The sequence below is a fragment of the Centropristis striata genome, chromosome 18 (genome assembly GCF_030273125.1).
Source record: "Centropristis striata isolate RG_2023a ecotype Rhode Island chromosome 18, C.striata_1.0, whole genome shotgun sequence".
Classification (NCBI taxonomy): domain Eukaryota; kingdom Metazoa; phylum Chordata; class Actinopteri; order Perciformes; family Serranidae; genus Centropristis; species Centropristis striata.
In genome coordinates, this window is record NC_081534.1 from 12,583,334 (window position 1) to 12,655,422 (window position 72,089).

Below are 72,089 nucleotides of genomic sequence, written 5' to 3' on the forward strand. Positions count from 1 at the left end.
GAAAGCACATTTTAATATACTCACAAAATTAATATACATTACAATTTGACAAAATTATCTGCAGTAGCGGAAAAATCCGCCGAAAAAGGAACACACGATACACGATTGTTGTTTGAAGTCTGGATGAAGGATGTTTTATTTTATTTTTATTTTTCAGTTTCCCCCCTGAGGGATTGCCACCTTATTGTGGTCAGGGGGTTTCGGTGCCTCAGTGACCTTAAGAGCTAAACCAGCAGGAGTTTAGTCTTCAGGTGGGACACCTGGACAGGTGTGAAGGTAGAGGCCTGAGAAAGTGAAGTCCACTTCTCCAGGTTGGGGTTGGACACATAGACCCCTTTCAATGAAGAAAGCATTGTTACTATAAGCACAGGAAAAAAAGTGCTGGAGCATGATGTGTACACATGGTGCCCCCTTCACATTTCTGACTGCCCCCTCATATATGCCTGCCTCGAACCGGTCCTGATTCCAGGGCTTTTACTGCAATATGCTCAGTGGAAACTCTTTCATTTCTGCTGAACTAATACACGGGGGGAAAGTACTGCTACAGTAGAAACAGAGGGAGGTCCTTACTGCTCTCCTCTGCAGCGGCTCAGACTGCTGCCTGCTCTGCTGCTGCGTCTGCGCATATGCGGAACATTAAGTTGAAAGGAGCGGAGAGAGAGTTACTCATATCTCAAGTATATACAGTAAAAAGAAGTTTTCTTCCCGGCGGAATAAAGGACACACATTCAGGTAGGAGAGTAAACAGGATATATACGTGGAGATGCAGTTTGTGCCCTCTTCAGACAACTAAATGAGGTTTTATTAGCGGGTGTTGACATAGCCCGTCGGCAAAGTTTTGCTTACATGATTAGCATGAACAAACTTTTGATTAGCTACACTGTAGTTTCTACATAGTCGCTTTAATTACACGGCTAACGGCAACACAACACGCCTTTGTGTAACTTTAAGCTTGGATACTCCTTTATGTGTCATAACAGGAAAAGCTTGTTCATGTGTTTAGAGAAAATGTCAAAATATGATAACAGCTGCTGGAGAAAAAGTAGTTTCACTCTGTAGCCTCCTGTCAGACGAACCGCAGACAGGTTACATTCTGCTGTCTCATTCTGAGTTTTTTTGTTTTGTTACTTTTTTGTTATGTCACTTTTAATGTCAGTGTTAACAGTAAAAAGTCAACGTTTACAGCATTATAACTCTTTACCGTGCCCGCGTGACTCCATCTATTTCAGGGAGGTGGGGGTGACTTGTGACGGGTGATTTGACATGGACTCAGCTCTGAAACCACACACTCACTGACAGTTGTTTTATCTTTGCTTCCGGCTAAGTTATGCTGCAGCATGACAAAATCCTTACAGAGTTTAAAGAGACAGAGAGAAGAAAAACCACTGTTTGTACTATGATGGTACGTCTTTCACAAAATAATCAATATCAAACCAGGCAGTGGTGTCATGTAACTAAGGAGGCTACTGAATCCTACTTAAGCCCTGTCACAATAACTACTTTTTTTAGATGATGAGTTGTTCAAGAAATAATAATTTATTAATAATAATTAAAGACTGTGACTGAGACCCCCCCCTCTTTTCTTCTTCTCCCTTTTCTTTTATTGCTGCCTTTCTTACTTTTTTATTTATTTATTTTAAATTTTTTTGAGTGAGGTCAGTCGTGAGGTACTTGAAGTCATTTTGGTTTGGGTGGTGGTTTATTTTCCTATCTGTTGCGATATCTTTGTGAATATAAAGAGCACTTATTTGTTGAAAAAAAAATCACTGATAATAATAATAATAATAATAATCTTATGTATTTATTTTTATAATTTTATTTCAGACTTAACACAATACCACGAACGCAAAAAAAAAACAAAAACACAAAATTTAAAAATACCCTACTACTACTACTACTACTACATTGGATTGGAAATGCATTGGGAATGTGAACAAATATTTAAATCACCTAAATAAAATAACAACAAAACCAAACCAAACAACCAAAACCATAAATAAAATTGACTCTCAAGCTCTGGTTAAAAAATAACATTGAAATAGTCTAAATATTGTGCTCCCTCTAGTAAGGAATAATGTACAACAGGTGGTTCATTATAGCGCAAAAAAAAACAAAAAAAACCCTGACAGGGTGATGCAGGACCCAGGTGCTTTTTGCTACAGCTGAAGGATTTATCAAACTTCTTTCTCATATTGATGTAATTGAACATGGACCTCCAGAGTCTATTATCAGAACTTTGTCCCTCAGATATAACGGACTGTATAATGCTGTAACTGGCTGACTCCACAAAGCTGGGTAATAAAGTCATATAATGGTCGGGCAAACGCTGTTGTATATTCTGGCATAATGTTGGCTGAAATGTTGGTGATTCAGTATTCTAATGAAATATGCATGCATGTAGACACAACAGGCAACAAAAAGGTCTGCACAAATGATCAGGCTCATGTCCATATGTCATTCAGTAAGTCAAAAACATAAATATTTGTCACAGGCTTCCTGTACTTCTCTACAACCATTCAGGTGTAAATATTTTACTTTTATTTCTATACATTTACTAGTTACTTTCAAGGATCAGATTCAACATACTCAACAGGTGGTCAGTTTGTAAATTATAATGCATTGTTATAATAAAGTACCTGACAACTTGTTAACTACTAGCTTTAGCTTTGTCCAGCTAAAAAAAATAAGTTAAAATGATATAATATATGAAGGAATATTACCAGAAAGGTTCCATTCTGCTTTATAATTAGGAAACAGATTAAATAACATACCATTGCTTCCTTAAGATTTAGAATACAGGACTTGTTTATATTTCGACACAACATATTTTACAAATTTACTGTTTACAACAAAATTTACAAAGACAACACCAACTAATTGTTACGCTTCCTCCTATCATTGCTGATCTGAAGTTTGCTGAACTGATGAAAGTTAAAAGCTGCTTTGTTGTTGGGACGGCACATTATTGCTCAGTCCTGACAGATCAAGGGGTTTACTGTGAAGGGCTGGCTATTAATAAGTGGACTGACTGGAATGTTTGGTAATAGATTCATATTTTAAGCAAATTCCCAAGCAAACATGTAAAATATTTGCAGATAACAGCTTTTTGAATGTGAGAGTTTGCTGCTTTTTTCTCTTTATATATCATTGCAAAGTCAGTACATTAACTTGGGCTCTGGGAAACTGACACTTTTCACTATTTTCAGATTTTTTTTGAAGACTTAACAGTTAATGGAATAATTTTGAACAGTGATTATCACCTTCAAAAATGAGATTTAGTGTTGAAATTACAACCAGCAACTCTAAAATCATTTTTAGGGTTTCATACTATTGATTGGACCAAACAAGCAATTTGAAGTATGGCTGAACAGTTATTTGGAATTTCATCAAAACCACAATATGGGCTGGTGCAATATCCAAATCACAGGAGGTGCAGTCCTTGCTGAGGGCAAAATGTGTGTCGAAATATCATTCTGAATTAAGTATTGTTGTGCTGCAGAGATGTCCAGGCCTACACATCATATTCTACAGACAGAACAAAAAAACCTTTGTTTGGTACAGGTCCTCACAAAGAGAATGAGTGAGAATAATGATTCCCTCCAGTATCACTAATCAATATCGCAACTGTTAAAACTGTCAAAATATTCACAATTTAATTTGTTTTTCAAATAATAAATCAGCCTTAATTCAAAGACATCTGGGCTCTTGGAAACTCTGACATCAATTTCTCAGTATTTTCAGACATTTTATGAACAACAATTAATCAAAAAATAATCATTTTTGTATTTTCCTTATCACTGTGGGAGCAGGTTTGTCTCTGTGAGGCCATCTCTCAATATATACTGCTATTCGTCTCTGTAGACAAGCTGCTGGTTACCCTCCAGTGATGTCTTCCCTGTGGTGGGGGCAGTGGCCCCTGCTGGCCGGAAACCTTTCTGGTATACCGGACAACAGTAGCTGCTTCAGCTCCACACAGAACACCGTGCTCCTGGGGGACGTCTTTGGAGGAGTGCCAGTTGTGCTACTGCTCAATTTCTGTGTCTTCCTGGTATGTTTAATAATCCCCTGGCTGTCTGCCTGTGATGTGATCAAGTGAGAGAATGCTGGAAATCTTTCTGTTTTCGTCCTTAGAAGCAAGAGACGATCCCTACCAGAGCACTTTATATATTCTGTAAAACTCATTTTCTCCATTGTGAAATATTAAGCAATACACTAAGAAATAAACGGCATAATTATTTGACCAACCTCTTCTTCATTTGTGTCACTGTGTCTGACTGTGTCATGAGGTGAAAGCTGATTGGCTCCGTTTCTCATGCCACCCACAGGTGTTGCTGATTGTCTTCTCCATCATCAGGAGGAAGTTCTGGGACTATGGGCGCCTGGCATTAGTTGCAGACAACGACGGGTCGGTTCATGATCTTGCACTTTTTTCAGATGTGAAATAGTGACTAGAATACTAACCTGAATCTTTTTTGTCAATGTGATTTATTCCTTGGTCCTGTACTTTGTTTAGCAGGTTCACTGACTCAACACGCCGACGATATGGACACATGTCATCGATAGCATCCAGTGTGGATGACATTGAATATGAAATGGTATGTAAATAAACCAAAATTAGTATTACCAGAATAGCCCTATTAGCCAAAATGAGTGTCATTTTATATATATCACATCATGACAAACTGGCTTTACCAGCAGTGCTATTTTAAAGTTTTCATATTGTAGAAAGTGATTTCCATGTCTTTATTGATTATAAAGCAGGTCTTAGTGCTAAATAAATACTGTGAAAATATCAGAATGCTCAGGCAATGGAGAAATGCACACAGGCTGTTTTCAGAAGCTGTGTCTTTAAATGAGCCATCAGTATTTCCATGTTGTGACAACTAAACTATATAAAGGCAGAAAGTGCTGCTACAGTGCAGTTACTGTCATTCCACGGCTGCAATGATGGTGCAAAGACACAGAGAGAGCACAGATGCTGAAGACCTGGAAACACTGACCAATCAGAGCAGACTGGGCTTCTTTTGGAGGGGGCCTTAAAGAGACAGGCGCTGAATTGAAGTGTTTCAGACAGAGGGTAAACAGGTATATTCAAACAGACAGTTTGAGGAAAAATAATGTGTTTTTGCAACATTAAAGCATGTAAACATGTTCTAGTAGAAACCCAAAATTCAAGTATGAACCTGAAAATTTGCACAATATATCAAATTTGTAGTTATTTTAAACACATTTTGTTCCATGAAGATCTTACCAAATACTCATCATTAAAGTATCCTAATTGTATGCTAGTGTAAAAGCTCTATCTTTCTGTTTAGGGGTTCTGCTCTTGGCTGCCTTACATCCTCAGAATGGAGTGAGTGACTTTCGTGGTCTTTTTTTCTCTAGTTTCTATCATTCTGTCTCAACCAAAGTTTTTTTTATCATGCTGTGTATACAAGCCGCTTGTTGGTTCTGTCTAATGTGTTTGCGTGTGTGTTTCAGTGAGGCAAAAATGCAATCCAAATGTGGCATGGATGCCGTTCACTACCTGTCCTTCCAGCGTCATCTGATCGTTCTGCTGATGGTCATCACGGTCACCTCCCTCGCAATCATAATGCCTGTCAACATGACTGGAGACCTGCTGGGTGCGTTTTCACTATTCTCTGTCTATTAATAAAGGAAGAGGATTGGGACCAGACAGGAGAAAAAAATAATGAGATGAGGATTTGTTTTTTTATTATGCAGGTCGAGAAAAAAGTTGAAATGACGACAATAAAGTCGACTTTTTTGTTCGGAAAAGTTGGAAAGATATTCACAGATTTGTTGTTTCCGTGTCAATAAGTCATCAGAGGAACATTGTTTCAGAGAGTGAGCTACAACCTGCTTTTCATCAATGTCATAAAATGAGCCATAACCACAATATTTAAGGGTGCAGTTGTACTAAAATCCCCCTACATATAAATGAGCTATTCTTGGTAGTAGGCTACTACAACTATTGTTTGGGGAAAATCTGCTTTTATGTAATTTATGTGAATTTTTGAGACATATATTAGACATATTGAGGAAAATCGGGTTGTAGCTTACAGTCTACCAAACTCAAAAAAGTTGACTTTATACTCGTCATGTCGACTCGCAGTGCATAATTAATTTTTCTCTTCCTCTTCTCATTATTTTTTTCTCCTACCTGCCTCTAATCCTCTTCCATAGTTAATGGCTAAAATTGTGGCTAGCTCACATATTTTCATCATTATTTTACATGGAGTTTATGGGTCAGGTGTGTATTTTATGATGGTTTCAAATGTGAATCAAGCAATAAAAACTCAGCAGCTGCATAGTCCACTTCATTATCAGTGAACTTCAGATCAATGTTTTTTTATCACAAGAGTAAGAAAACTATTTACAGAACACACCTAACCAATGAGGATTTTCCTTCATTACAACTACGGATATTGACAAATTTACTCATGATAGGCTCTTCCCTGCTTCATTTATTTTTTGCTTAGTATGTCTATATATTTATGTATATATATTCTTTTTTTCAGATAATAATCCACTGAGTTTTGGAAGGACAACGGTTGGGAATCTTCAAAAGGGGTAACTACTGTCAGGGGTTGGCGATTACATGTAATGGGGATTACCTGGTTACAATTCAGCAAAAAAAGTAACTACAATCAGGCCAGATTACATTTGAAAGAAAGTGAAATTACATTACAGTTAAATTGTTAAGGTCTACTAGATTTTTTTGTTATGTCTTCAAAATATGTCAATTTTAAAATACAAAATTGCAAATGTGTCTGTTTGATTTTGAAAAAAATATTCCATTTAGATACATATTTTAAATCCAATGAGATTATGTTACAAATTACAAAAAAATCCAAGTAATTTGTAATTACACGGTTGCTCATAAAATTGGAATAAAATGTTTTTTACCTCTTTCCATGAAATGATTGTAATATTGTGATTTAAACTTATTAATTAATATCTTCCAAACATATGACAATGACATTGAAACCACAAAAAAACAAAACAGAGGATTGTGTCAGAAAACAAGATTATTCCAACTTTATGGGCAACCATGTATTAACACATTTCGGTATTGCAGAACATTTTGTGAGCTGGTCATGACAAAATGCTTCTTGGTGTAATTTTTGCTTCTAGAAACAACCTGTTATGGCTGCATACAGTTTTTGCAGTTCTGTATCTGACCCTGACGGTTGTTCTGCTACGGCGTCACACATCACAAATGAAAGGCATGCGCAGTGAGACGGTGAGTCAGAATATAAGATTTGTTGTTTGAATGTCTCCCACAAACAATTAAACTGTGTGTCTCTACTTACTTAACTCTGTTTATTTGTTTTACATTGGGTTATCTGTAAGGAGCTGAGCATATAATGAAAGCCATGTAAAATCACTTGTATATAAAGCAGAAGCTGAATGACGCTCACCTGTGCTGATACCTGACTGATCTGTCATTCTGTCTTTCTCTTTGTAGACAAGAAACACTTTGTTTGTGTGTTCAGTCCCTAAAACAGCAACAGAAGAAGATGTGAAGACCCATTTCACGTGAGTTTTAAAAGTTCACTATTTCCATATCTTATCAAGTCAAATTCTGATCTTGTAGTGTCCTTGAATGTTTCCATAATACAGTAGCCACCTGCTCCGTTCCTCAATGTCAGCACTGTTTTTGTAGAGAGGCGTACCCTTCCTGTCGAGTGCGTGCTGTGACCCTGGGCTACGACGTGTCCAAGCTCATGCACCTTGATAAGGAAAAGTGAGAAATCAGAAGTGACTGTACATAAATCATGTGATTGAATGCCCTCTGTGCCGCAGCCTATAGGGCCAACAACTGCGTCTCAATCTTCCATTTCAATATTTAAATAGTTTCAGATGTTGTACGCATGTTTGTTGAGTAAATTATTGCAAGAAACAACATGTCAAACATATTCCTAGATCAGAAAATATGTGCTTAAATGTAGAGGGATATTCACTTTAGGTCATTAGCACATTTATAAACGTACTTGTTTGTTTGTTACCTTCACCTTCAGGATGCGAGCAGGAAAAAACCTGCGCTACTACGAGCGTGTCTGTGAGAAAACAGGAAAGCGTGAATTGATTCACCCCCGTGTGTGTGGTCACCTCTGTTGCTGCGCCTCTGACTCTCAGAAGGTGAGCATCCCCAGATGATAAAACTGTCTCATGTCAGGTGTATGGATGCTTTTACAAATACCACATTGAAGCTGCAATGATTAATTTACTATAGGCTACTTATTTTTGATAACTGATTAATCATTCAAGTAATTTTTCATGCAAAAATTGCAGAAAATGCTGTTTTCAGCCTCTCAAATATGGAGATTTCCTGCTTTTCTGTATTATATCATATTAAACTGAATATCTTTGGATTTTGGACTGACATAACAAGACATTTAAAGACATCACTTTGGGATGGACATTTTTCACTATATTCTGAAATTTTATAGACCAAACGATTTATTGGTTAAGCAAGGAAATCAGATTAATCGATAATGAAAATATAGGTTTGTTATGACTGTAGAGCTCTCAATCTTGTGATAAAATAAAAGAGGGTGTATCCGTTTTATTATTCTACAGTGGCAGTAAATGAAGCAAGCATGGCCACTATTTTACACCAAGATTTTATAAATGTTTGTAAAATGTTTCTTCAGGTTGATGCCATAGAGTACTACAGCGCTAAAGAAAAAGACCTGCTGGAGGAGGTGAGAAAGCAGACAGAGCTGGTGCCACAGCGCCCCCTGGGGATGGCCTTCGTCACCCTGCAGACCGAGGCTATGGCCAAGTTGTGAGTATAAATTTAAAGATGTCTTTCTCTGTCACTCTGTGTTTACTGTTCGGTGGAGAATTCTGTATCGCCTGATGGAGAATCTGACACATAATAATACAGTCCAGTATAGCAACACTAAAACCAGTTCTATTCTTTGTGAAATTGTTTTTTTGTGGTCATGTTTTCTGGCATGAGTACCTGTCTGACAGCACAGTAATATGTCAGCTGACTGTGTTTGTTTATCAGGCCCATCCTGAAGAAGTCCGGCTGTATCCAGCTCTATTTAACATTTACAAACAAAGGCTTTTGCCAAAAGAGTGCTTTGGCCCTTTCTTCTTTTTTTGTTAAGCTTTGGTCAGATCAGGACAGTGATCCCATGATTTTATAGGCACCACATGACTCTTTACTGGAAAAAGGGCCTTTGGGCGCCTGCCACTGTTGAAAGCTGGTTAATGTGTATCACTAACAGCTGTCATTTACTCACTTCAGCATTCTGAAAGACTTCAACGCACTCGAGTGTGGCGGCACAAGCTGCTGTTGTGGGAGGATGCCGCAACCTTCATCCGACAGTCGAACTCTGAAAGTGAACAAGTGGAGCGTCAGCTTTGCACCCCATCCAAAAAATGTGTACTGGTAAGATCTGACACAGCAACTTCTCACACAGTATGTGCTCCACGCAGATCACATGACTTAGTATTTATAGTCATGGTGCCAACAGGGCTGGGTAATTCAATATTATCATCAGCTGATCTCCAGTAGAATCAGATGGTATTATTGTTTTATGCGATTGTGAAATGAATGATTCCAATTAAATACATAATTTATTGCTTTGATCATTAGTTATATTTTTATGCCTCCATTCCGGTGACAGTCTACTAGGATAAAATGATGAAGTGATGGCATTTTATATCCACAAGGTAACTAAAAATGAGCACACTGCAAATTATTTGGTTCTTACCAAGATGAAAAAAACTTAGATTTAGAAGTGTTAGATATCTTGTTTTAAGAGTTAATTTCTTATTTTAAGTTTTCAACATGCTTATTTCTAGATTTAACAATCTTAATTCAAGAAATCTTGTCAAGTGAAATTATCTGTCCATGCAGTTAAATAATTTCCCTCAGATTTAGTGTTTTTATCTTGTTTTTAGACACACCTTTTTTGCAGTGCAGATCAAATATTTAGGAAAAAAATATAAAAGTATATTCAAATGTAAAATTTTAAAATATGATAAAGCTGATAAAATATTTTTTTAAATATCCAATATCAAAGGAATAAAAGTAAAAGGGCAGTAAAGGCAGTGGCAAATAAAAAGTATTTTGTCTCGATTTAAAAGACTTGAGAGTTGTAGCAGATCTGCAGATTTCTGGGAGTTTGTTCCAGACATGTGGAGCATAAAAACTGAATGCTGCCTCTCCATGTTTAGTTCTGACTGTGGGAAATGGAGCAGACCAGTTCCTGATGATCTGAGAGTTCTGGGCGGTTCGTAGCTAAGCAGAAGATCCGAAATGTATTTTGGCCCTGAACCACTCAGTGCTTTGTAGACCAACAATAGTATTTTGAAATCCATTTTTTGACAAACAGGAAGCCAGTATAAGGACCTCAGAACTGGAGTAATATGATCTACTTTTTTGGTCTTAGTGAGGACTCAAGCAGCAGTGTTCTGAATGAGATGCAGCTGTCTGATTGACTTTTTAGGGAGACACTTTTTGGCTGTTGTCCAACACGATAACTCAGAACAGAAGGGGATATTGTGACCATATCTCACATTTATTCGGATACTGAATTGGTGACACTAATCTTGGGTGTTAAATCTGTGGGATCGGTAGATCTTCTGTGCTGCTGGGTTGAAAATATATGTGAAGCATCCATGTTGTAGAATTTGTAGCTCCTTTGCAGCAACATCTATATTTAATCATTGTCTACTGTCATGGCTATCTATGAGTCTGGACAGATATGGATGTAAACTGCAATTTGACTGGTAGTTGGAGGCACTGCGTGGCATTAATTCTAGTTTTATATGTAATCTTGCAATATGGCAATTGTTGCAAAATACCAACAACTAAAAATACTTTGACTCCGTTCCCTGAGGAAGAAGAATAGAAAACAGTATGGGAGGATTTAGAGTGAACCCCACACTGTTATGTTTTTTTCTACTTAGCGCGGCCTCTTTCTGTGTAACGGTCATGTTGCTTCTGTTTTTCCCCTTCCTACAGGGAAAATCTCTCAGTGCGGGGCTTTCCCTGGTACATGCGCTATTTGATGCTCAACGCCTTCCTTTTCTTCCTGCTCACCTTCCTCACGACTCCCACCATCATTATCAACACCATCGACAAGTTCAACGTGACTAAGCCCATCTACTATCTCAATGTGAGACTTACACATGCAGACAAACAATTGTTACGACTCTGCTTTTGAAGGCATAAATCTACAGTTTTGTTTTTCCACCCCAGAGTCCTATCATCAGCCAGTTCTTCCCCACTCTCCTGCTGTGGTCGTTCTCTGCCTTGCTGCCGACCATAGTTTACTATTCTACAATAGGAGAGGCACACTGGAGCAGGTATCACGCATACACATATTGATGATTGTTTTCTGTTAGCAGAGGAAATGTTTTGATCGAGTGCCATCTGTGTCTCAGGTCCAGTGAGCAGCTGAGCATGCTGCGTAAGCTGTACTTCTTCCTGCTCTTCATGGTGCTAATCCTCCCCTCACTGGGTCTCACCAGGTAATTTGCATTAACTTGAATAAGCAAAAGTTTGCCAAGTGTCTAAGTGGATTGTTTCAATGCAGTCATAATCTAGTTTTAGTTTATTGTAACAAAAAGTATATGGCAAATACAATGACAAATGAAGAACTCGCAGTTGAAATGTTGTATGTTTATATACAGTAAAACACCGAATAATGAAGTGAATTGGCTGAAAAGGATTCATCTCAGTCCAATAAATTCATTTTGGTGTTTTTGGATTCAGAGGGAGCCTCGCCTAACTTTTTCCAATCCTTCTGTTTTTCCTCATTAGTCTTGCAGTGTTTTTCCGCTGGCTGTTTGACAAAGAGTTTCTCCAAGGTGGGAAACTGAGATTTGAGTAAGTAATCCTTTTTTTTTTTTTTTTGTGGCTTTTTTACTTCTTAAAATTTGAATTAAAAATGTACTAATTAATTTAAATCTCATTTATTATAACTAAATTATAAAGAGAGAAAAGTCAGTCTGTTTTAATCTCAACTCGCATCATACAGGCTCAGCTTTATTCATGTGTGACACACTGACTCCACCAACCTGATTTGACCTGATTTGTTTTTCACATTTGACAGCAAGATTATGGAAAAACTTCTGATTTTCATAGAACTTGGTGAAAGGGTGAAGCATTCACTAAGGAAGAACCCATTGAATTTTAAAGTGAATTGGAATCCAGAGGCGGATATACAAATTATTTTTCACTTTTGCCAATAATGTGAGATAGAGCCTATATGCTGCATTCATGTAGTGTCGGAATATTAGGAAAAAAAAGTCCCTGCCTACAAGAATTCATATGAATGTCCCCTTATGTTGGAGCAAATGCTCGGAAAACACAAAATAAGATAATGTTCTTACACATTGGCCAGTTGGTTTTCATAAAAGTGGAGTTGATTCTATTTTCTTATGTCTTTTCCTCATTGGTTCAACTTTATAGTAATCTTTTCTTCATCTTTTTTGTTTTCCCTGACACCAGGTGTGTGTTCTTACCGGACCAAGGGGCGTTTTTTGTCAACTACGTGATCACAGCGGCGCTGGTGGGCTCTGGGATGGAGTTGCTGCGGCTGCCAGGGTTACTGCTTTACACCGTTCGGCTGGCATGTGCACGATCTGCAGCTGAAAGGAAATATGTCAAACAGGTTAGTAAAGGCACTGTCTATTAAAGGAATGTTAAAACTGAAAACCACTGGTGTGTTTTATATCAATATTTTACATAGTCTGGAACAGAGCACCAGGGCATTGAACTGAAAAACTATGTGTGGCTGTGAAAGACTTTATTTAGCGATGATTAAGTGAAAATATATGTTTTGCAATGATTTAATTAAAAAAAAAAAAGTTTATAAATGTCTTGGTACTGTGCTACAGTTTCTAAAGGTAATTTGTCAATGTCATTGTTTTATAAATAGCTTCCACATTTAGAATAACCTTCTCCGTCTTTGGTAAAAGAATGATTCCGGTATATTCTCACTGTAGAGATTAATACTGTTCTTTATTTCCCTGTAAAGTCAAGACAATGAAATTTTTCAGAGGTGGAAGAGAATTTTTTTTTTTGTAGTTTGCTTGATTCTCAGCCTCACCTCAACATTTACAACTCATGTCTCAAATTTTGTTTTTCAGAACCAGGCCTATGAGTTTGAATATGGAGCCATGTACGGCTGGTCCCTATGTGTGTTCACTGTCATTATGGCCTACAGCATCATATGTCCTATTATTGTGCCTTTTGGTGAGTACACACACTTCATCATAGATGGTAGATCTGTTTGACAATCTCTTTGTTGCTTCACTGTCAGCTAGAGACCTCTGTGTCCCTCATACACTTCTATACATACACACTATTCTCCATTGTGGTGTTTTTGATATCTGTGTCGTGTGTGTGACTCCGTCAGGTCTCCTGTACATGATGCTGAAGCACCTGGTGGACAAACACAACCTGTACTTTGCTTACCTGCCTGCTCGCCTAGACCGCCAGGTCCACCTGGGAGCTGTCAATCAAGCTCTGGCCGCGCCCATCATCTGCCTCATATGGCTTTACTTCTTCTCCGTCCTCAGAGCAGGTTAGAAACGAGCATGAATTGTTGAATCTTCTAGCATCGGTAAAGTGACCTGAGATTTATTAATGACAATTAGGTACCTGTGATGTTAATCATTTGTAAATACAGAAGACATTTAACTAACGATATAATTATATGTAGGTATGAAAGCCTTTATCTTGTAAACTTGTGACTATAATACCTTGTGATTAAAATTAAGAACCTGTAAGTCATTGTAATAAGAAACTTTCACTTTGTGTTTTGAGATACCACCTCATTATTTAGAAATAAGTATGTAATTTTGAGAATTATTATTTTCATTATTAGGTCATTATTTTGAGTTGCTAAGTTGCTGATAGAGTTGCAATGGTGGAAAAAGTATTCAGACCCCTTATTTAAGTACTATTAAGTACTAATACCACACTGTGAAATTACTCCACTACAAGTTAAAGTCCTGCATTGAAAACTTAGTGAAGTAAAAGTACCAACATCAAAATGTACTTAAAGTATCAAAAGTAAAAGTACTCGTAATGCAGAATGGACCCACTCAGGTTGTTTTATATATTCCAAATATATTAATAGATTATTTGCATTGATGCATTTATGTAATCAGCATTTCAATTTCCTCAAGGTAGGGCTCATTTTGACTACTTAATATATAGCTATGTGGTTTCATTTAAAAAAAATGTATACTCACTTTAAATTGATCGTGTTTTCATATTAAATCTAAACCTAAATGTAGTGGAGTAAAAAATACAATATTTGCCTAGAAATGTAGTGGAGTAGAAGTATAAAGTTACATAAAATGGAAATACTCAAGTAAAGTACAAGTACCTCAAAAGTGTACTTAAATAAATGTACTTAGTCACACTAAGTAACAACCACTGTAGAGTTGTAAGATAGGAAGTATTTTTTTCTGAGAAACTAAGTCATTATTTTGAGATACAAAGTAGTTGTTTAGAGATAAGTAAGTCACATTGACAAAGTCTCTTATTATTTTCAATACTGAGTCATTATCTTTGAGAAAGTTTCTTATTGTAATGACTTACAGGATATATTTTTAATGACATTGGTTGAAATGGGCTTCCATAAAACAGGAATCTTTAATCTTTTATTTCCACTATTTAAACTATTTGTACACGTGTGGGGTTTCAGGTTTCATGACGGCCACATCTCTTTTCACACTGGTGGTCTTGTGCATCACCGTCTTTATCTGCGTCAGCTACACCTGCTTTGGCCACTTCAAGTACCTCAGTCCACACAACTACACGGTGAGCGTTTGGTTTTGTGTGCATATGCTATAACTACTTTGACATCCTTCACACCTAACCTTAATACTGTTTGTGTTCTTTTGCAGGTGAAAGAAGAAGATGAGGACAAAGTAGAGGGAGTGGAAGAAAACACCATGGTACTGTACTTTCTGTTCAATAACAAAGTCCACAGAGTGAATAAAGATCTGATGTATTTAGGGCAGGCCTGATCTTAAGTTAACTTACCTGAGCTTTACTGTAAATCAACCCATCTGTCACCCTCATGGTTTGTTATTCATTTACTTCGTAAAATACCAGAGCTTTTGAAGTCAATATTTTCATCCTTTCTGAACAATTTGCTTGTGTTCACAATGAGCTATTCTTGCTGTGAACTTTGGTCCTTGCCAGTCGTTCTCGCAGGCCAAGTTCATATCTAATAAATTGAAACCCTGAGAGGCAACTGAGACATTTTTTAAAAATCTGGTGGTACATTTTATGCTGCATTCACACTTGTTTTGTGTGCATTTTCAATTTGTGCATTAAAAAAACAAGTAGAAATGCAGTCATTTCGAAAAACTTTTGAAATATTAGAGAAACTAGTTTTTTGGCTTGACCTAGGTGTAAAAGTCAATGTATCGACAGAAACAAAAGTGCAATGAAACAAAGTTTAACTTGCATAACATCTAACTTCTTCCATTCTCATAACAGTAGTGGAAGGGAAACAAGCATTAATTCGCATTTTCTTTTACCATTCTTTTTCTAAATCTGCATCTGCCCTATATATTAATATTATATATTTAAATTGTTTTCTGTCCTGTGTTTATGACTTATGAACAGGTGAAAAAAGTTTCTTGTTATTCTCATGTTTGTTGTTGTAATTCTCATTTCGGCCACAAGAGGCTGATTTGGCCCACTACTCTATGTTGTAAATATGACAAAAAGCATTGGTTTTCTTTAAGCTTCATTTTCATTCACTCTAAACACAAAGACAAACAATAAAAAAAACAGAACAGAATCACTTACTAAAACTTTTTGTTTTCATCTCTTTTCACAGACGAAATAAGTCACTTTAAAGGTACTCTAAAACATGGTTTTGCTCGGATAGTTTTTCTATGTTGCTTTAAAAAAAATTAATCTGTGAAAGAGATGGAGGTAAAAAGTTTTGCCAGGGTCATTTTTCTAAGTTGTTAACACCGAGAAAACAATTTAGATCAGAATTGAAGATGGATCACCAGTCAGTCGTCTCACTTCTCAGGGCCTCTCTACTTGCACATCCTAGCTGTTTCTTTCCTTAATCTTCAAAATTCCTTTGAATCAAATCATACTTTGGCGATGACATGCAGCATTGCATCATGCCCATTAGGGAGGATAAAGGAATACACAAAGACGAATAATGAGAAACACCCTTAAGAGCCTTTTCATTTGTTTTCACTACTCTTCTCTTTTGTGTTGTGTAATTACAGGTCTACCTTCCCAGAGTGCTTAATCCCAAATCACCTGCCAGCGCACAAGACGGTTCTAAACTTCAGCAGTCTTACGGCTCCACAGAAGGCAGCCCAACACACACCTCCAGCCCAGTGACTGACAGCATGTCGGATGGTTGAATCTTTGGAGTCCCACGATCGTAAATCTGCATCTTTCACAATCATTTCGGCATTGAAGTTTGAATTTACCTCCAGCCAACTGCTCAGTCAGCCCACTCCCACTGAGAGAAAATCTCCAGATGTTATTCAAGTATTCATGAGATTTATTGCCATTTGCACAGGTTCAGTACAGTACATAGAAATTCTTGTGCATATTTCTCAGAGAATATATTGCAGTTTGTCCCAAAGACCAGCACTGTGACGCCAAACAACGGTCCAACATTTTTACCTTCTGCTTTTTAGAAAGATACGAGTAAAGTACCAGTGTGGGACCGAGTGTTGAATAACTTTCTACAGAAAAGAATGTAGGGCTGGTCAGTATATCAATATTATGTCAATATCATGATATGAGACTAGATATTATCTTAGATGTTTTATATTTTTCCTGGCTTCAAAGGCTGCATTACAGTAAAGTGATGTCATTTTCTGAATTTACCAGATTGTTCAAGCATTTATATAATTTGTCTTTATCATTATATCCACATTACTGGTGATTATTTATCAAAAATCTCATTGTGTAAATATTTTTTTTGAAATTCAAACCTACAATCTCACCACAATATCAATATCCAGACATTCTGTAAAAACAAATGTAATGTGATATTTGATTTTAGCCATATTGCTCAGCCCTAAAAGAAGGTAAATATGATTTTTTTAAATAATATTATTATCACTTTATCAGCTCACTCTATTTGAATCTCATCCGTCATAAATCACATTTACTTTCTGTATAAGACCTCTCTGAGAAAATCCCCAAGGAATGTTTAGCCATAATGTTTGTGAAAAACACTGGAATTCATTACTTGCACATTCTGAAGCGAATTATGTAAGAATTACCAGGAGAAGCCAGCAACACTGAAGCAAAGCAGTGGACAAGTAGAGCTTTCTGGTTGTTACTTTTTATCCAGATATTGGTCACAGTGCCTTTTTTGATGCCAGAGGACAACACCTGCCAAGGGAATAACTTATTGCCTATTGTTCGACATGCACTTTTTGTATCAAGAGAGGCCTGTTTTGTGTTTACTAACTTGACCCTAATGTTGGCTTTTGTAATTGAACAAGAGAACAAGCATTTTTATCAGTATTGCTTGGGTTTTGCAACCAAAACTGTTTGATTAATTGAAGTATGACAATGGTTTTCTTTTTATTATGTCTTAACAATAATGTTACTGCATTAATGAATGAATGTTTTAATAGGTCATGGTTATTTTGTATTTTGTGTAATTTGAAGTTTTGTTTTTGCTGTATTTTTTCAAATGTGCTTTTTAACACAGAGCTAAATCCCAAAGGCAAACTTGTAACGGTTTGGTGGTGAGGGTAGTAACATTTCTTCAGATTGCATATATAAAGGATAGTTTTTAAGTTATTTTGAATTGGAGTTGTATGAGGTACTTGTCCATAGTCAGTGTATTACCTATAGTAGATGGCAGTTTGGAGAAGCAGGCGAGAGTGTACTGCTGTGAATGGGTGCAGCAGGAAAATGTATTATATTTAGTATATTTTGACCACTTTACCCCTCAGCCCTTTCCTACGGGGGACTTGAGCTTTCTTTAAAACCACCACCAGACTCCTTTGACAAAAATGGTAATTTTACCCTGCAGAAGACAGAAGTTGCTGGTCTACCGATATCAGCCATTTGGGTAGTTTGTGTTATTGTGTGACTTGGTGTTCCAAAGAGTAAGTCTGGATTCTCCAAAGTCATACAATAACACACACAAAAAACAATTGAGGCAGCAGGTGCATGGTTAAATTAACTTTTTTTTCTCAAAGGAGTCTTGTGGCTCTGAAGACAGCATATAGATGGATATAATAATTTGTGTTCGCCATCAGAAATTTGATGACAGGAAAATGATGAAAATATTGTAAATAAAGCATTAAACTAAACTGATAATGACTGCTTATTAGGTAGTACACTGACTATGGATAAATACCTCACTTAAAAAAATACAAACTATACCTTGAAGAGGAACTCAGCTTTGTAAATGGTGATTTAAATGTCAATAATAAACAATCATTCATACAATTTTAAAATACAGACTACAGGACACACTACCGTTATGTGCATGTTTCGTCATTGGGGGGCACTGTTGAGCCAGAAGTGGGGCAGCTTATATCTGAAACATTCATTCAGCAGTGAAAAAAGGGACAAATACACAGTGTTGCATTGAGGATTTCTAACTTATTCTGACAATTCCAGTAGCTCCACCTCCTCACCTGATCTTTCACCATTGTCTCCATTTCTGTTCCCTTTCCTTTCGCTTCCTCTGCCCTTTTCCCCTTTCTCACCACGGTACCTGCCTCAGCTGAGAAAAACCTCTATTGTTATTTGACAACTTTAAGCATGCTGTAGTGAAAAGCACAGTTGTTAAATATGGGTAATGAAGTGCTTAGATAACAACATATATTTGTAGATTAGAAGCTGGGGTGAAAAGAGGGGTTTGGGTCCTAATGGAACCTCGCAATAGTTCTTGAAATTAACAACACAACACAATGTACCAAAGACATTTTAAAACATTCATCACACTTTGATCAGTGATAAATATGCAGTCAGTAGCACTAACTACACAAAGTTTAAAGACTGTTAACAAAGACACTTTAAAAAACACATAACTTTTTTCACAGTAATATCGTAAATTTGTTGGATTCAAGTGCACAAAGGTCATTGACTCCACTTTACCCCTAATGTCGGACAAAGATTAAGCATTACAAAACAATCTCTCACTTGTTTACTCTTTCTCAAGTCTTATTTCTGTGTGTGTGTGTGTGTGTGTGTGTGTGTGTGTGTGTGTGTGTGTGTGTGTGTGTGTGTGTGTGTGTGTGTGTGTGTGTGATTAAGCAATAAAGAAACCCAGAGCTAATGGTCTCCAGCATGCCAAACGTGATCATAAAATCCATAATATGCTCTGATTTTTATGAAAATCTAATAATCACACATTCTTACACACAATGCATGACTCCCACATAAAGAGACTTGGAGACAGATTTGAATTGACGTACCTCAACAAAGTCACATGAGAAAGCTGTGCAGGGTCAGGATGCGGGGGCACTAATAACTTGCAGATATCCTCATGTGGCTCCAAGGATGAGCTGGGAAAGAGATGAGCGTTTGATGTTAGATACCTGATATACTGACTGTGGGTTGTCTGCATGAAATGTGTATTTAATGCACTTGCTGTCACAGAAGACTGTGTCCTGCGGGGTCAGTGGAGCAGGAGTAATGTGGCTGTTATAAGCTGTTATAGGCTGCAGGAGCCTGGGAAGCAGCTCAGTCCAGCAGCAGCCAGAACTACAGTGCGCAGCTTTCCAAAACCCAAATCCAAACTTTGACCCGATATTAAACACACCACAAATTTGCTGGCTCAGTTTCGGCCCACATGTTCTGTGTTTCTAGTAATGGGTGGGTGTGTGAAAGTCTGATCTGAAGTTTCATCCAGTTATATGGAAACTGGGAGCAGTTTGTGTCATCTCAGGTTCAAACAGCTCAGTCAAAATGTCCTCACAGTTCACAGTAACACTCTACACCTGAACACAGAACTCATTTCTTACACTTAAAGAGATACTCCCTTTAAAAAAAGAATGAAAAGAATGGACAAAATAGTCCAAACCCCCAATCCCTCGCATGGGACAAGATCCAAAAAGCTGGATCTTACATTGCAGCTTGAAAGCATCTTCTTTAATGTGTCTTTTCCTGGTAAATTTAACATTGTGATGCAGAACCACTTGGTTAGGTTTAGGTTCCAAAACTAAGTGGTTAAGGTTAGGGGAAAAAAAGAACCATAGGGATTTTATTGGTATTTATATAAAACATGTTACCTCACTTCCTGCTTTCCTTCTGTACAGCCTCTAGATGTCGCCCTTATGACCTTATTTTTCGGAAATATAGTTTCAATAGCCTGACATTATCAGACGTCCTTAAATTTGTTGGGCCAGTTTCTTACCATTTCTGATTCATTTCCAAGAAATCTGCTGGAAAACATTTCCTTTATGATTGGCGAAGACATGAGAGTGATGCTATCAATCTTCTTGTCTAACCCTCAGCAAGACGCAAATACATGTATATACCCTTATTTCCAACTATTTCTTCACAGAGGTGTGACCAAGATATAAGAAAGAATATTTACAGTTGAAGAAAAAGGACAAATTATTAATGAGACACTGTTTCTCAAACATATCTTTAGAATTTCTGTACTATATTTTATGTCTCTTACTGGCCGACATATACACCATTACAAATACGAAGAAAGTGTGGATACTGAATTGATTAAAAAAACACAGAGAAAAATATGCTTTGAAATTTGAAGAAAACAGCTAAAATCTATTGATGATGATAATTATTGGTTTAGAGCAGTTTGTTGGCACCCCATGTTAAATGACACAGCTGTAATCTCGCCTGTGAAGTATTACTAGTTTACACAACACGCCCTTCTCCGGATCAAAATATTTATCCGGTGTTAATCCAAAACCTCTGTTTGTGTGTAGGTGTGCAGCCCACTGAACTCACTGCCCTCAATGCATTCTTGGTATTGTTGTCGCCTGTGCTTTTGTATACCACAGACACTATTATTTAGTCACTTCACTCCCTCAGTATTCACTTAATTCTGCACTCCCAGGCCACTGAACTTAAGAAAGAGCCCCAGTGTTTGTGTGTGTGTGCATGTATGTGTGTGTATCAAATAGGAATTAAACCCATTTGGAGTTCCGAGGTTTTGAGGTCAGGTTTCCTTCATGTCACCACCAAGATCGATGGATGTGACCTCTGACTGCTCCAATTTGTATATAAACATAGCAGCGGCCAATCACAGCATCGCGTGGGATGGTGCCAGCCAATGAGAGCTTTTGGCAGCATCGTGCTCTGTGGCACTCCCATCTTTTGTCCGTCAGGATTAGTGCCGTGGCAACGCTGGTCGCCTGGGAGGTGAGTTTCCCAGAGCAGCGGGACCAGGAGAGAAACAGGCCGCTTCACTCCGAGCATTACTTCCTTCCCGGCCAATTGGGAGACAGAGCAGGAGTGGTGTGTCTGTGTGGGTCACTCTGTGGCTTCCAACTCCAAAACTTCCACCTAGACTGCCAACTCTAATGAGGTGACATCCTGAGCCACAAGCTCAAAGTGTGTTTGTCTGTGTGAGTGAGTGGGCGGGTTGGTGAGGGGCTGTCCTTGTGTGTTCTCTTCTGTGTGGGGTACTCTGTAGAGAAGTCACCCCACTCTCCCTCCCTTTTCTGTTGGTGGACTACATTAGCCAGAAGGGCGGAGGGCCAGACAGCTGAAATCACCGCTGCTGATGAAGCATGTGACTCCAGACCGAGGCCCTTTTGTTTGGACAATTTCAGCCAACACACAGAGCCCTGGAAATGCACTGTGGCATGGGAAAAGGCTAGCATGGGAATGAATGGACATTAGGAATTATTAAAACCTGATTGTGTGTTTTTTCCTGAGAAAAATAGCCTCTAATGGGTTCTCAAAGTTCCAATTTTCAGGAAATCTCACCCCATTTTTGATGCTATTTATGGCTGGTGCTCTTCCTGCAATAGGCATTCAGTGCATTTGCATTCTGTAATTACATCCTCAGACAGTAGTTTTCATTGTTAGTGGCGGACTCCGCCATTTCCATGTTGAATTGAAATTGCCTTGACACGCCCGAGAGATTCACAAAAAACAATGGATGCTTCACATCACTTTGGCTGCTTGGATCCAACAGCAGCAGGAAATGTTGGATTTGCATTAGCTGTAACTTTACACAGCTCTGATACAGTGTAGGAGTTAACAGTAAAGTGGAGCTGACATCAGGGAGATACAATTACAAACAGTAATACTGGATAAAATGCTTGCTTCATTTCCTTTGAATGATCCGTGCATGTGAGGGTTATATGAATGGCAGACCCCGCCACTTATAATGAAAACAACTACTCTAAAAGAAGATAATTACTAATAAAATTGCATAAATAGAGTCAAAAGCCTGAAAAGTATTTGTGCATGCACCCTGTGATTCAGAAAGTTTTTCCATAATCCTGCTGACAAAGAGAGAAACAAACAAACAAACCAAACTGAAAAACATAACCCCTCTGGTAAAAGGGAGGTAAAAACTCATGCAGCATGAATAAGAACCATGCCATATTTTGTATTGTGTTGTTTGAATCTGTTTTCTTGCATCTAAATCAAATTACAAACTCAGAAACCCAGAGACGAATTAATACAGTGGAAGTGGAGATTGTCACGCAAGGTGAGGGACCAAAATAGGTTCACCAACTACAAGATTAACCCAACACTGGCAGACTGTCCAAAATCATTTGCTGGACAGTAGCCAATGATGTTTTTGTAATTGTAACCTAGGCCAGCTTCACACTGCGTATACTGGCTGAGGCTGCTGGACCAGAGCCAGGATAAACCAAACAACCGATGTCCGTTTAGTGTCTTTTAAATAGGATTTTCTCCAAACTGCTGCTCGCAGTAACCAGTGCGATTTCAGCACTGCTCAGTCTGACTGTATATAGGCCGCTCTGTGTACCGACTTCAGGAAGTTACATCACCAGTATGAGCTTAAATAAGAAGCGATCGGCTGCAAATTAATGACAATATATGCTGAAAATTGTGAATGAAAGGAGCTTTTTTACACCGTGGAAAACAGAAAATGAATGAAATAATGACATTTTTATGAAAGATGATTGAGCAGAAAGAAAATTTCATCTGAACTGATTGGCAAATACACATCAAAACAATAGCAAATATTAAACAAATTCAAACACACTGACTACTGATCTCCTTCCTGCTCTTCCATGCTTGACTATGTTTCAGCTATTTCAACTGTAGCAAATTCACCTCTACAGCCTCTTAAACAGACACACACACTGTTTCTGTTCTCTCATTTTCCGGCTCTAAATCCTATTCATGAAACTGCAGTAAGCCTTAAGGAGGCAGCCTAAAGGAAGGCAGCCTGCCGTGCGATGTGACTTCATATCATGAGGCAATAAGTTACGTTGAATTATAAAGACGGGAGTCATTAACAGATGTACCACTACAATATCTTGTTACTTACTCTGAATACAAACACTGCTCATTCTATTCCAAAATATAGAGACACACATAGGACATGCACCCTAAGATGATTTCCAAGCACTATTCATTACTATTCCCATGAGCCATACTGTCACACTAGATGGATCTCAGCATGCATCCTGCCAGCTGTGCAAAGAGCTTAACTGATTCTGTCTTCCAGACACTGCGGTTGAAACTGCCAGGCATAAAACTGCCAGACTTTTTAGTCCTCTCTTTCCTTTCCATGCTTCCCCATCTTTGGACTTCATGGGTGAAAGGCAGAGTGGGCTTGAAGCCTGCATGCAGACCCCACAAAAAACCTCCAGGAAACCTCACATGCTTTAAAATGTGACTTTCTAGCTGGAAGAAAGAGGAAAGTCACAGGAAATTATAATGACTATGATTTGGAAAATCCATTTTAAGAGGCATGTGACGTAGTATGTTAAGTGTTTCATTTTTTAAATATAATCTACTTTTATCACAGTTGGACATTTATGATGGCTGCATCCCTTTTCCCCTGCTTTTATGCAACTGTTACATATCCTGACTGTCCTGGTTTACTAGGACAACTAAATTGAATCACTTGTTTTCAAAAGATATGTCTAATATATATTATATTATTTTATTATATAACTATTATAACTATAATAAAAAGAACTATTTCTTCAATATTACTCTCTGCGTGACCAATGTATGTACCTCTTTTTCTTTTTTTATTATTATTATTTATTTTATTTTTTACTACTATTTCTCCTGATTAGTTCTTCGTTTCGTGACATTTGTTTCTTGTAATCCCCTTTTGTCTGACCTCATGATTGTAATGTTCCTTAATTGTCAATAAAGACCAAAAAAAAAAAAAAAGCAAAGCAAGCAAACAAGCAAACACACCCAAAATGTCACTTTAACAATTTCGTTTTGTTTCTGTTTTAACTGTGATATTTACACACTTAACACTTGGAAAACTAAGAAAGCCTATTTCCACCACTGTGACAGGAAAAATAATCTGTAAATCGCTATAATGAAAAACCTTCTCGTAATTATGATATAGGCTACTCACAATTTCGATTTACTATCTCATAATTACGACTTATTACGTCATAATATCGACGTAGCAAGTCATTATGACGACTTATTGTTTAATAATGTCGACTTACTTTATCATAATTATGAGATACAGAATAGTTTTTTCTTCACACTGGCGGAAATGTGAGTCCATACTCACGGAAAATGGAAAACGGACGCGTTCCTATGACAACCAGCTCAACAAGGTGTGTTGCCATTAGCAACCAAACTATCGTTCGGGTCTGAGGGCTTCTGTTAGCCGTTAGCTCGTAGCAAGTAGTTTAAAACACAAGATAACGTGAGGATAATTAAGATATTAAGTCGGGTATTACATAAACAATGGACTCAAATACGCTATACTATTCTTTAGAACTCGTAGCCGGCAGTGGAAACACTTTAACTGTTGAGCAAAGAACCGCTCTGCAGACTTCCTTAGTGATCCTGAAGAAAAACTACAAGTTCCATCGAGTCTTGTTTTGGGGCAAAATACTGGGACTTAAGGAGGACTATTTTATCGCTCAGGGGAGAGGAGAAGATGAGATGCAGGATAAAAAGAATCTGTATAGGTAAGAGCGACGAGTTTTTATGTTTAATTGTAGCTAAAACTAGGCTACTCTACAGTGTGAATTACATTCACCGGTCACTACATGAGCTACACTGAAAAAAACTTCTACTTGGCCCTCTAATTATTATTTCAATCATCTATATAAATTCTACAACGAAATACGAATTCAGTGCTTTTACTTTAAAATAGCAGTTTTCATGTACTGCATTACTTAGTGATTGTTTGTTATTATGTGTCCTCAGTTGTGTATGTAAATTGAATCATTAACTCCAAGTAATATTCACTAAACCAGTTCATTGGCTTAATTAGTTGATATTTCCAAGTAAAATGTAATTGAGGGACATCAGTGAATCTGCAATTTACTTGTGTATTTTCCATATAAAAGCCAAGTGGTTATATTAAATAAATATTACTTTGAAACAGCCTGAGTAAAGATTACAAACACTTTCTTTGTGGAAAAACTTGCCTAGCTAACATGCCACGTTCAAAGTCACATTTAATCACATTTCTTCTGATGCTTAAATTTCAATTCTGATTCTCACTTTGAACTACAGCAGCAACACTTGATCATGTCTACATGCCTGAATGCATTGAGTTGCTGCCATGTGATAAGCTGATTAGATATTTGCATTCACAAGTCTTTGCACAGGTCTACTTAATAAAGTGACCAGTGTGTCTAACTTCACCTATTGTGTGCCCTTTGGTCTGTTGTCTCCAGCTTCAACTGCATGGACTGGTTCCTGGTCCCCCCTGCAACAGACTCTATGATCGAGGAAGTGTCCAAAGCTGCCAAGGGTCGCTTCATTGGGGACCCCTCTTACGTGTATGCGCAACTTCAGATCCGCAGGCAAGGAGAGGGGGATGATGCTGTAGAAGAAGAGGTAGAGGTAAGTGTGATCAATACTGTGCAGCTGTAAATAAAACAGAGTGTAACCACTGAGCTGTTAGATTAAACTCAAGACCAAGTGTTATTATATATTTCAGAAGAACTGCAAACAAACAAGATTAGGATTAAATTATCCTGTAGGTAGTTTATAAATATAAATCTATCCAACTACTGTTATGCAAAGAAAAATACTTTGGCCCAGCATCATGCTGCACAATTAAAGCTAAAGCCAAAACAAAGGTGGATGTGGGACCAAAATTAAATTTACATTAAAAAAAAGGCAGACAAGATAAAACCACAGAAGAAACAATGTCCTACCTTTGCCAACAGATATATTTAGGCACACAATATCTCAGGTCAGCTATCTCTGTAACAAACAGGTGTTCTTCCTCATGAAGAATTAATGCAAGAGAATTTAATTTCAAAGCTGCAGTTTCTCAGTGATTTATTTTTTCTGGCTGATATCAACACTATCTGTACAGTCATGAAATTCCAGCTCTGTGATGTTCTTGGTTTCAGTTCAAAGTGAATGAAGAGAGCAGGCTGGCAGTGACAGTGCATCAGATCGATGAGGAAGTGTCTGTGGTACCACGCGGCGCCTTCATCAAGAGCCCACATGGCCTCGTCCAGATCAACCGCAGCTTTGCTGGTAATTATATATCAGCCTGCCACGTGGTGTGTCTGTGTCTCATTGTGGAGCGTTAACATTTGCTGCTGCATGTGAACAGCCCTGAGGTGTTTCATAAAATTTGGTAGTTTTGGACAGATATGATAAACAACAGGAACTATTTAGTAACTATTTCATAACACATTACAATTATTTGGTTGACTTGCCAGTCCTGTTTTGTGAATCATAAATACACGTGCAAAAATGTGAATGTCTATGTATATTTTGACATCATCTCACTGTAAAATTGCATCATCATTGCTTCGATTTGGTTTGAATGACTTGCCGATGTGCACCGCTCCTCAGGTCTGTCTCACTCAGAAGCAGGGAAGCTTGACAACTTCCTTCACTTCAGCAAAGCAAATAATCTGAAGAAAAAATCCATCCTGGTAATGGGTGATTTGAATCCAGCGGTGGACTTCCTTGATGTACTGAGTGATGACATTCCTGAAGGTGAGACCACAGAGTTTATTGCGCAATATAACATGTCTTTTCATAACATACAAACAAATCACATCACATCTAGTGAGCATATGAGTGAAGTCTGAGTGAGGCCTTTACAATGCCAGCGGTACAACATAAGGTGTTTCCCAACTGCTGTGCTACATCAGAACTAAATGATGTGTGATTTTAACCCACTGTGGTGATTCAACTGACTGGAAGTCAAAAGGGGTTTCTTCCAAGTAGCAACCGAGTCATTTTAACAGTAAAACGGTTGGTTAAACAAGGCTTAACTAACAAAATAAACCCATAAAACATCTGATTCTAACCTACCTGCCACGATGGAATAGATTTTTCTGGGAATAAGTTGGAAGAACTGGTGCATACGGTGGTCTGATAACCAGATGGATACAGTTGGATGAGACGGTTCTTAATTCTGAGTTCATGGCCCACCTACTGAGTCTGGCTTCAAGCTCTTCATTGGAAAATTATATATCATTATGCTATCATCATAAAAACCATGACAGAAGCCAGGGCATGTGAAGAGGACCACCAGAAACCAAACTGATGTTAAATGATAAATGGGATTGCACACATGTAGGAAATCAAACTAAAATAATGCAATAACAAGTTATATTATCAGCGTATTTGCTAATTTATGACGAATTACTACTGAGAATTTGCACAAAGAGCACAGTGTGTAATTCTTTTCACCAATTCAGTGCAGTATGAGAATGAACTTGTCGAGACTTGCTGTCTTGAGACGCGTAATTCCCCTGTATTCTGTATTCCCTTTATTTTTTGTGTAGTTGAAAGTGTGAAATAATAGTGATGATCTTTCAGGCTTTTGTATTCAAATCCTTACGGGAAGCTCAGACATTTTGGCTGCTGAACAGTACTACATATGTTGGAAATAATCAAACCCAGGAGGAACAGAATAAGCAAACATGAATACTTTGGGAAAAAAAGGGAATATAGTCATCCCTAGCACATTTTGAGGTTATTGGCTTCACTGAATGTACTCCTGAATGTTGATAAAGTGGACGTATATGTGTATGTATGTGTGCGAAAGAAAAAAAAATTTAACAGCCAAACATGTAACAGATGTCTGATTTAAGAGGTTTTCCACATGTGTATATGTTTGCGTGTGTTCTTTGAGTTGATACGGATGTCAGCAGTGTCATCACCGCAGCAGACATTACACAGCTGTCTCAATGCCACACTCGCTGCAGCCGTCTTTACAGCAGATCGCATGCTTTTGCTGAAAAGGAGAATGAGTTAACATTATTTAAACAGGACCGTGGGGAAATGTGTTTTGATGTATATCCACTAAAAGACAGGTGCTTTCCTCAGAGACACTGAGTTGGGCTCTCGCTGCTTTCTACAGTGCTGCAAACTGTTCCCAGCTCCTGATTTACAGTTTAGGTTTCTCATCTTACAGCAGTTTAGCTTCAACCTGAAAATCTTTTTACTTCTAGCTGAGTCATACTTTGCCGGATAAATTCAAAGACAATAAAGAAAGTGATAAAACAGCTGTAATTTATCGTAATTATTTCCCTTTTGTGTAAAAGCACAAATCAAAGGGCTTTTATGTTTACATAGTAGCAGATCCAGCTCTTGTTCTCAATTCCCAGGGTCTTGGGTTCATCCTGGTCACACCCAAACATATTGAGAAACAGGTTAGACTGTAGATATCAAAAGCACAAAGGGTTGATTTATTAGAGTATCCTCTGGTGGCCTTTAGCATGCGAAGAGTATAATCTTCTTGGACTGACTTACAAAGATTCCCGAAGTCTCTATATTTATTCCACTTAACATGATGTGATCCAAACTCACAAAACAGGAATTTTAAAAGATGTTTGTGTTTTGCACAGACTTTTTACACATCGGCGTCATGATGTATCTTGGCATCCTTCCCATCAGTTTCAATCAGTAATTACTGCAATTACATCAGTCTATTTATTTTGGGTTCTTTAACCTGTAGGAGTTGGATAGTGGCAGTCATCCAGAGAAGGCGGTGAATTTTATTGAGCCGTGACACCTCCGGGCAATATTATGAAAGCAGACACAACAGAAATTGGTTTATAATGGATTCCCACAACAGGTGAAAAGCAGCAATGAAGGAAAGAAACGGTGGCGTTATTCGAGCGCATCTTGTGGGCGCAATCTAAATAAACTCAAAGGTGATCCCACTGGGCGAGTAATGCAGGGCAAAAAATCACTTTGTGTCTGGTGTGAACACACTCTTTACAGCAAATCTTCTTTGTTTGTGTGTAGGATCATGGAGTCTTCAGTTTGAACGTGCCAGCACAGTGTGCGTGCTTCGCAGCCTGTTGTGGCTTGGCCTGACCTTCTACCACATGCCAATGACGCCACAGCATGGATACATCTATATCGGCGATGGGAGCAAGAATCTGGACCTTCCCTTCATGCTATAGAAGAGGCATCTTACATCTGTTTCAAGCTAAGAATTCTTTATGTTTCTCAGATGTTTGTTCACATCATTTCTCAAAATGTATTCTATGTAACATGTTCCAGGACTTTTTGTTGGTCTTATCTTGACACAAATAAACTAAAGACGTACAGTCGTGCAGTTTTGTCTCCAAGCTTTTTGTTCCATTCAGTTCTCATGTACAAAAGCCATTACAGTAAACACATGTTGAGAGGCAGAGTAAACACACACATTTTATTTGCACATCTGTGTTGCCTTGAGTATACACAGTCAGCATACCACCTACTTTGAAACTGTGACACTGACCCAGTTGTTGCGCACATTAAGTTGTCAGCGAATTCACTTCAAGGGCTTTTTGAAAACCAGCAGAGACAGAATAGATGGTTCTGGGTGGGGCCTCGTTAAAAGAGTGACGCAGCTTGATAAACAAAAAGTAGAATAAACACACATGGATGAAGCTTTTAGGCCTTTTCCCAGGGCAGTATGACTAAAGTTGATCCACCTGAAAGTGTATCATCGCATAAAAAAGGGCCCACCCACTTTGTCCAGTTGCTACATTGATTCGTCAGGCTTTCTGTCCTTCAGTGTTTTGTGTAAAGGGGCTTCAAACTGTAACGCACATTGTCCTTGAGCGCTGGGTTGCCAACATCCATTCGCTTCTTACACCACTTTTGTCCTTTTTTATATATGGGTTTCACCGAGTCAATGGACCAGCGAGTCAGGTATCTGTACAACAGAAAATCATTGCTAGGATCAGTTGCACTGGGACTGTGGTACTGGCAATCAATAGATAATGGTGACAAACACACATATAAATAGACACGTGTGTATACATTACCTGTTGAGTTGTTGCTTGGGCCTCTTTGGGACATGGCCTTCTGGAAGTTTGGGTCTGTGGTCAGGGAGCAGACCTTCCACATAGGGAAAAACCAAAGTCACATTGCTGCACTTAATTTGAATGACTAAAAAAAACAGGCAATCATTACTAGAGCAAACCCAAAAAAGGTAAAACAGATAGAATTAGCTGGATTCTTTTGATGCTCCGTATTAAGATTCATCACAGTCTCTGTGTCCTGGACACACGGAAGAATCACTAAAAGGTTGCCAAAATTTGGTTTAAGTACTTGATCTGCTGTAAATGTTTGGTTTAGAGATGAACTGATATCGTTTTACCATGTTGAAAATGTCATTTCACTACTTAAGGCTGTATAGGCCTTTATTTGCTTATCAACAAAAATAAACCGTTTTTGAAATTTGCAGAAATCTTTCAATCATTTTAAATATGTAACTTAACAATAACAAAGAACAGAGAAGCCTGAATGAAAACACAGAGGGAGTGTGATTTCCTTCTCTTGACTCCATTATTCCACTGTATCTTAAAATACTAAGAAGTTGTTTACTGTCGAAGATTTAAATAAATAAACAAGGGCCCAGGCAGTGACACTGACCTGCTCTGTGAGCCATCTGAACACAGATGGCAATCTTGCGATGTTCCTCCAAACAGAGACCAGTGATTCTCCTGGGCAGCATCCCTCCATTTGAATTAATAAACTGACTGAGCAACAGGACATCCTGGAGGCGGTGCAACAATAAAGCAAGTAGGAGAAGCAGACACGATTAACAGCTGATACACTTCCCATATTGTCTGAGATAATTTGGTCATTACATGCCTGTGGGCGTATTTACCGTGTAGTTGTATTTGTGCTGCAGGTTCCATCTGTAGATAGGACACAAGGCTGCAGGATTCGGAGGCTGTGGTCCTGCTGGAACGTCCAGTATATCTCCCTCAATCTAACAGGCAGTTATTGTATTGATACGTTAGGATAGGTTCCTCATTAGGTTGAATGAATATTTACATATGTACAGTTGTATTCCCTGTATCCCACAATCCTGTCTAACTATTCGTAGTAAAGCAAGGTCAAAGGAGTCGCCTTAGTTGCATCTCTTCACGTCTGACAGAGCCTCTCCTTTGTTAAACAAGGTGAAACTTATGCTCTGTGTTGCAATGATGTAATCTGGACCCTAACAGGACACTTGTGAAATGTCAATGCTGGGTAAAATTGCACCAAACTTGGATATAAGATTATTGCAAGTATATTTCTACATAATGGAAGGCCCTGCTATATATATTTTAAATTAAGAATAAAATGAAAATCAAAAACAACTGCATATTAATTTCTTTATTTCATAATGGCTCTAGTGCCCTGAAACAGCTTGGTGTTCAGAGGGTTGATTTGTTTCTATAGTAAATAGTCTGATGTAATATAGTACAAGTCAAAGCAATCAGGAATTTGAGTTATACATTAAATGTGTACTTCTGCATTCACATGATTTTCTCCTGTTTTAAACATTAAACCACCATGTGTATCACAAATAAAAATGGTTAAGAGCTATACAACAACCAAACATAATCAGTTTCAAATTACAGCCTGGTTTTACTTACTGTTGTTGTTTTACCCTCCTGTTTCACCACCACTGTAAAACAGAGATTAAATGATGTTAAGCCTTTGATCACAAATAATACAAAAATTGTTCTTTACAAATCTTTCAAAAAGACACTTTAAGCAATAACGGCACCAAATAAAATCATTAGTTACAGTTACTCTGACTGCCATTATATGAGTCTTGAACTAAATCACCATGAACAACAAATTGTGTTTACATTCAGTAATCACAAAATAATACATGGTTAGGTTACAGTTAGCACTTTTTTAACATCTTAGTTGAGTTATTCAATGTCACATTGAAATTAGGCCTAAGAAATTTCTCTGTGTCAATCAGTCCCATAAGACGTTTTTTCTTTTGCCAAGCACAAATATGAAACAAGATTGGCTTTAGTGGGAAACATGGGATGTGAGTCAGGAGAGGTTCGTTGAAAGATATTTATGGCTCAGTTATGGAATCGGTTACTTGATATGGATGAAAGTATGTTAATGAGGCGAATATTTATTTGGGATAAACAAATAATCGTTTTCTGGAGAAAGTGGATTTTTTAATAGCGAAAAGCTCAATGTTGATCTGTTCAGAGAACCTGTGGGGCAGTGGGCTAACGCTACTAAACCAAAATTGCCTTTTTTTTTAAATGATAAAAGCTGGATATGGAGAGTTATGTTAAATTTAATTTGCCTATAGAGTAGAGTTTTGATGTGCTTTGTTGAGATCTTGCATTTAAGCTTTGACTGTTGAGACTGGACAATATGTTATAAAAACATTTGTTGGACAATATGTTATAAAAACATTTGTTCGATGTGTCATCTACACAATATAGAAAATGTTCTTTTCTTCCTTTCTTTACCATTTCACCACCACTGTAAAAATGTAAGTCAGTAAAACCACTCTAAAACAGAGATTAAATTAAGTTATGAACAGTATAAAGATTTGATAAGTAAAAGAGTATGATGATTATTTTTAGAAAGAAAGATTGATTTTGCAAATATGTCTGTTGCAAAAGTCTGAGATGGATGTTCATATGAAACAGAAAGCCTGGGAGAAAGGGAAAAAAGCCTTATCAAGATAATCTGTAGATATCTAATAGTAAGTTAGTTTTTATGTGAACTGTTAATTTGGGATATGTTTTTGTTTGTTTGTGTTTATTTTCCTTTTCCTTTCCCACGGGCTTTGTATACGCAAGACCGGAAGACGTATTTAAAGTAGTCCTGTCTGGTAATCCCATGTGAGATGAGCCAAATATTTGGCATAACACAGAAATAAAAACAAATACATTAATGAACATATACATGGAAATACTCAGGACATCTACAGTAAGGTGTCGGAGGAATACAACGAGAAAAGGGAACAATCTCTGGTAGGAGATTTGTTTTTTATTTAATATGTGTACTTTAATGCGACTCTTGATCCTTGTTCACAGAGACAGTTTGTGTGTTGACTCTAAATGAAAAGATGTCAGGGGGAGAGCCTGCCTCACTGGACGCATGGCTTCTGGAAAACAGCTATTTAATTTAAAAAAACAACTTTTTTTTTCAATAGAAGATGTTGCCTTTGTGGTGCTTCAGTATTTCCGTAGATGTGTGAGGTACATGCGGGTCTTTATAAAATTAAATAACTGTGCTGAGACGCCTCTAATAACTGTGTCTGTGTCTTGACCTGACGGTAGCATGCTAGCTAACATTAGCTCCCGAGCTAAAAGACTAACATTTGCAGAAATCTCTCACCTTGACGGATTCCTCGGCTCTGAACAGTTAAAGCCGATAACTGGGGAACAATTATCCCCTGTTGAAGCTTCACATTGGCGGCTGTTCCAACTAGTTTCAAGCCCGCTAATGAGGTCCACACAGACCGCAACATACTGCGGGCTGCCATGTTTAATTCCTGACCTTCTTAGGCTCCGTTTCTTCCCGTCTGGTAATATCGCGAGAATGAAAACACCGCCACTCACGGTGAGGTCCTCTTACTACACCGACGGTGATGAAGACTTTCAAAATACAAATTCCAGCAGAAAGTAGGTTACACAAGTAAACACATGAACTTAAATTCCCCCCTTGTTTGTTTTTAATGAATTGGCTTGATAAAAAAAATGCTGCTTGGCCAACAGGAAATTCCATTTCAACAGATAAATATAATTATAGCAATTCTTTACGATCCCTTCTCAAAAGCTTTGCCTCAGATGATAGTGAACCAATCTAGCTTAAATGTCATAAATCTACAACAAACCACAAAACAAATTGCAGCACAATGTCATATAAAATTAAACACTTGGAGCGAAAGCAATGAAGGAATGTTGAAAAGTATATTATCTCAACCCCCACAACCACCTGTTGGACTGTCTGCCTTGCCCTGGAGCCCAGGAAGGAAGGTCATCTCCTTAGCAACGTCCAGGCTTATCGATTTTGTTATTCCAGCGAACTGAGACGAACTGTTTGGTGCTGGACAATGGCGGGTCTCAGGCTTACACACTTGAACTTCCACATACAGATATGCATACAGCAATTTCAGCAATTTCATTGTACTTGTACATGTTACTCTGTGCAATGACAGATAAAGGTTCAGTCATTCATCCAAGACCAGGGAGAACTCCCAGGAAAAGGTGATCATCCGGATCACAGAAAGGGATCAGTGTTAAGCTAAAAATATATTTGTCTGCAGATTTGAACATAACGTGCCAGCGCAGAGGATATCTATCCTGCAGTCTATACAGAACTGCAGCATGTATCTGCAGATACTTTCATCCTTGTGTTGCTTTCACTCAGATACTCAGAGTTCGGAACAAAGATAGGGCTCATGCCTCTATTCACACCACGCTCATCAGATGAAAGTATGAGAGGCACCGAGAGGAGCAGTGTAGAAACATGCCAAGCTTTTGTTGCAGAAACCAGAAGATACAGGCAGATTCTTCATGCCCAGATAAAACGATAAAGAGTCTGATGCCTGATAGTGTTATCATGAGAACACTAGGCCATTGTACAGCCATGTTCTTGTTTGCTATTTTTCACAGTTTATCTCATGGCTTCATCTGTTTCCATAAAAAAAAAAGCATTAAGAAAGCCAAGACAGGCTATATCAATAGATCTGCTTATAGAAGTCCCTTTTTAGATACAGTATAATACATTTATTGTGCAAATGAAAGCTGATAAATAGAATAGACATCATGAGACATAAAGTCTCCGTTTGCAGGATCTCCTACAATTGCAAACATTTATTTTAAAGAATATTACGCCTCTGTTTGGTTTTGGTAAAATTTGGTAAAATATATCCATTTACAAGGGTCCTTTGGTAGAGATGGTGTTTTTTTTTATGTTGTTGCATTTTACATAAAATCAGTCCAAGATGCACAAATGAACAAAATCCATCAGGGAATCACCAGTGTTTTCAACAGAAGTAAAGGCACCTTGTGGAGTTTTTGACCACTACTAGTGCTGTTTTGTTTGTATTATGCACAAGGATGCACTTGAATGAGTATAAGTACACATTCCTGCCAGTGATTTCACAGTACTCCACTGATTGACAGTTTTTGGCTGTAACATGCAAAGACACATAGCAATACATCAACAAACGCTGCGAGACGACTGCAAGCATCTGTGTAAACAATGCTCGATTTTAAGGAGACAGTCCACCCCAAAATAAAAAATACAGATTGTTGGAGAAATCGGCTGTAGAAATGTCTACCATCTCTTGAATATAATGGAACCAGATGCATCCTTGTGTGTGGTGATAGGGTTTGGCGGGTGTGGTTTTGGTAGAAAGAAAATAGTTCTTACATAAAACTGCTCACAAGGAGGTCAGTTAATTATCTTTAGTAACTGGGTCGAGATTTGTGAAAAGAAATATTGTTTTTTGAGGGTTTTTTTTATTTTATTTGAGAGGGCAGAAATCACTATGATATCAAAGATTCAGCATGGTGAACATTGTGTGGCACAGCAATATGTGTAAACACCTTCCCTTCACTGAGATCAACTACATTTGGAAATGTACTGTTGATTGATTGTTTATTTTCTGATATTGCAAAACTTAATAAGGCTAACATGAAATCCACATAAAATAAAGACTCCAACAACTGCAATAACGTAGAGAACTTTGTTGTGACACACAAATACGTTCTTCTTGCTAACGATTTTCACATTCACACATTCGTGGTTGTTTGGTTTAATGGCGGAAAAAATGTCAACAATTTCTCAAATGCCATTTAAACTGTGGAGCCTAAAAGAGCCGCACACTGAGATGCAAATGGATTTCTGTGTTGGTCTCGTCTACGGAGCAGAGTAGATAGATAGAGATTACCGTCACCCTGCCGCCTCAAAGGAAGCATTGTCTCGGTGATCAGGTCCCTTCGTCAAGAACACTTAAGCAGTCACATTCCTTGAGAGAAGCCCAAAAAATGGCATTTAAAGTGTCTGGCCACCTCCTCACAGGCTTTGATATTCAAATGAAACATGGCCCTGTACAAACAGGCGCCTCAGCTGAGGAAGAGGGGGGAGAGTAAATCAGATAGGGTTTCCCTCAGATGAAAAGAGCCCGTCTGACATTTTCACAGCGAGCACTGAGGGACGCTGAAGCAATGTTGGTTTGATGTCATGGTGGGAAGTTATTGCTGTGTGGAAAAGGTTAGAGTTTTCACCCCCGCTTCCTTGGACAAACTGCTAAAACACAGCATGCAACGAGCAGAAGAGCAGTGAAGACGAGTGGGCACGGTCACATCACACAAAAATAAATCCAACCCACCCCGCTGCATTCCCCTTTTATTGTCACACTGGTCAGTTTGTTTTGCCTCTAATGTTTTGGTGAACACAGAAGAGCCCCTGGTGATAGCGTCAGCTGAAGAGTCTAAACACAAAAGACCTCAGAGAGCTTAATAACAGCAACACAGTGAGATCTGAGAATTCAGGGTGGTACTTTAAGTCAAAATCACTGAATTACACTCTCTGACTGCTGTAGCGTGGCTTTCTAATGTTTCTATTTGCTGAGTGTTTCCTGGAGATCAAGATTACTCTCAGCGAGAGTTAAAAGTTTTCGACAGAATGTCTCATTCCCATGCAGATGGAATGTGTGGATTTGCTGCCATCCAAATTGATGGGCACAGTCTGGTATGCAATTAAGGCATAGCTGTCACTAAGAGGCTTTCCTGGGTGATTAACTTGTAAGGGCTGTTGCATCCAAGGAAGTCAACTGAACACAATTAGCCTATTTCAAGGGAGTGAGTTTGGTTTAAGGCCCCCACTAAAATGAGGTGAGAAGAGAGAAGCTTGCCAAAGCAGACAGCTGGAAACAAGAGACAGGTTTCATCTACCAGGGACTGGAGCTCATGGTCTAGAGTCAATGTATCCTCATGAACAGTCATGAAGAAATGATATCTTATTCACAACAGTGTGTATGATATCTTATTGTGATCTTAAAATGCCCATTTTGACTTTTGGTTTAACAGGAGACATAAACTTCAGTCTCCTGGGTCAAAGTCATGTGTTTGTTTGACCCAACCACGTGTCTTTATATTACGTAGCCTTGATTCCTCCTATAATAATTACTACTACCACAACAACAAATGTCAATATAGGTTGTAATAAACTACACCTCCTTGCTCACAGTTAAGCAAGTTTTCTACAAATTACTCTTCATCAACAAGTCCTCCAAACAACAGGTCAATTGTTCCTACCCCCAAATTTGACCTGCAGTAGCGTTTTCAAAATTACAGACCCTACCAATGGCAAGAGATCGACATTTCCTCATACCTACACATAGCAGTCGCAATTTTAAACACTGTTAATGTTGTGAAACAGACGCAATCTTGTTAGGGCAACACAAATACTTGCTTAAAGTTAGGGGGGAAAGTACATGGTTAGGTGAGGCAAAATCGGATAAGCGGTTAAGGATAATGGATGGAGTTTTTGTCTCCCTGGGTCAAAATACTTTGTTTGTTTGACCCATCACCTTCCTTCCTCCACTCATAATTACTACAGCCACTAGAGGTCGCCATTTGACAACAAACAACAACATGTGACATAATAAATTGCGCTTCCTGGCTGACATTTACATGAGTGATCTACACATTAGAGTGCATCACTTTTCGTAGATATAACTATGAACAGTAAATGAGAACAGCCTGCTAACGTAACATTTGGTGCACGTTTATCGCTCTGATGTTGGGTAAAGCTTTCTTACAAGTGACATGAATCCTCATCCATCCAAGTATCAACGAGGCCCCCCTAGCTCTCGTGCTTCTCAGCCCCTCTCACTCACTACCCTTTCAGCACTTATTTGGGCCTACGTGCTAAATGGCACTGGCTTCTTCAACAAACTCGCTGCTCTTTGAAGAGGCTCTTATCCCCGTTTTTTCCTCCGCTTGGCCCTCTAAGAGTGCCAGCCTCTATCCTCTCTCACACAGCCTGCCCGTAAATCCACGTACACACACAAACACACTCTCCCTTGTACTTGCCTTTCTCATATACACACTTTATGGATGACGGGCAGCCCTCAGAGTCAGTACAATTTTCATGCAGGTTGCATTGCCTGCAATACAATACAAACAATAGCTCCTCAGCTTCTGAGTGGTCCTCTTCAAATGTTTGAAAACATTTTGTACCCTTTGCATTTTTTTTCTTCCAGTTGAGTTGTGTTTGTCACTACAAGTGGCTACCAACAAGGAAGTCAATTAAAGCAGGACAATCTGTTGTGGAATTAGTTTCCCTCCATCTATTTTTGATGAAACAATTATGTTTAACCTGTAGGAATAGCAACAAAAAATGTAACCTGAAATTCATTTAAGCTCTGAAAGGTGTTTTAATGTGACACATGGTCATCTCACGCTGTGCTGATTTGTGCAGCACTACCCGGATTAGTTTCCCACCATGGCTGCTTCTGCTCTTAACTTCCTCCTTGTGCATGTTGCCATGACTCCTGCAGCGGCATTCTCACATAGTCCAGATGGTTTCCAGTCAACTGCAGTCTCTTTTACCAAAAGGCTGTCCACAAGTGGTCATGTGACTTATGAGGTGACCATTTGTATTAAAGGAGCTTCCACTTGTCTTTCTTGCTGGAATTACTAAAGTTTGATACCCTGCTGTGTACAAGATATGTATGAATTTTAATTTTGTAGGTTGATCTTTGTAAATTCATAACCAAGCGGAAACCTACAGGTCTGAAAAGTGAAGCCAGTGCCTTAAACCTGCATTCTTTCTAAAGACTGTTTGACCTTGAGTTTTTTTCAGTTCATAAATGTTAATTGTAACATTTTGGTTGTCATAAACTATCTGTTTGTAATAAAACAAACCTTAGGAATCGGCTGTTCATATTAAATTACAGATGGACCTTGCTAACTAAACCAGCTACCCAGTGCTAGTGTTCGCTGATAAAGTAGCATCCTCCAAACCAAGCTCAACCCTTTCATCCAAATATGGTCATTTTTGGTTCCAAAAATCCAAGATGGTGTTGTCACGGTGACTATGGTCTCTTCTTTTCAACAAACTATGATTCAGACGTGATTTAGTTGTTGGCCACTTGTGGGCTGCACAACAAGCTTTAAACACTGACATAAGTCGTTATGGCCTTTAAAGTTGTTAGCGAACACTTGCATGCTCACACATGGAGCAGACATGGAGCAACATTAGCTTTCATTAACAGTCATAAATTTAATTCAAATATTCACTTTACTTGTAGTTTTGTTTAGGTCTCCACCAACTTCTTAGGGAAATATCTGGTTCTTTGGATGTGAATGCTCCACTGTGTTCACCATCTAATCTATGTTAACAATGCTATCTGATGTTTGGTGCTGGGCTGGGTACACTGGGTTCATTAAAGCTAAAAATAAAAAATAAAAGAATAAAAAAAAGCTGCCTGCTGTGACTGAAAACAAGATTTATCAATGCAGTGTGAAAAATCACAAAGTTGTGGGTTTGTACAAGCAAAACAATGTGAAAAGTTGCTTAAAATCTCCTTATAGATTAGGGGAACTGCAGAGCAACCGCTTTAACATGTCAGATCCACCCTCTTGTCTAAATATGGTCACTTTTGGTTTCAAAAAACTAAGGTGGCAACAACCAAAATGCAAAACTTGATGGTTCAAAACGGTTATCTTCAAACCAATGGATAATGCCCCTTCTTATATACAGTCTATGGTCAAAATTTCAATAAGAGCAGCTTGAAGACACTAATATTTTCTAGCATTTATGTGCAAAAGGCCTGTTCTGACATGACAGTTTGACCCAACACAGACAATTTCTGCTGCCATAAAAACATTTTTTATTTGTGAGATTTTGTTGACTTCTCCAACTCACGTCACTCTGGTCTGCTACTTATTTTCCATTTGCGCATTTCATCACAGTCATCCTAATCTCGTGGGGCCTCAATGTGCCATTCTTTCTCTTTTTGTATGCGTAAGAAATTCACATCAAACTCCATTGAGAAATCTGTCAGTTTACTTGAATGTGCTATCTACGTCACACAACTTGACAAACTTATTTCAACAACATGTGAACTGGTCTACCTGCACTGCTTACAATCTTTACAAACCACACAGTACTTAATTGGGTTTGTGGCATGTTTTAAAGTTTATATTTTTATATGTAGTTCACCAGTGGATAGTAACACTTTGGTTGTCAAAAGGTAATAAGTTGTGTGAGGCAATCTTTAACATATGGTGAGACATATCTGGCTGCTCCACACCCCTCTTTTATGTGAACCACACTGGTCTAGTAAAGGAACTTGGTGCTACACAAGGTCACTTCAGCATTTTCTTCACCCTCATTATCCTGTCTCCTTTTCTCTGACTTAAAGTGGGTGAATGTATTGAATAGTATAGAATGCACAGAATTGTAGACAGGTGGAGCCCAGCAGGGGGCAGTGGTGATTGTCAGGTGCAGCTTCGCTCGACTGACACTGTTTGACTGCCGCTCGCCCTGCAGGAGCAGCCAGTCAGTCAGTCAGTCGGTGAGACCTTGAGGATTAAATAATAAAACACATTCAACTGGATGTTATCAAGGACACTAGACACAGTTTTCATGACTTATCAGCCAAGCAGGTTCAGTTATTACAACAAACAGGGCATTTGAGGTCCCAGTCACATGTATAAACCTTGAAATAAACTCATCCTGCTGCACAAAGTTAGGAGGACCATTATTAATGAAGGAATTAAATGTCCCAATCTACAAGCAGAATAACAGCTGAGACAGTTAATGACTTTTCCGTCAAAGCAATGTGTTTTCAAACCCACAAAACCCCCTCTTCCACCACTGAGACATGTTATGTGGGCTCCCTGATGGGGAACATGATCTTTGTCCCTTGTTCTCTTCCTTTCCCAGTTGGGGGTCATTCATGGAAACAACTTGAGACCGTCTTTTTTTCTTATTTTTACTACCCTCTTTTTTGTTGTATTTTTAACACCATGTCCAATACATCTTATCCCCTGAATGAGGATGTAAAAACCGTACTTTGTGTGTGTGTGTGTGTGTGTGTGTGTGTGTGTGTGTGTGTGTGTGTCCAGTCTGCCTTTACCACGGTGAGAAGTAGTAGTACAGTGAACGGCAATCAGTCAAGAGTTTCTCAAGTCTTTATGCATCAGGCTTAATTAGGAGACTTTTTCTCAACACAAAGAGACATGATTCAACAAAAGAGTGGACGCTGAAAAGAAGCAAACCTGAAGTCCTTCCATCTCCCATTCACTCGTATGTATAAGGACTGGGCAGTCAAACACAAGGCAAACTCTCCAGTAAAATTCCATGGCTGGCAAACACAGGACTGAGAACAGTCAGAGAGGAAGAGCTGCTTTTTCCAAGAGCTGCTTTGTCATCAAGAGGAAGCGTACTTACATGTTCAATTCTTTCCATTCACACCAAATTATAACATTTAAAGGAAAAGGAAAACTACATGTCTTATGCTCATAACCTGGTGAGTTATAAATTAGATTACTTCCCTTTACTGACTGATTCTTATTTTAAAGTAGGAGTGTGTAACTTTTGCAGACATTGAGGCAGCAAGTACGATTAAAAAGATAACTTTTTCCAAACTCCAAATATCATAGATAAATCATCATTAGACGACCTGACGTAGCATGTGGAACCATTGACGTAAAAAAAAAGAAGAGAGAAGTGGATAGAGGAACAGCGCTGGGCCTTTGACACAGTGACCACACCGTGTAATTCCAACTTCCAGATCTGTCATGTGATCGCAGATGTATCATAGACTTACTTTGTTAAAGAGACATCAATTTCACACTATAAGCACTCAAAAGGTCCTTATTCAAATCATTATATCATAAAAGTTCACTAAGGCATTGATAGCTGTAGGCCTATGTGAATTACATTCCTTCCTCTGTTATGTGAATGAACTTGCGGTTGAGAGGCGGGGCTACAGGAAATACTAGTGCACATGATCTATGGGTCCCACGGATGTGGAAAATCTGGGAAATTTTATACAAGGAAGTTTTGGGCAGTTTTTTGGTTTCATGTGCCATTGAAAAACATTCATTGTAATTAACACCTCCAAAGTTGTATCTAGTTATCCCTCTATTTCTATGAATGGAACAGGGAGACACTTGATTGACTGCTTCAAACTGCCAGGCGAGCATCACATGACAGGGTTAACCAAAATCAGCATTACTGCTATTTAGCTAATCTCCTAGCATGTTTACTGCTGGTTGACCACACAAGTTATTATTACAAAGTTATCATGAAGGTCAACCTGCTGGTTTTAAGACATTCTATGAGTTTTTAAGTGGCCTACATATTTAAGTAAAATAGCTGAAATGTTGTTTTTAAATGTATCTGGGTTTCCCCCAGAGATTCTGAACAGAATGTATGAAGACTAGTGGAGTGCCCGTAGGAAGTATGTATTTGTATAGTGGGAGATTAGGTAGATTTTTCAATTATGGCCAAATGAGGTTGTGTGTGAAAGTGGGATGTACAATGATGTGTAATACTCTTGTGTACTGTTAATATACAAAGTGTATATTGGGTAATACATGGATGTATATTGAGATATAAAGAGACACAGAAATAGTTATTTTAAGAAAAAGAAACTTAATCATTCAACATGGTTAGACATATATACAGACACAGATATAGGAGGGAATAAGTTTATATGCAGCACAAACAGATGGATGTGAATAACAGAATTTGCACACATGCAGACCACTACAATGTCTGCAACTCCATAAAACACTTACTTTTCATAAGGTACACACACCATCCAGCACATACAAATTGAATATGATATTCGCTGGAAACTATTCGAATATTATTGGAAAATCGAACCTTGTAGCGCACTGTAAAATTCCAAAAGATAGGTAGGCTAAATAGACTTACAGATGGGATGAGTCAGGTGTGGAAATTCAGAGTGAATTGTGTTACTGACCAGGTGTAGGCCTATCACACAATGGGGCGGAGCTCCCCTAAAAGGCGTCCGATCAGAAACAGTGCAATGCCGCAACACGTCCTACGTAAATAATGATGTTTTGAAAAATTAATTCAAGAATCTTCAAAATCGAGGATGCACACCTTCGTGCCATGTGCAAGCCACATACGAAATCTGAGGTCAGTCTGACTAATGGTCAGCGAGAGACACACACACACACACACACACAGACGCTTCTTGCTTTTATGGATGAAGTCATTTATGTTACGTTATTGAATGACATTCATAGTGGATGTGTCATATTTTTGTGCGAGATTGCTGCAAGTTTATTTCTCTCATATTTCTTGTTTGAATGACACTTTGTCAAACAACCAAAAAAATGTAATGAATAAAAATGTATGTATTTTCCCTTTATCATGTAGACTTGACTAATTATTTTGATGGCAGCATTATTTTTGCTTTTTCACTCTTTACCTTCTAGAGTAGGCTACACCTAAACAAGCTACCAAAAATGTTTTAGTTTTGTTTTTAAAAAAAGACCTTTGAAACATGTATCCTATACTGAGACGTAGTGTCAGTAACAGTAATACTGGTAGAAAAAAGACATAAAGTTAGTGAACTGACTCAAAAAAATAGCTAGTTTGCTAACATAAGCTAATATTAGCCACCATGAGCTACTGTTCATACCAGACCAAGTAAGGCAATAAGCAGCAAACTCTGATTGCATTGAACTGAGCAGGTGTATTCTATTACTAATGAATTCAACTTGTCATTTCTAAGAGGAAGACTGTTATTTCTTTGCTCAAACGTAACATAATATTGCATTTTTTGGCTGAAAAAACCCAACAGGCCTACTAATTTAATCTGATAAAACATGACTAGTCAGATGAATGCATTTGCATTGTAGATAGTGTCTAAAAAGTATGTGTGTGTGTTTCTTTTTATCTGCACTGCATTCAGTAAACCGACATTACACCATATCCGGCACTAAATCTGGGACGAGGCTTGTATACCTTGGACTGTCTGAAACAATGACGATTAGGGGATTTTTGCTGGTCATTCTATTCAAGATCACTCATTTTTGACTTTCAGCTGCAACACCCACCTACTTAGGTGTTGTAGATGAGCTTTGGATGGAGCAGCTTGGATCACAAGTTTCCTCCAGATGTTTCAAATTTGTTAAATAAAAATGGTTATTTTACCATATGCTGTATATTTGCTATTAATAAAGAATTGCTCTGTGCGTTTTCTATCAGCACTGGTCCTATAGACCAAACTGTCCTTGACACCTCAGCGTATTGGCACATTGGTTCTTCTGTTGCAGACATTTATGCATAGGTATCAATGATAAATCTGCTATAGAATTGAGTACTTCACAACTTTTCAATATAGTTTTCACAATTGATTATCTGCTAGATTATCCCTGCTGCCAATGAAAAAAGCCAAACCAAGGTGAAAAATACCTTTTTTTGCTTTTTAATTTTTTGTGGTAGTTGTATTTATTTGGCTTTAGGAAAGGGCCCAGTGTTTGACATCTGGCTGACTTAGAAATAATAAATTAATTCCCATAAAGGAGAAACAAGCAAGAAATAATGTCCAAGTAAAGAACTTGGAAGCGAAACAAGTCAATGTTATGATTAATAAATCCCCTACAGCTCACAAGAGTCGTAGTGATGATAAAAGTAATCTTCGGGATCACACTTAGCACTCAATATATGTAAATAGACAGAGGACTTGCATCAGAGAGCTTAGAGGAAGGTGTCAACTCTGTAAAACATTGTGAAAATATAATTAGATCAGATTGGATCACACATTTCACCCTTAACCCACGCTGTTGGCTGCTGAGATTCAGAAGAGCAGACTTCCTTTCCCCTGCAGAAATATTTGTTTAAGAAAACCTATCCAACTGGCAACAGTCAATTTACAAATGTGGGATGTTTTCTTTGTTGTGGTAAGCACAATGATCCTAAGCAGCGGGAGCACACAAGGGACCTTCATGGGATGTGATGGCCGTGAAGAAAGAAAAAGGATTAAACACGAGAGTGAACAGCGAGGATACACACAAACATAGTAAAGTACCGGGAAGAAGAAACACAAAGTCCCCTCAGCTGATTTAAGTCTCTACATGTCCGATAAACACCCTGTTGTCAGAGTCTCCCCATATGCTCATACAGGGAGAAAAAATAAGCACAAAAGCATCAAAGACTTTGGTCCCTCATGTCCCCTACATTTGATCAGTGTCTCATGTTCTCTTTCATGTTCTGACCCCACAGCTGTTAGAGAGATGGGGGACGTGTACCTGGGTTTTCCTACAAGTAATGTAATTCATATGGATATAAACGAAGAGTCCTAGCTGAGTGAGCCTCTTCTCTTCTAAAAAATGATTGTAACACTACTGGACTGAATCACACAAACAGAACACTGGATCAAGAATCCAGAACCATGCTGACGACTCAATGAGGCTGACTTTAAAAAGCCACCATGACGTCACATTAGTTTGTGGACAACCAATTTTTATTACAGCTATGTAAATGTACATAGTGTTATGGATATGCTTGCTACATCTCTATTCTGATTGACAGGTTGCTGTGGTATTAACTTGTCAATCACAAGGTAGCAACGGCCACAACATCCCCACATAATAGCATGCTTTAGTGTCTATTTTACTCTAAAACAGATTATAATTTACACAATGAACATCATGCAGTATTGAAGAATACTAGAGATTGACATCACAAAGTCATTAGGAATAAGTTTACTGAGATAATAACTCAAGTTACAAGAAGGGTAATTTTCTCAGATTTTTCTTGCAACCAGTGGAGTCGCCCCCTGCTGGCCATTAGAAAGAATGCAGGTTTATGGTATTTCCACATTGGCTTCACTTTTCAGGACCGGAGGTTGCTCCTTGGACTACTACGCACAGCTATGCTTTGAGCTAAATGCTAACGTGCATATATTATGCTAACATTATGATGTTTAGCAGTTTAATGTTTACCATCTAAATTTAGCTGCTTGGATCTGTTTGTAAACCAGTTTTCGAAAAATTGAAATTTGACCTAAAACAGTCATTATAGGAATATCAGTAGGATGTATCCTCTGGGAATCATGAATGTCAGCAATATTTTTGTTTTATTTAATCCATCTGTGGATGTTGAGAAGTTAAACTGGATGAGTGAAAATGTTTGACTTGCTGGTGGCACAACATGTATTCAGGGGAACTTCAAAGGCTGTAGGATTCATCCTCTGGGGACAAAAACATAGAAGTCTATCCAATAGTTTCAGTCTGACTCAAGTTGTGGACTGACCGACTGACAGATGACACCTCAGAGCTCAAAGATATAACTACATTATAGAAAAACTTATATAAATGTAGATTTTTGCATTGAATCAGTGTTTCTGGGTTTGAACGATGGCCTGCTGCCATAATCTAATCTCAGACTAACTTCATGTACTGTGTTCAGGACAATTTTTTCCTAAAATGACTCCCTTGTTGCATCTGGTTCCTGTCAGGGCTTCACTCCCACCATGAACAATGAGTGTTTCCATTTTTAAACAGATATAGCTCATCTCGTACTTATCTCAAGAGAGAAATTTTATTTTGACAGATTTATGTATCTCAAACAAAAGTTTATTGCATGACTTTTTCTTTTTTTATAAAATAGATATGTTAAAATAGATATGTTTCAGCAGTAAATAATGGTTTGCCAATGTTGTACATCTTAATTTCATCCTCCTGGAGCACATGCTATTGGTTTATCTGACTTACACAGCAGTGCACATATATGTAAGGAGCATTTTCCATGAGACTGATTGAGGAACTCTTTTTGCATTGAACACTCCACCTGTTAGAAGTTAAAGAGATCTATCTGTTGTTTTTGTAAGTGTTCTGTATGATTCAGTCACTACTGGAGCTCATCTACTGCTGATCCTCAGGAAATCTGCAGATATTTGATCTGAGGAAGATCTCTTTGAAAGTTCAAAAAGAACATGTGTCTGTGCTGCACCCGGAGCCAGAAATTAAAGAAAGCTGGACAAAAGCCATGCCACTAATCGCTTTAAAGACAGTAACTAGACACTTGAATTTACTTTAGGATGTACATAAAGACTGGCAACAGGGAAACAGCTAGCCTGGCCTCTTCCAGAGGTACAAAGTGTTCACCTACTGGCACATCTAAAAGCTAACTAATTAACACTTTATATTAACTTTTAAGAAGTTACAGGTGCAAGCCAAGAAATCGTTTGACAAATAATCCCCTATAAAATGAGAAATTGTTACTTTTACACTTGTACGGATGAGCGGAAGAAACCAGCAAGATATAACATGTTAATTGGTGACCTGTAGAGGTGCTAGCAGGGATTTTGTTTCCTTTTGATGTAGGCTGGCTGTTTTCTCCTGTTTCCAGTCTTTATACTTAAGTAAGCTAACTGGCTGCTGGCTCCAGCTACATAATTACCGTGCACATGAGAGTGGTATCAATCTTCGCCAAAAATTTCCCACAATGTCAAACTATTCCTTTCAAGACTATATAGAGCGCTTATGATTAACCCTGCATTGCACTTGTTGCATAATGGTCGGTCCAGGAGACTTTGTAACCAGCACAGAATAATCATCCACAGCAATTTGACAGTATGATCTCTACCTGGACCTCATATTTATCCTAAAAAAGCTCCCTCCCTGCAGCAGAAATGTGGCTCTAATTATTGGAGCTGTATGTTGAATAAGTTACAGGGTAAACCTGGGGAGGCACAGTAATGTGAAACAGATATACCGTATCTTTAACACAATAGGCCACACTTACAAGGAAGACATACCTTTGTCATCATCCAGAAAATCATGTTAAACTCTTGTGCTCTGGGCAGGGAACTCTGCTGTTCAAATCCAGATAGCAGACAACAGTCTCTGAGGACACAGACAGTATTACCTGCCTGCTGAATGAGATTCTTTTCCCTGAAGTAATATCTGCTTAGCCCAAGGCAACGGAGCATTCACTGACAGGAGGTATAGGGTTTGCATGCCACTAGTAATAGGATAGTCCAACGTCATTAAACTCATGCACTGTCAAAATATTTGCAACTCTATTACATGTAAGTGAAGGCTCTGCAGTACCTTTGGTGGGATTTACTGTTTTTAACTGCAAATATTTGGGCAGTTTCATTTCCCAACTGTATTAGATCCTGCAAGAGAAGCTGTTTTGCTATTCCAGCAGGTCTCCAGCTCAAATGTATCTTTGGTAAATATGACATTTTTTTTCATTTTGAATATTAATAATTGCATCATGATGCATTTCACAAATTAGAACTAATCTGGGGGGATTGTCACTCCTCAAGCTAGTATTTTATATTTTAATTTGCAAGTCTATACATAACCTTCAAGTAGATGGGGTTGATTATGTTTTTTCTTTGTACTTGCTGACAAATGTGACCACTCTTTCATGTTTTTATTTTATGAATCCCATTGATCTATAAATTAAAAATACTTTAACTGACCCTATTCACCACTGATTTGTCCCTCAAAGCTGAGTGTTAATGAACATGAGCACAGATGTGAAACATCTGCTTTGGTTGCTTTGTTTTTGGTCACATCCACTACAAAATCTGAAAAGTCTTAATTGTAGTATTTCGGCATAGTTACGAGTCCACTAGTTGATGACATAAGCAAGGTGCGCCAAGAGGCGGCACAGTTATGTAAACAAAATAAAGGTTGGCGGCACACGCACGCCGGAGTGAGACCGAAGCACATTGTCTGTGTTAATTATACCCGAGCTCCGAATAATACATTAATTACAGCTCGGTTTATTTTCACCCATGAATGTGGCTATGATGGCTGTATCGGTCATGCTAATTTTGCACTTGACACTTCTGCTCTTGAGATTTGGAGCAGGCTGCAGCGCTTTGTTTACATGTGTTGCTGTGGCTAGTTTTCAGTTTTTTAGATTTATGCCAGAAAAGAAGTAAAACAAATGCCTGTAGGTGTCTGAAATGCAAGATACACACTGTGCAGTTTTCATCGGCTGACCCTACCACTGACCGTTTGGGCCAACCAGACTGAGCCTTTTTCTTCCCGTTGATTTTGGGAAAAGGAAACAAAGTCTGAAGGACTCCTAATGTTGATAAGCGCTGCAAATTCATTTGTTGTAGTTACACAGCTGGGATCACTCTCATCCATGGACAACACATCTATTTTCCAAATCTGGCATCAACAGGTCCCACTCTCTGCAGCAACATTTTCCTCCTGCTGCCTCTCTGCCTCTATTCTGCATGTCTCTTTTTCCTTTGTGTGCATAAATGTGAAATGACTATATATGGCAATATTCCACTATGCATTAAGCTTTTTGAGCTTTTTACAAACCAACAAACCAAACCGTAAACTCCTTGGTGGAGGAAACAAATCAGCGTGCACAGATGTGAGAAAAGGTCAGCTACAAAAGCCACATTAACAGGAAACAGCAGGTTGAAATAAACCAACATTTTCATTTAAAATGTCTCCACACAGTTCTGCAGAGGATTCAACAGAAAGCTGTCTATCCAGGCGCTAATTCTGTTGAACAAGACACAGGCAACCTCTAACCTGACCATATACAGTATATGAAACTGGTCTCTGAACATTTCACTGGGACTCCTGCCAGATTGCAATCACATTGACTGCCAATCAAACCAAAGACCCCTGGGGTCTGCCTTTTGAAAGGAGTGTTTGTTAACAATGTTTTTGTGTTATCTTCAAATACATTTTCTCCAGACATTGAAAAAGAACAGCTTTCTTTATCAGTTTGAAGTTTTACTATAGCCAAAATCCTCGTAATCTGTTTATATAGCTCATACAATGACCCATTGGAAACACTACAACTACAGTTATCTTTTGTCCCACACAGGGGTATAATTTTCTTACCTCATTCTCGAGATATGGCTGAATCCCAGCAGTGAACTGAAGGATAATGAAAATCACAATAGCTAATATCCCCATTGACTTATTAAGATGTGCACGCAACAATGTTTATGTTGTATCCATATTAAATAGGTTTGAGATGTAGTAAAAGTTTAGAGGGACCTTAGGGCACATGTCCAGGGGATCAGCCTTCACAACCAGCCTTTTTACATGGAAATAAAATTATCTTTGTCATGGTGTACAGGTACAATAAAGACATAATTGGAATTATTAGAGACATGTACCCAGAGCGAGAGTAGTGCCGTGTTCCCAACAGGGAGACCTGTGTTGCCCTGTGATCTTTACATCCTGGCAGGGGATCCTGGTGGATCCGCTCCAAGCGGAGTACGCCTCTGTGGACTGGGGCCTTACTGGAAATTAAATTACCTCCTTTTCATAGAAGCATGGTGGTCACATTTTAAAAAAACATAAAGAATAATATTACTTTTTAGATTGTTAAAGATAATGTTGATGAGTAGACACACGCTCCCTTTGGCTGTTGCAGACACTCGTTTGCATTACATGCTTACTTAAACATACTGAAGGGATATTTTGTCTGTATGGTATAGAACGGAAAATATACTTGTCACGGATGTTGCTCTAACTTCATGCCTGTTGCACAGCAGTGACTGCTTAACCCCCTTTAATTGAAGAACTCTGTTCTGGTCCCAAAACACATGTACAGTATAATAACTGTGCAGTCATGCGTCAAGTTAGTATTCTGCATCCTAATTTGCATTGTCAAAACCAATGTTGAATATTTTATCTTAAATTGGTGGTTTTTGAAACCAAAGTACTGCCTTGTTTCAACGGAAAATCCTTGATGTAGTGCCACACATTCCAGCACAAGGCTCTATGGAGGGCAATGTTGTTTCACCACTTTGGCCCAAACTGTACCACCTCAACAAATAGAGAACTGATTGTTATGGACTTTTTGTACAGATATTCATGGTCCCCAGCGAATGAATCCTACTGACTTTAGCAATCTTTCCAGACTTTTCCTTTAGTGCCACTATGAGGAGATGCAACCAATGGGCTCATTTCCTAAAAGAACACCTCAGGAAGAGTGGCAGGAGATCAACACATCCTCATATCTAAAGAGTCCCAGTTTCAAACATGTGGTTATGTTGTGAAATGGCTGCAGTTTGGTAAAGTTTAGACACTGGAAGTACCTGTTCTGGAAAAGGTCATGATTTGGGTTAAAATATGTACTTTTTTTACATAACTTAAGCTATACATACATTAACCTACGGTACATAAGTGATGTAAGTAAGTTACATCACTTACAGTTAAAATCATTAAAAATAACTCAGTTTTGACTAACAATAACATAACATAGTTATGTTGTCACTCGTGATGTAGAGTGTGATGAAGTTGACTTTTGGTTTCACACATGACAAGTGTTAAAATCTTCCATCATCCATGTGAATCTCCTGGCAATACATGCTTTGTCAGTCTGTATATTACACTAAAACATTCGCTAGAATGCTGATGTTAGCATTTAGCTCAAAACATCACTGTGTGTAAGTGTAGCCTCACAGAACCAATACCATGGTTGTAGACTCTTACAGCTAGGCCACACTGGCACATGTGCATCTTGGGATAGACAAAATCTCTTGGTTTTTATTTCAGCGTTCTAGAGATTTGTGGTCTCACCTATTTTTTTTTTGCGTGACTCCTAATGTTTTGACAGTTAAATTTACATCATCCCAACAGTAGAATATTTCACAGCCATAACAAAATTTTCTCCAGTTTTTTTTCCTGGTTACATAGTTTAGTCGATTACTGGCTTTAAACTGTGGAAATACAATGGGAGAAATCTAATGATACGTTCTATTATTTATAAACATTATCAAGACAAACTAAATGTAGATGGCAGGCAGCGCCACAGCGCCACAGCAGCAGAAACACTGTCTGTGTGGGCACTGCTCTGTTGCAAGCCGCAGCAGTTCAGAGAGGTAGCTGTCACAAAGTGCTTATGAAGGCTGTGTGGCTCGGACCGTAGTCCTGTTTCCAAGCAATTGGAAAAAGTGTAAGCAATGAGAAATAAGAGCAGCTCTGGCACAGAAAGATGATGCTCTCAGTCTTAATCTTGCTTTCAAAGCTTTGATTTTAGTTAATTAGTGGTTTTTCCAACTAGATAAAAAGAAGTCAGTGAGCACTGCTACTAAGCTATTTGAATCACTGAAGAAATTGGAGATCTGACTAGCAATTTAGAGGTCTGGAACCAGACTACTGCTAAGATAAACAGTAAAAACTCTTCAATCAAAACAACTGTCCAGTGACTTGGATACAACTTTCTTTAGTCACTCAACCACCTCCCAGGAAATTGGCTGGAAAAACAAAACATTGGAGTGAGATGATTCTAATTCAATAAATATTTGATCCAACATAACTAAGTTGCATTTGTCTTAAACTGAGTCATACCTTGACTTAGCTTTAGAGACCCTTTTGATTTACTTTTCACACAGAATTTTGGAAAGCCTCTGCTGTCTGTGTGTTTAGTGGTCAGGAAGTATTACAAATTGTATGAGCGATATCCTGATCTCCTGGCCAGGAAGCATTAGCACAGTCATTTGCTTTCATTATCGTGGAGTCATTCTGTGATGTGGAAACCACATCAAGGCAACACATATAGTTACCCTGAAGCCACAAAGAGATTTCAATTTCTATGTCCAGACATTTAAGCCAGTTAAATTGTGAACACAACTGGATAGTGTTTCAGTTGTTTGAAGCTAATTGACCATTTTTCTGGGATTCTTTCTTGGCTGTCCATTAACCTTACTAATTGTTACACTGGGGGTTGCTGGAAACCAAGCCAACGCTGCTTCTGAAGAAAAAGCCACAAACTGAAAAGGATGCCGCATAAGTCATGTCTTCAGCAGAATGAGAAAAATGTTCTTTCATGTCGTTCCTTGACTGTGTCAAAAGCAGTGCTGCAGAGTGTTTCAGCTGTTTGTTTGTGTTGCTTAGGGGTCCCAGAGTCCGCTTTGGCTGAAAACTCTTGACAATGACATATACGAAAAGGATTCTTCAAAGTCACCGCTCTCTTCTTGTCTTTGTGCTCTCCATGCCTTTCATTCTTTTCCTCACAGATATCCTTGTAACAAATGACAGAGAGGATGGATGGCCCTTAGCCAGTCGAGCTACTGAAGGTATCCAGTTGTCTTCCTGCTCCATCTGTCAATCAACACATCACAACAAATCCAGACACAACACGACTGAATGTAACCATGGGCGGATTATAAGACAATGGGCCCCTGGGCACAGACCTACAACCTCTTCTACATAGCAGTGAGACACAGATTTTACAGTTGTTTCGCCTTATCTGCTGTTGTTTAGTGTCTCTTTTGGGCCATTTTCTGTCTCTTCATAGTCATAAAGATGTTTTTTTTCTCTTTGTTGTTTTGTGTATCTTTGTAGTGTTTTTTATGTCTTTTTGTAGTGGTTTTGTGTATCTTTGTAGTGGTTTTTATGTCTTTTTGTAGTGGTTTTGTGTATCTTTGTAGTGGTTTTGTATCTTTGTAGTGGTTTTTATGTCTTTTTGTAGTGGTTTTGTGTATCTTTGTAGTGGTTTTGTGTCTCTTTGTTGTTGTTTTGTGTCTCTTTGTAGTGCTTTTGTATCTTTGTAGTAGTTTTGTGTCTCTTTGTAGTGCTTTTGTATCTTTGTAGTAGTTTTGTGTCTCTTTCTCGTTGTTTTTGTCTTTTTATAGTGGTTTTGTGTCTCTTTGTTGTTGCTTTCTGTCTCTTTGTAGTGCTTTTGTATCTTTGTAGTGGTTTTGTTTCGCTTTGTTGTCGTTTTGTGTGTCTTTGTAGTGGGTTTGTGTCTTTTTGTAGTGGTTTTGTGTCTCTTTGTAGAGGTTTTGTGTCTCTTTGTAAACATTTTTTGTTATATTGGTCTCTGTAGTTTTAGTGTCTCTTTGCAGCTCTTTTGAGTTGTTTTGGTCTCTTTGTAGTCTTTTTGTGTCTCTGAGTAGACATTTTTTGTTGTCCTTCGTCCTGGTTGCTACATGACTCTGAGTGACATTTTGTTGGTGAAGGTCAGTGTGGCCCCCGCCACTTTGGGCCCCTGAGCATCCATAAACGTAACCCACGCAATGACATCCGAACAACAAACAGGACCGGAACAATGAAGCAATGTTTTCCAAACAGGCTAAAAATGTCGTAAACCAATTACATTTTTTGCTGCTAGAACAATCTTTAATTAACAGCTTTATCAAACCGGATAAAGTCAGCAGGAAAGTTCATAAATAAAATGATGAAGGAACATCTCAAATGAGAGTATTTCTTAATGCCCTCTGGAAGAAATAAATTATTTACTTTCAGTCTGAGCAGCAGAGGTTATGAATTCTCCAGTGCAGCACACTATGAAAAGTTTTCTTAACCCATATACTACACAGTTTATTGTAGTTTTCAACAATGTCTGGCTGGCTGCCTCGAGGCGATTCTGCCCACACTGTATTTATTTCCTGTCAGATGCTCGTCCTAATAATTCTGTCATTCCCTGTGGTCCCACCACCCAGACAGCAGAGACCCCCATCTCTCTCACCTCTGGCCCCCTACCTCACCCCTTGAGGCAGCGACAGCCTCTTTCCCAACCCAGTATATTCTCCTTCTCCCACGGCTCCACTCCGTCTTTCTTTGCAGCATGATTTTCCCATCTCCTTGCTGCACCTTCTTCGTCCACACCCTCCTCTCTCTGTTGACACGCACATCTGGGAAAGGTTAAGAGCATAGAAATTTCTGGTCATTTATGTTACATCGTAAAGTGCATAAATGCAAGAATTTTCTATTGTCATCCTTGTTCTTGAGAAATAGAAAGATCTGTCAAGCTGGAAGATATTACCTCCCAGAAATGTTACTTCAAGAGGACATAGTAGATATATAGTCTACAGATAACAAGACACGCTTAGAGCATGCAGATGAGTTTTATTATGCTTAACACTTTGTATGAAGTGTCGCCTGATCATGTCTGAAGGAAAAACTGTTATTATACCTGTTGTGAATGGCCACTACTGAAGGAGGGGCTAAATGTGTGTTGTTCTATCCTCCTCCTGACTGCATCACACTACCTCCAAGATCTCTTCTCAGAGAGCTCTGTGTCTTTTCCACAATGGCGGAAGTATTCAGGTCGTTTACCAAGTAAGACTAACACTATCACACCATAAAAATACAAGTTAACGTCCTGTATTCCAGCAAGTTCCCTGGGGGTTGCTTCTGCAGTTGTATTGGGGTCTGTGGAAAGATTGTAGAGTAGCTAAACTAATTTGAAAAAATGGAAAAGAATACAGAAGACATATTAAGTCAGCTGTAAGACCTGAACATTACATGTTTCAGTTGCAAAAGTGTGTGGAAACTATTTGCAAGCCAGCACAGAAGCTCAAACAGGTAGCTACAAGTAATGAATAAGCCATGGAAATAAACAGCTAACCACTGGAATGGACCACTGGAACATTCTGCTCCACTCCAAGTAGTTGAAGGAGTAGGATTGCTGATCAAAACAAATACAACTAAACTGTTAATATTTAGTTGTATGGAAAAAAAAAAAAGTGGACCATATAGACTTTTTACATTTGAAACATACGTACATTTGGTACATAAATGTTGGGAACCACTGTAGATTTCAAAATACTGAATGAATATTAAGTAGCATTAACAGTAAAATACACTCAAAGTATCAAAAGTAACAGTACTCTACCCACCATGTGAAATGGCTACTCCCATAGAGTTAAATAGTCCAGACTTTAAGCGCCTGTAACAATACAAACAAGTTGTTGTCATGTGTAACAATATTGAAAAAAAAACCTTTTTTCCGGGACTTCAGAGGCTCCCCTGTTAGTTTTGTTGTGGGGCAATTTACAACTTTATCACACTTAAGCATATAATGACCCAATAAATCCCGGCAGAGATTTGTAAGTCTAATCAGAAACAGAACTGAAAACACCTGTGAGGCTATATGGAGTCTTAAACTTTATTCTTTGTACAAGTTAATTAATGACCTTTAGATGCTGGTATGCAGATTGTGCTAACGTTGGACAGAGCCGCTGGATAGCTGTTTCCCCCTGCTTCCTGTCTTTATGCTAAGCTAAACCCACTACTAGTGTGCTGCTGGGTTGAGTCTCAAGGTTGGAGGTGGAGAGAATCAGATGAGGCTATGAAAGTCCTAAAGGTTAAAGGTAATTAAGAGTTCTGGCGAGGACCTCCAGGTGAGCATTACCTGGTTGAAAATGGAGGACCACCTTCAACGAAATGAAGACAAAGTGATACTTAGCAGTCTATCCCGAGGCTCCCGGCACATCTGGTCCGAGTGCCGTTAAAAGGAACCTGTTAAATCCATTATCATCGCAGAGTATCTTAAATTACAGCCAGAGAACAAGAAAAAACAGCTGTGAGAGTGATAACCTGTGAGAAAACTTCCACTAACATACACTGACACAGGCCGGCAGGTTTACAGGGTGAGAGATTGACTACCAGCTGTAAAACACAATCAGGGAGGGTGTGTTGCTATGTCAGAGTGTAATGCAATCCTAATGTCACAAGACATGAGGGGGGGAGGTGGGCATTGTCCTCCTGAAGGCACCTTTCAGTGAAGAAAAACTTTCTGTGTGAGTACGTGCTGAAAGCAGCAACATCAGCAGAGTGTTTGAGTTTATTCTGTTATTCTGGATGTGAGGCTGCTTACAGAAAACCCAAGGACAGGAAAATCTCTGAGCTTGCATTGAGTAAAAGTTCCCTCCTTGGGGACGTGCTTTCCAGGAGAAATCATGGGGCCCGACTAGAGGCCAACACTGAGACCCTACTCTTAAGGGGGCCCTTTGGTATTTGAAGGATGGAGTGATGACAGTGGGACGTTGTTTGTGTATAAAAAGGAAACAAAGTGAAACAGCTCTGAACATGTCAGCCGCTCTGCTTGTCACTTTAGAAAGAAATGTGTGTTGACCCGGCACAACTACAAGCCCGGTAACCTCCAAACAACACTGACAGTGTGCTAAGGCTGAGGAGTTAATTTGCTGCATTCACTCTGGGGTTTGTCTGCTTAAGTTTGTTTATTTTCATTTTGCTTAGCTAGATTAATCACAGGCAGGATTTAAAAGAACTATAAGCCATTATAGGCTATATGAGTGAGTCAATTTAAACGCTTTTTATAAGATTACATTTCTATCATCCAGATTATCTGCTCTAAGTGACATGTTTTATTACATCATTGAACCTTCTTGCCACTTTTCCATTGTCTGCACTTGTTGTTTTATTAGTTATAGTGTTATTATTTTCTATTATAAAAATATGTTCTGTTGCGTTTCTCGCAGAAAGTTACATGAGAAGATAAATTTCACTCGCATGTGCTTGCACTTCAAATAAAGTTCAAGCAAGCAGCTAGTTAGCTTAGCTTAGCATAAAGTGTAAAAACTACAACTTTCCATTTTTATAGCCATATTCAGTGTTCAGGAACACTTACATAAACCAGCTGGGCCTCAAACACTAACTGTTGTGGCTAGCTGACTTCTTTAACCAGCATATAACATTAGCAAAAGCACCATCTCCATCATATTTAAGCTGCTGCTCCATATCAAGCCATACATTGTCCTCTATGTGGCTGTTGAGGTAGTCATCAAAGCGTTTGTTGTACAAAATTGGGAACAAATTATATCATTGGTCAGACATATTTCAACAGGCGGAAATTGTCTGTGCAAATTTTTCAGAGGAAAACCCATGCTTGGTGTGAAATGACTTACACTTCGGTTATATGTTACTGATTGAACTTTAAAGGTTGTAGTGGGACGATTTTGTTACAATTGAAACAAAGCTAAGATAGCTGTTTCCTCCTGCTTTAAGTCTTTATGCTAAGCTAAGCTAGTTGTTTCTTGGTACCAGCTTTGTATTTAATGGAAAAAAACATGAGAGTGGTATCAATCTTCTCATCTAACTCTCAGCAAAATAGCAAATAAGTACATTTTCTTATTAAGTTTATTATGATCATTTGCTATCTACAGTAATAACATCTATATGAATTTATACATCATCTTTGTTTGCATTAATACATTTGTCCCAGTAAACACCACCCACCAGGGGATACATGCTGATAAAATCACATGACCCAGTTCTGCTGTCTGATCATATGCTACATTTCCTGCCTGTGGTGTTATACCACGTACTGTACCAGACATCCCTCACGGTGCCACTAATGCATAAACATTTAGTCCAATTTGCATCAGTGGGAACACTGCGTGACCCCGCAGTGTCAGTCCCATGACTCATCTTTTGACCACACATCCACACTGTTTATTATGATGATAGTCATGGTCTGACAAGGTTAGCACCGTGTGACCGTGCAGGTTTTGGCATCTAAACTGTGTTGAGGCGGTACAGGACATTGAAATGTCATCAGCACTATTAATGAAAAGTAGTTGTGGCATCTCTCAGTCCATTCCAGTCCCGCATACTTCACGGGTACATGCTGTGCACACACACACTCACAGGCAAACTGTTCAGACGCTACAGTATGCGATCTGGTGTTGATAGCACCTGTGTGGTGAGGTTGCTAGCCAGGTGGGGCAGACAGCTGCAGGACTCTATTTTAGTTTGATATCAAATGGGACGGCCTAATATAGGCATGAAGACTGTGTTTGCCTCTGCTGTGTTTCTCTGCCTGCATCATAATTAATTAGTTTATTATATTTATTTATTTAAACAAATGGAGATTATGGATCTAGAGATATTTTTCCCATTCGGTCAATTAAAAAAATGGTTTCAATGGTTTTTAAAATCTGGCTAAAGCAGTAATTATTTCAGATACTGCCCATGGACAAAGACACAGCAGAGAGGGTGGTCACAGTGTACTTGTTCAACCCTCCAGTGTTTTATTTGCTTCAGTGGTCAGGCTGAACAAGGGCTTCCCCCAACATCACAGCATCAAAAGAAAGGTTTGTGTGTGTGAGATTGTGCGTGTGGATATCACAATCTTACATGCAGCACTTTCCAAAATACTTTATGGGATATTTTCCAAATGAGTTGTCGTTTTTGCCTCCTTAAGCTTGTAAAATGTACCCACTTTTTGCTGGCATGGGAAATCGCCCCTCCTCCTCCTCCTTCTCCTCCTCGGAGATGGCGAGGGCCGAGCCGAAGCTGCATTTGTTTCCTACTAATCCTCCTTATGAGAGAGACAGCTCTTATAGTAGGAGCCAGCTTTGATCCTCAACAGACGAAGACAAAAAAAACACTTAAGCCACTTCCTTGTATGTCTCTTAGCTCATCCCTCGCCTCGCTGCTCAGAAGATCTGTAATGTCAGAGGATGAGGTCAGTGAGGTTGTGCAGGGCAGCATGCTGCAGATGTGAAAGCTCTGAATTAGGGTGCAGAGATTGGTAGTTTTAGTGAATTCATTAGTTTATTATGTAATAACCCCTGTGTATAACTAAGGACATTCTTGGCTTTTAAATGTTTTTTTATTTTTTATTTTTATTATGATGGTTCAACCTCGGCTCCGACAATAAATCTTTAATAGTATGTAGCCAGAATACAGACACTAAATGTCCCCATTGAAAACCATTAAAACGGAATTATTGATCTGACAGCCATTACAGCATTAAAACATGCATTCTGTTATATCAAGCTTTCAAACTAGAGCCCTGGCTTTCTGCAAACCACAGCTACATTGATGTGAAACTTTTGCTTAACCCTTTAGCTTTAGCCCGGGGTGGTGATGTAGTTTAACATGCGCCACGGTAAACGGAAGGAGGAGGTCAGGATGGTTGGTTGGGTCAAACCAACACTGGACTTTAAGGCAGACGTGTATTTCTTTTCAACCCAACAACCTCTTTTTCCCCTAGTCTCAACCATGTATTTCACTGCCTTAACATAACCAATAAGTTTCTATCTGAATTTAAAAAACTTTCAAACTGCAACACAGTTTGTCACTATATGCAGAAACATTCATTATCAATAGTTATTCTATAGTTACAGTTATAGTTATCCCCTATGGGGCTAATACATTTCCTGACTTCAACTTGATCCAATGCATCCAATCAACGTTGTTACTAATTATGGACACATCCAAGACTGTGAAAAAATGTCCCCCTTTACATTTTTATGTATTTCAAAAAATAAAAAACAGTTGCATTACCTAAAAATTCATAAAATGCAAAAGGTAAACACAAATGCATCTGAATACATACACAAAATGCATAGACGTACACTGACCTTTTGCAGTAGTCAAACACTTGCTGCGTTTGTCTCTTGTGTACCAAATGAAGCTTAAAGCTAAATAAAAAACAGCTGTGTTGAGACTAGTGTCAACACACACATCTGTGTGTCGGCTTCAGTGCGTGAGGTCGGGCGACTTGGTTCATTCAAGCAAGGTTGATGTTGTAAATATAAAATAAAAAAACTGTTTGAAATCAAGTTATTACTGTACAGTTACTCATTTGTGTGTTCAGCAAAATCTATGTAACAGTTTAAAAAGTGCATTTGCTCTATCTGCGTCAGCACAGGTAATGATAATTAACACAATCATGTGACCAGTGCCAGAACCTGCTGACAAGAAAATGATCGCATGTGTATGTGTCTGTTGATGTGTTTGTTTTCCAACTGTGGTGACATGAAGGACCTCTGCAGCGACCCTTGAACTGAAAAGTATACGGATACAGACATCCTAAACACTCTATTCAAGCTCCAGGTGTCCAACACACACACACGCACACGAAAGCAAACACAAAAAGAGAGACAAATTTCGCAGTCAACGAGGCAATGATGTGCATCTGCTGAAGTCTGGAAATACTCAGTCTTTTTTAACCATTTCTTATTCAAACAACAATTTCATACACCCTCTAATTCCCATTTGCAGTTCCACTTTCTATCTCTCTCTCTCTCTCTCTCTCTCTCACACACACACACACACACAAACACACACACACACACACACACACACTGTTTGAAGGTTAAGGAGTACAGCTGGGAGCTGCTGCCAGACCCCCCTCCTCTGTCACTCTCAGTAATCAATCTGTCAGTATGGTAATTAACCCACAAAGTTAAGTAAGCATGACTACTGAACTGCCCCACTCCATCTAACATTCCTCTCCTCCTCCCTCTGTCTCTCGCTCTTACTCCCCCTCACTCGGTGGCGGGCGGAGGTCGCTCATTTGCTGATTGTGAGAGTCCGTGATGCCTTCAAGTGTGAGTGTAAAAACAAGGCCTCTTGTTTTACACTATTAACCAAGAAGAGAAGGCTCAGACACATGTAGCTCTACTGGGCTCCGGTCACCAGTGTGTGTTATATTCAGGGCACCATTACACATGTGTGACTGTGTAACATTAATCTGCATTATTGTGACACAGAACAGATGGACCAAATGTTTCACTTCTTGACTACAGAGTAAATGAGTTAAATTACTTTTATTGTGAAAGACAGGAACAAAAACTAGGGATGAAAACTTGAAGGTTACAGGCTTCTTACAGGATTTACATCAAATCCCCAGACAAGGTTGGCAGTGCTGGTCAGGGAGCATTTAATAAGAAACACTCTTTCTCAAGCGCTGGTGAGTTGTCCTTGAATGAGAGGTTAGACTCATTCCTACAGCACAGCTGTTCGCTCAAACCTGCTGAACACCAAAAACCAGTAAACTCACACAGGAGCACGGAGCTGTGGTCTGGTGAAACAGAGCGTGTATCAGTTAACTTCCCTCGATGAATGAACACACACAGAGTTGGCCCGGACAGTCAAATACAGTCAAGAAAGAGAGGAGTATGATTGTTCTTGGACTCAGGTAGATCTGGACCACATGCTCATGGGCCCTCACACCAACATCAGGAGGTTCCTGCAACTTATATGCTAAATGAAAGTGACATTTCAGCAGAGTGTTAAAAAATCTGTTGCCAAATCACTTTTTCTTATTGCCGTAGAAACATTTTTTACCCCATATGCTGTAATTTATATGTATATATACAAATGACAATGTAAGTTAATATCAACTTCGGAACGGACTTTTTAGTGAAATATCTGGGGATGTACTGCCATGATTTATAGTACAGACCAAGCGGCCAATGCTGAACTTGCAAAAACTGCAGTTCCTTAATAGCCACTTGAGGCTGGCTCCAAAAGCCAGTCACTCCCCAGAGACCCCCATGTTTAAATTCCCAACTTTACAGTAGAAAAAACTTTTGTGTCTAGGTTATTTCCCTGATCCTAAATGTACAGAGGGTGAATAATAAAAAGTTATGCATTATTGAGGGGTGCCATCAGGTGGGCACGTTTCAGTAACCAAGCTTCTTATAGCTTGCCTCAGCTCACCCACACTCCATCCCTTTCCCCGTTTTTTGGATTAGCTGGGACTTAAGTGGAGTCAGGCACTGCCAGGATGGCAGCAGCTGGAGACACCACACTGAGCTTCATAATGGCTTTTCAGAAACGTGGGTGGCATCACTTACATCTGTTCTATAATGTCTATGGATACAATCATGGACAATATAAACATTGTACGTACTAAAGCCTAACAGAACTGCTAGCTCACTTTCTTTTGGTACTTAGGTATTTCTGGGTATTTTTCCCCATTAAAATGGTAAATCGACCGTAAAGACCAAAAAGAAAAGAAGTGGAATCAAACATGGTGCATGACATGCAAAGAAGGCTCCAAACCAGGCTCAGACACTGTCAGCGTCTTAAACCCTTTGGCCACCAGAGGCCTGTTCTCCAGTAGGTATCAGTAAGCCAGACTAATTCCAGTTAGTCTGACTCATTTTCAGTTGGTTCAGTTCCTTTAAGCAAATTCAACACAGTTCAATGGCTTCATAGCTCAGTAACTGTGGCAACTACGTGGAAACTAGTTGAATTTGCTTTAAGGAACCATACCAACTGAAAATGAGCCACGCTTGCATGATGAACAGGCCTCTGGATGCCCCAGACTTACTTTTCTGAGGAAGGAATTCGATATACTCCAGTTTGACCCATGTCACAGGCCTTTTCGGGACAGCCAGAAAGCACACAGCCCTCACTGAAGTATTCAGTCTGATACTGTAACAGCTTTGTCTATATAAATAACTGGATCCTCAAATAACAAGAAAGGCCCAGAGTTCCCTTCTGTCTTTCTGTGCTTGGATCCCAGAAGCCACGGTGGCTTATAGCCAGTGCCACATGGGTACTTGAGAAGAGCGATGACAAGACTTACTGTAATTGGAAAATGGCTTTTGCTGGTGTTTCCTGACGACCTGCCAGTAACTGCAGCCGGTAGAGAATTTCCCTCTACAAGGACTCTGTAAATTTACCATGGGAACTGATCAAGTACCTCTAATTTGATACCTTTGCTTGTTTGATTTCTGGCTTTTGGTAAAAGCTGCTGCCTAACACAGACAGAGCTGATGTGCAGAGGAGCAGGAAGTTCACATGTAGATCTGAGACACAGATTCTTCAGTCAACACTCGCTGTGTATGTGTGCAGTCTCCTGCGTTTAGGTACATTGGCTGCGCAGAATAAACCCCACGCTGGTGTTTAGAAACCATATATTGCCTCCTGGGGACTATTAGCACATGGGGGTGTCTTTGAACTGTCTTTAGTGATCCCTACTGACCCGGCTTTCACAAGTTACGCTCTTCAGATCTTCAGCCAGCCTAATAGCCGAGCAGATTATCCAAAAAGCCCCACTACACAGAGGTGGAAATTTCTAAACACCATAAAAGTAAACCTAAATCAAATACCAGTGAGAAAAATGCTGAAGCAACTTTTTCATCTGATTTTGAATGGAAATAAGGATTAAGGCCACTCTTGGAGGTGAGGTTTTGCACATCCACTGTCCACCGTGTTCATCTTTGAGTACGTGCTGAAGTCAGAACAGCGTGCAAGTAAAATTTAACAAAAAAAACGTACTTACAGTAACAAAGTATTGCTACTTTACAGTCCTTCCTGTCTCCTTCTCATGTGTGCTTGTTGATAGTGTTGAATACACACAGATACATCTGCACATTCCTCTCCCACACAAACTAGACTGCACCTGTGATGCTACTGTATACTGTAGTAACCCGGGGGTGAAGAAGACATGACTTGGAGTCTAGAATAATGATTTATGATCATTTTTTCTCTGGAAAATAACAGCCAAGGTATTGTGTTGAGTCTTTTTATCCCTGACTGAGGACATCCTGGCCTTCTCGCTGATGTACCAAATGGAGAATGGGTCCTTGACAAACTTGTTGGTGTTGTTTTGATGCAATAATCCATTTTGTAAGTTAAATTTGCAGAATGATTCCCGTAAGAACAAATCTAACGAGTGTAGCAGTAAGTATAGCAGTAAAGTTATTTTGATTACCTTCAAAAATATGCTTTTTATTTTTGCTTATAAATATTTCTGCTATAAAGACTTGCATAACACATCCAACATTTCAGCTCATTTAAAGATGGAATCATTCCAGAGCTACAATATGCATGTTATAAAGTCCAAAATCTGCATATGATTTACATTTGTTTTAAGCTTTTAAACCTTGCAACACATCTATGATACTGTTTATTTATTTTCATCTGCTTCATCACCAGTTTCTATGAGGTCTCTGCTGTTTCAACAAATGTCCCTCTGCAGCGCTTAGATCCTCTGTCCTCTAATATCCATTCCTCTATCTTGAAAAAAGCACTGAAGGCTTTTGAACAAATCCTCCAAGGGAGATGAAAAATAAATATTTCATTAGCTTTGAATACTTTAAGTACAAAAGACCAAAGAAAGAGATGGCTGAAGTCTGGGAGTAAACTGAAAATGAAGCAAAGAAATGCAGATGTGTTTTCAGCTCACTTACTAAAAAAAAAAACGTCTGTAACATTCTATAGTTTATGATAAATAGTTAATTTTCTCTTGATTGAGTCTGCTGACCTATGGGCATTTGTCAAACATACTCAGTTTATTTAGTATTGTTGTTTTCATTGTTTGCAGTTTCTATTTCTTCAAGTTACCGGTGCTGGGGGTCCCACTGCTGGTCGCTGCAGCTGGAGGGACATCTTGTCAGTTCGGAGCAAAAGAGGAGGCCCCTAAAGCCGACCTCTTAAATACAGGAAGTGGCCACTCAGGAGTGAAAAGATAGTGGGGGTAGCCAGTAGAAATAAATGTGGCTTTTGGTCTTTGCTGCTACTGCAACTGCTGTTTGCTCAAATAAAAGACAGGGCTGAGATATGATGTCCATAAATTGATTTTAAGATTACTATAAATAAAAGAAAAACTGGTAGTTAGAATTCAGCTCCTGTCATTTTCAGTGTGCTAAGCTTTGCCCCTTTCTCAAACAACATCATTAGAAATGAGCTAAATGTCTACACTGTTGTTTCATGAATTAAAGTCTTGTGTTCCAAAACAAATCCAAAGGCAAATTGTGTATTTATGGTGAGGTTTTGACAACATTAGCCTGCAAATATAATCTTAGCATTAAGAGCATGGAGTCATCAGGGGCCTTAACCTTAAGCTAGTTGACACTCAATATTGCAATGATCAGCAAAATGGCAACGTTAGTTACATTACACTGGCAGTGCCAGAGATTTTGACCTTAAAGGACTTAACATCTGACCCAATTTAATCCCCCCTGTGACTCTTCAGCTGGCTCCTCATCATACAGCATGTGGGTGACCGCAGCATCATTCACATTCATTATTACTGCTCCACCCCCACTGTATACTGACTACACGAGTGTGGATATACGAGGTTACATGTGGGGAAGCTGCCAAATCACAAGATGAACATTTATGGATTGTGACAGTCGTCTTGAATAGCAGCAACAGGTGCCAGTCGTCCATATTGTTATACACTTTGCCAGAGGTGTTGGAGACATGCAGGCGTTATGCATGGGCTGTATGTAACAGTTATTATGCAGCATTACAACATTTAATGCTGTATAATATTTTAGGAAAAATGGAGCCAAATACCTCAACTGTCTCCTGGAATCAAATTTTGAGATTTATTTGCTGTTCATTGATGATAATTTGCTTTTTCAAAGGAAAATGGGAGGATAAGGTGCTGGAACTTACACAAGCCTGACTTTCCCTGTCGGCCTGCGCAAGAGCTTGAGTTACAAGTCTCTTGTAATTTATTTTACCATATACTTCCCTAACAGTAATGGGGTTATTTTTGGAAACGTTTCACACTTGTGAGTTGGCCTGCTTTCAGAGAACTTCCACTTTCCACTCACCCGGAGTGAACAGAAGACGAGGGTGTCCAAGACAACCTCACGGTTTCGCTACCGTTCCTGGAAACACAGTAAACGGAGCGTGGAGACCAGTGGGAGAAACACTACAGCTCTCTGTTTGTGTTACCGGGCCGGCGTCCCTCTCCAGCTGTTTTTGTAGATGACTTTGTCGTCGCTGCATTATTTTTGTTTCATATTTAGAACTTATACAAACAGGGAGCAGGAATTTTTGGGTCAATGTAACCAAACATTACTAAATATGACGGTGGAAGTGGCTGAGCGGATGTGGGTGTTACTGGGGAGTAGAAACGTGACTTGGTCTTTAAAGGAGCTAAAACGTGTTTTTAACTCGTTGTGAATCCTCAACTTAATATTGATGCCTCTAAATAACCTCATCATCGAAAGTGTTGTTTACTAATATACAGTCATGGAAAAACTTATTAGACCACCCTTGTTTTCTTCAATGAATTGTTTATTTTATCTGTTTGGACAAATATAATGATAACAACAAAAATAGCTCATAAGAGTTTAATTTAAGAGCAGATATCTTAAATATCAGCTCTTAAATTCAACTCTTTTGAGCTAAAAGTGTTAAAATGAACAAGTCATTGAAGAAAACAAGGGTGGTCTAATAATTTTTTTCCATAACTGTATATTAGTAAACAACATTTTCGATGAGAATATCGGCTATTTCTACATACAGTAGTTATTCAGAACCGCTTCTGATTCAGAAGAAATTCAGATAAAAACATGTAGCTTCACCAGAAACTCCTAAGCTCAGATTCCAGCAGATTCTCTGGCAGCACCATGCTCATATCCAGTTTCTCAGCTGCACAGGCTTCACCCCCGGCTACAAGCAGAGCTTCACCTCGTAACTTCACCCACCTGAGCTAACAACGACACCACAATGCTGGAGGTCTATACCATTTTGCTGGGCCTGCTGGAGGGAAGGGAGGCACACCAAAACCAGGACCTAGCAGGACAGACCGTCAGGTCCTGCTATAGTAAATTGTAGAGGTGGGGGGGAATCGATTGAGCATAGAATAGCGATATTTTGCATGTCAATATTATATTGCTTCATGGCCGCCAAGTATCGATATTTAGCCTTCCGGTGGGACGTGAAGCTTAAAGTTGAGGAAAGTTTGGGAAAATGCTGCAGTTGTTGCAGTCCATAAATGTTTGATATCAGTTATAGTTCAATTTGACTGAATACTTTGTTGGTCAGTCTGTGGGTTTGACTGTCATTGTAGAGAAATAAAAAGACTGAAGAATTTTCTCTTATTCGACAAAACAGTTCTTGATTGAATATAATTTTGTGAACACAAACTGCGGTTAAACAGTTAAATCGCAATATATTGTATCGTAATACTCACCATAATGCGAAATGCTTAAAATCGCAATAATATCGTATTGTGACTCAAGTATCGGGATAAAATCATATCGTAGGGCCTCTGCTGATTCACACCTCTGGTAAAATCAGAGGTTTTCTAAAGGGAGTCTGGTGCTCATAACAAAAAACACTTGCTTTTGTCCACAGAGCCCGCCAAACTCTATACAAAATCGAAGTTCCTTATAGTTGCTTTAATATACAGCCCTTTTAAGTGATGAAAGTTAGGAGTAATTCCCCTTTCTGTTAAAAAGGATATAAGAGCAAAATGTGCCTGATTCAGTTTTTTAAATCTCGGAAGACCTGAAGTTGACATGAGGCCCCATTGCCAGGGAAGCCAACAACATCTGTAACCTGTCACTGATAATAATTCTTAACAGGTTCTGTCACTTGTCTCACATTAAACCTTTTCACAACTACAAAATAGGTAAGTGAGAACATTTTTATGAACAACATAAAAAAGAGAGATAGGCAAAACGCAAAGAGGGAGCGCCTGTCAGGTATAAACACATGTGAATAAGAGAAACAGAGACAGAAAAAAAAGGGAGAGAGAGCTTCATCCACTTTACTCAGCTTTGATCTCCTTAATGGGGTGCTGGCCCCGCTCCAGGTGGGATGTGTCGCCCAGGGCAACGGGACAAGAAGAGGCTGATAAGGTAGGCCAGCTCCGGGTTTAGAGGCCGCTCAGACAAAACACACTTCAAATCTGCCTCCTTACTGTACAGAGCTCACTGTAACTGAACAAAATAAATCAGCGAGAAAAGGTTCGACGCCACAAATAAAATAATTCCAGTTGTTTTTGTGGCACATTGGCAAGACCAATCTGCCAGATACTTTCTTTTTCTGGCTTCATCTGGAAGATGTTGGAGTCTGACAATGCAATGACCTTTAAGACTGAAAAGCCCTGCGTAAATCTGAAAGGGCTTACACAGCTTTAGCTGATTTAAGAGATCCAGCGAGCAATGGCAAACCACTGGTTGGTCACCGGGCACGTAGCAGATTACAAAGGGTTTTATTCTTTTAATTTTACACTTGAACTCTCTTAACTCTCTCCTGGAACCTCCTTCTCTCTTTCTCATTCCCCTCTTTGAACTCCCTTGCCTATTTCCTGACCTCTCTCCCTCATCTGTCTGTCTCCCTTCCGCGGTCACTCCCTCCATCTCTCTCAGGAGTCCGGACTTTCTTTGATTTACGGCAGGATTAGCTCAGAGCTGTCTGTCTGCTTGCCTGGGTTTGTCTGACATATAGAGGCCTTTCCATCGAATCTGATGACTCCCTGTTATCCGTACATACACATGGTCATACACACGCACAAACAGGCACAGTGACATGGTGAGAAGAGTCATTTGCATCACTTGCAGGTCTTGGCAAGATACTTCTATTTCTGCTGAAGAGAGAAGTCAGTTCTCTCCATGAGTAATGAGATATTTACCTAAGGCATCCTTGGGTTGTGTCTCAATGAAAGATGGTTTTGAGATATTAAGCATTTGTGAAAACTATTTTTAAAAATATATTTTTTGGCAATTTTATAGCTTTATTGATAGTGGGATATTCAGAGTGAAAGGGAGAGACAGAGGGGAAGACATGCTGGGAAGGGCTTCGAGCCGGATTTGAACCTAGCCGCCTGCTCACTAATACAAAGTTATTCTTTATTTAAATGTGAGTATAAATATGTGGATTTGTACGTTGTGATAAGAAAAGTAGGAATAGTAGGAAAAGCACAGGTGTTACAGATAGCATTAAAATGGCTTTATTCTATGTGCCCCATTAAGTCACGACAATGTGGGCATGAGCCAGCATGCACATCATGCTAACATGCTAATTAGCTAGTAATGTTTAGCATGTTAGAATGCTGACATTTGGTGATGTGTGAGGCACCTGTGTCAAGGTATTGTGTGGTTTTGGAGCAGAAGCAGAAAGGCCACGAAGGAGACATGGAAGATTAGACAGTTTGGAGACAAAAGACTGAATTTGTTGTCTCACACTCCAGGTTAGCATCGAAGTTTAGCACAGCAGCATAACAATTGGAGGCTCACCGAATCCAGTCATGTGGCAAGTTGCCTGAGACAAACTATACCAAAGCAAATATGCCATAACAATGACTGCATAAGTGAATGTAGCCACCATCACACATCACATTTTTTAATGCAATCTGACTTCTTTTTGCAGCCAGTGGAGTCGCCCCCTGCTGGCCTTTAGAAATAATACAGGTTTAAGGCACTTTGTTTTTTGTTGCCAGTTGGCCAATACAATGATATCTCTTTAACTTAAAGACCATAGTTGCTGCAGAGAGTTAGTATTTTAGGAATGCCCCAGAACATAATCAGCAGGATGGTCATTGATGTTTTTGTTTAGCGATTGGGTTTATCAAATAGGCTAGTTGTAGAGGAACTTATGAGACAATTCAACCTATGGTGCCCATGAATGTTCTTATAACATTGCATAGACTATATCTAAAATTTGAGTCATAATATTCTCTGGAACAACATAATGGAATGACTGACTGGAAATCATAACCACATCAAATCAATGCATCATCCTCCCCACAGCCTCCATTTCCCCTTGTTTCGTTTTATCTTAATCACCCTCGACTTCCCCAAAATTGTTATTCTGCAAAATATTATTTTGTTGCTCATAGAGATTCCACAGAACACAGAAAAATAACAGCGCGGGACGTTACAGAGAAGGGTTAATGGGCCGCATGTTAAAGCTCATGGGAAACGTATCGCCAGCACGCCAGGAGGCTTTCCTCACATTGATGGAGAGGGGGATGAGAAGAGGAAGGGTGGGGGGGTAGAGCAAGGTTCACTGGTTCCCAAACTCCTGCAGAGCTTCAGTAGCCTTCACTGCCACCCTGAAACTCCTCTCACCCCTCCTGTCTCCCCCTTTTCTTCCCCTTCACTGCCCTTCACCTTCTGTCTCAAGCTTTTGCCTTTCTTTTGTCCGTCTTCTCCACTAAACGCTCTCACCTACTGGCCTTTAACACCTCCTCCATGCCTCTCTGTGTTGTGTTATCATCCTCTCCTAACCCTCCCTTTCTTCTCATCTCCGTCTCCCTCCCCTCACATCTTTCCCATTTCACAGCTTAAACCAAGACTCAAAATAATCTTCCATATGTCCCCACATGTGTGCCTGTTTGTGCATGGGGGTTCTCGCCTTTACATCTCTGGCTTTTTACTGTACGCAGTAAATTACATGAGATCTGACGCCCTGCTTTATAACGCTAGGTCAATATTGACTTTCTACAAAACCAGCAAGGTGGGAGAGAGATGGAAAGAGCCAGAGAAAGAAAGAGATGTCATGTGTTCTCTGAGGCTTTTTGTTTGGGTGCCCTTCACCTTTACATTATTGAAACTGGCATGTTCTCAAAGTCAACATAGTTAGATATTTCCCTCCCTTCAGAAAAAGCTTTTTGCTGCCATTTGTTTATGTACAGAAGAAAAGACTTTCAAAGATTTGAAAACGTACCCTAGCTACAGCAGATCATCCATTACAGAAACCACAAAGCCTAAATAAATTCAGAGACCTCCAGTTGGTTATATTTAAAGATGGATGAGTCATTTATCATATTATCTTATATGCTTTACTGTAATATAAATTTATTTTTTATCTTGATTGTCTCTGTTTCCAGAACTAACAAATTCTTTTAAGATACCTTTTAAGTTTTTATTTTGAAATAAGGAAAAATGAGTAAGCATTCACTGATTGCAAGCTGATTGATGGGAACCATTAACTAGGAAGAAGACATTAACAAATGGACTGTACTTTTAAATGTATTCTCCTTTAAGCTGCTGGAGGAGGGGAGTTAAGGCCTGAGAAAGAAAACTAATCAAACTGAGAAATCTGTCTCTTGAGGCCCATTGTGCCTTGTGCATGCACAAATCACACACACGGAAAACACACATACACACATACACACATACACGTGCCCGCACACACACACGGGCCATATGCTCTCGATGTTGTCAGGCCTGTCGTCTGTCTACATCACGTACGAGTTTTGGCATGCAGCCTTCCTTCGGGTGACAAAAAGCGCAGTCTTTTGTGTGTCGACAACTATTCCTCACATCCCTACCTGGCCCCAGTGGGCCTGTTTAGGTGCAGGCAAGCAAAACCACGCACACGCACGCAAGCACACGCACACGCACACACACAAACTTTTCCCCTGGTAGTTGTTTTCCTCCTCCTGTTGCTCAAATTCTGTTAATGTAATTCTTGTGTGAAGTTGCTAAAATCTACCTGAAGTATGAGCTCCCTGAAAGACTAAAATAACCTAATGAAATTTTGTAAAAATTACCACTGCAGCCAGATACAGCCAG

At 39.0% G+C, this 72,089-nt stretch overlaps 3 protein-coding genes across 4 annotated transcripts; 2 read left to right on the forward strand and 1 right to left on the reverse strand.

Moving 5' to 3' along the window:
* Positions 1-546: 546 nt before the first annotated feature.
* On the forward strand, positions 547-18,473 carry tmem63a (transmembrane protein 63A). 2 transcript variants are annotated; one of them, XM_059356816.1, is made up of 23 exons: positions 547-732; positions 3,862-4,048; positions 4,326-4,405; positions 4,514-4,595; positions 5,316-5,353; positions 5,482-5,624; positions 6,522-6,573; positions 7,138-7,246; positions 7,472-7,542; positions 7,670-7,750; positions 8,025-8,145; positions 8,661-8,794; positions 9,266-9,409; positions 10,991-11,144; positions 11,228-11,334; positions 11,413-11,499; positions 11,792-11,857; positions 12,482-12,644; positions 13,123-13,228; positions 13,392-13,559; positions 14,691-14,806; positions 14,893-14,943; positions 16,249-18,473. In XM_059356816.1, exons 2-23 carry the CDS (start codon positions 3,887-3,889, stop codon positions 16,387-16,389), a joined length of 2,376 nt encoding a protein of 791 aa, XP_059212799.1. In that variant the 5' UTR covers positions 547-732; positions 3,862-3,886; the 3' UTR covers positions 16,390-18,473. The 2 variants fall into 2 exon arrangements, with proteins under 2 accessions (XP_059212799.1, XP_059212800.1); XM_059356817.1 differs by having other exon boundaries at positions 4,517-4,595.
* A 6,214-nt stretch (positions 18,474-24,687) lies between these two features.
* Positions 24,688-29,672, forward strand: rsph9 (radial spoke head component 9). Its single transcript, XM_059357191.1, has 5 exons — positions 24,688-25,086; positions 25,804-25,972; positions 26,491-26,620; positions 26,945-27,091; positions 29,357-29,672. The coding sequence occupies exons 1-5, from the start codon at positions 24,860-24,862 to the stop codon at positions 29,515-29,517; spliced, it is 834 nt and encodes a 277-aa protein (XP_059213174.1). The 5' UTR covers positions 24,688-24,859; the 3' UTR covers positions 29,518-29,672.
* A 79-nt stretch (positions 29,673-29,751) lies between these two features.
* On the reverse strand, positions 29,752-33,893 carry mrps18a (mitochondrial ribosomal protein S18A). Its single transcript, XM_059357192.1, has 6 exons — positions 33,704-33,893; positions 31,975-32,006; positions 31,218-31,322; positions 30,980-31,103; positions 30,370-30,442; positions 29,752-30,257 (listed from the first exon to the last, which is right to left on the reverse strand). The coding sequence occupies exons 1-6, from the start codon at positions 33,849-33,851 to the stop codon at positions 30,113-30,115; spliced, it is 627 nt and encodes a 208-aa protein (XP_059213175.1). The 5' UTR covers positions 33,852-33,893; the 3' UTR covers positions 29,752-30,112.
* Positions 33,894-72,089: the final 38,196 nt, after the last annotated feature.

What these genes read in the sequence shown, in the direction of transcription:
- tmem63a (XM_059356816.1), top strand. Translation starts at nt 3,887, where the DNA reads ATGTCTTCCCTGTGGTGGGGGCAGTGGCCCCTGCTGGCCGGAAACCTT. An exon ending in ATGCACCTTGATAAGGAAAA is followed by an intron (nt 7,751 to 8,024) that starts GTGAGAAATCAG and finishes CTTCACCTTCAG; the next exon opens with GATGCGAGCAGGAAAAAACC. An exon ending in AAAGGAAATATGTCAAACAG is followed by an intron (nt 12,645 to 13,122) that starts GTTAGTAAAGGC and finishes TTTGTTTTTCAG; the next exon opens with AACCAGGCCTATGAGTTTGA.
- rsph9 (XM_059357191.1), top strand. Translation starts at nt 24,860, where the DNA reads ATGGACTCAAATACGCTATACTATTCTTTAGAACTCGTAGCCGGCAGT. An exon ending in GATAAAAAGAATCTGTATAG is followed by an intron (nt 25,087 to 25,803) that starts GTAAGAGCGACG and finishes TGTTGTCTCCAG; the next exon opens with CTTCAACTGCATGGACTGGT. An exon ending in CTGTAGAAGAAGAGGTAGAG is followed by an intron (nt 25,973 to 26,490) that starts GTAAGTGTGATC and finishes TCTTGGTTTCAG; the next exon opens with TTCAAAGTGAATGAAGAGAG.
- mrps18a (XM_059357192.1), bottom strand. Translation starts at nt 33,851, where the DNA reads ATGGCAGCCCGCAGTATGTTGCGGTCTGTGTGGACCTCATTAGCGGGC. An exon ending in GAGCCGAGGAATCCGTCAAG is followed by an intron (nt 32,007 to 33,703) that starts GTGAGAGATTTC and finishes TCTGTTTTACAG; the next exon opens with TGGTGGTGAAACAGGAGGGT. An exon ending in AGGAGGGTAAAACAACAACA is followed by an intron (nt 31,323 to 31,974) that starts GTAAGTAAAACC and finishes ACTGCCTGTTAG; the next exon opens with ATTGAGGGAGATATACTGGA.